Raw genomic sequence first — 72089 nt, 5'->3', positions numbered from 1 at the left:
ATACAGCCCCTTACCCTGGTCATTCACACTGGCCAGAAAGCCAAACTGGGTCTTTGCAGCCCGCAGCATGTACTACCTGTAATACTGGCCTCCAGTGCACTGTGGCCTTGTATTGTGGTCATGGCAGCCTGTGCTCTCGTGGAGTACCAAAGCATCTCTCCACTCTGAGTTTGTTGAGCCTCTGGGTGGCCAGGGTCTGCTGTGCTCAAATGGGCTCTAGCTGTTTTGATCTTCACAAGGGCAGCATGAGTGAGGGACTGATTCAAAATGATAGCTTCCAGAGTCCCATCATCAGCTCGCATTGTTCCTGTCTGTCCTGAGCCAGCTCTGGGTGGGAACAAGGATGTGTTCTCGAAGAGGCTGTCAGTGTCCCAGTGGCCTCATCACTGCTGTGGCCTGATTAATTCCAACTGAAAGCTGCCACATGCAGGAGGACAAAGCCCAGACAGACAGCCAACAAAAGACAATAAATGTCCCCTTTGGGCCTGTGAGTGTAAGGGGCACATTTTTAGGGGACTTTTCTACAACACTATTTCTTCATCATCTTTTAGAGAAAAAACAATATTTTTCTTTGCACTCCGTCATGAAGCATTTGCCTCCTCCTTATTGATGTGTGTATTGTGACTAATAAGTATTAATGATATTAATTCTGTTTGTGACAGCAGCTCAGAATAATTACTATTATTTGCAATAATATTTTCCAAATTTGGGTTAATTCATAAGTCTTTTATGGAAATGTCAGCATTAGGAGTCTGTAATTAAAGCAAAAGTAAAGCTTCCCACGGTTGGCTTCAGAGTTAACACCCCAGAATCTTAGCCTTCAAAGAGATTTAGTTCCCATAGCAAAAGACCAGAGGTCTTAGTGAAGGCATGATGTTGTCACATGGTTAAAAACTTTTTCATGTGTACTAATAATTGACTTAAGCATACTGTTTGGGGGCCTTCTAGATAAACACAAGAGAAAAGGGTGGTTGGTAAACACTGCTAGCCCCACAATCCCAGTTTCCAGAACCTGTATCCAGCCTCTCTCAAAAAAGCAAAATAAATAGGAGCAGACAACAGAACCACAGCTAGTATTCACAATCTTCTTCAGGATTCCACCATCTCCTCCTGGAGTCCATCATCTGCTTTGGGTGTCCACATTCCTTTTCTGTGGCTGCATTTAGCCTATGATAAAAACAATAGGACTATCTTCATCCCCTGAACAAAAGTTTAAAATAAAAATGTTTCCCGGGTAACCTCAAAGGTCTTTTCATCTTAAAAGAAGAGAGAGGAGAAGGAGGAAAAGGAAGAGGAGAAGGGGAAGGGGCAGAGGGAAAAGAGATAGATGGTGACAAGATTCACACATCTAGACAGGATTGGAATATCATGGAAAGAAATAGCACAAGGCGAAGCACCAGCAACCAAAGGGCCCTGGCATAATTCAGACCAGCTTCCCTTAGATGTAAATGAGGGTGGAAAAGGTCTCACCTGAGCCACAGCAAAAACACACTGCCAATGGTTTAGGGGTGAGGCTGTTCTGAGGAAGGTTAATTAATTTTTCAGGGGCACCAGAATATACTATTAACTGTCTCAGGAGAAGTAATTTCATGAGAGTAATTTCCAGAAGGAGTTTATTCATCTTTCACTGGTGAAAAATGTAGCTGTAGGAAACACCATAATTCGCTGCTTTTGAATAACGCTTCCCCACTCTTCTGGGAGTGTGATCATCTTTGACAGTGTTTCAAATGTCCCTCTACAACCACTATGAGAATTTTCATTTGTTACTATGAAATCGATGCGATTGCTTCCCTGAGCTGCCTTCGATGTGGCAAAATGTTTGCAGGAGTTAGACATCTCCATCTCTTTTCAGAAACTACCATTTTGAGAAGTTTTAGGGTAGTTACCTGAATATACCCTAAAATGAATACTATAAATTTAAGTTGCTTTCATAAAGTGATGCATAATATTTAGGATGTATGCTAATAGATTCACTTTTTCATGAATACATGTATAAGTCCATATATTCAAGCACTTAGTAAGATATTTATTGAGTCTCTGCCATAGAACATTGGCAAAGTTAAAAAATTAATCAGGCAAGACTTTGTACTTAAGGTAGTGAGTTATAAGTAACAGTTTGAGGTGGGAAAAAAAAAGCTGTAAGTTCTAGGAGGTTCAGACTTTACCTCATGGGAAGCCTGGCACCAGGACTAGGGCTTGTGGCCAAATTTAAGCTTCATGGAGGAGGTGGGGTTTGGCTGCCCCTCAAAGGCTCCTTTTAGAATGCAGAAAGGAATGAGAGCCCCAGGGAGAAGGGGAATCAACAAAGGCCCTGGGAAAGGTACAGTACCCTGAGGGAATGATTTGGCTGGGTGGAGGGACACAAGGAGAGGAGCTGGGATGTCAGATACAAAGAGAAATGGGTGTTGGATCATAGACCACATGGACACTAGGTTACAAGCTTGGGCTTTGTTCTCCAGAGTCTGCGGCCTTTGAAGGTTTTCTACATGGAGGACGACATGGTGAGATTTGAGCTTTAAGGTCGCAGTGCCTCTCACACTATAATGGAAACCCCTATCGCTTGGGACCTTATGAAAGTGCACATTCTGACACCAGCATATGAGGGGCGGAGCGGGAGACCCTGCAGCTCTAACAAGCTCCCAGGGGCAAGTCCTTAGATCAGAATAGCAAAGCTATAGAGAAGCCCTGGGCTTGATTGGAGCATGACCTTACGGGAACTAGACACACTGTTATCTTGGCTGAACAGATCACAACAGGTTTTTGTTTTGTTTTGTTTTGTTTTGTTTTTCAAATTCAAGCCTTGCTTTACCCATATATGTATTCATGTATTTCATTGTAAGAACAAGTGCTGGGGTCATTCTTCAGGATAAGACTTGTGGGGAAGAGTGACACAAGGTATCCATAACTGAATACAGACGTGAAAACAAGAGAAAAAAGAAACTGGTCAGAAGTCTGCCCCTGGGGTTCTTCTGTGGTTATCCAGAAGGGCTGAGGAAAATGAAATGGCTCCTTTTCAATGTGAAAAATCAAGTTTGTACCAGGAGAGAACTAGATGGAAGCAGTTTGGGGGCATGAGGCTAGACTTGCCTTGCTCCGGCGACGCCCGTTGTCTCCTCCCGTTGTGTTCACCCCCCACAGCCCCCACCATGAGTGCCCACTGCTTCCTCTGCATGAGCTGTCCCCCACACCTTGTACGCTTAGGCCTTGTGGAGCACCCGATTCCGTCTAGTTTCTTCTGGGGCTCTTCAGATCTGCTCTAACCAGGGTGCAGAGATTTTAAGAATATTGTCAGTAGACACATATTGTCTGTGCTTAGTTGTGACTTATGGCATGCCATGTGATTTGTCATACTTGGCTACCATGCATAAAAACCCAGTCAAAGCAGTTGGAATAATCAACACTCCAGATACCCACTATACTTTAGATGGTAGAGAGACTCAAAAGCCTCTCTAGCAACTGCTTTGAAATCTACAAATAGATTCTGTCAACCCTACAGCTATTGCAAAGTTTCTTAAAAAGTTTAAACATACTAGGTAACTGCCCCCGAATGAATATATATTTAAATATTCATATTCAAAACTCCTACCCCTTACTACTCATATTCACCAGTACTTTTTATGCATCGCAGTAAAATGGTTCATAGATGTCATAAATTTTCACATGTTGCAGAAATTCTAAGCTGCATTTTTTGTTTGTTTGTTTCGAGATAGGGTTTCTCTGGGTAGCCGTGGCTGTTCTGGACTCTTTTTGTAGACCAGGCTAGCCTCGAACTCACAGTGATCCACCTGCCTCCACCTCCCTGAGTGCTGGGACTACGGGCATATGCCATCTAAACTGCATTTTAAACTGAACCTTTCCAGATTATACCCACTTTTCATGTTATAGTACACCTAACATATTCAGTCACATAGGCTTGTATTTTAAAATATATAATATGTCTATGTTATATAAGGAATCCTCTCCAATTTGTATTTCATCCTTATACACAGTTCACACTGACCTGCCACCTATGTGGGGCCAAGGTCTGAGCTGCTGAAATCCAGGACTGGGTGCATTTGTTTCCTGTGTCACTTGTCTGTTTGTTGAGATGTGAGGCCCCATTCATCTGAACCTGGGGGAAACAGGCAGAGAGGCGGGTGCAGAGAGGTATGAGACAGCCAAGCCATGACTGATGCCATGGAAAGATGAGAGTAGGAGCTGCCAGAAGCATTTTCTGAGGCCCAGTCCTCATGGGTTGTTAGAAGAGAGGCCTCAGTCTGACTGCATTTTTCAGTGAGTATGGTTTGAAGACTGGGAGGGCCAGGGTTTCGGTATACTCTGTGTCTGGTGAGGGCTTTCTTCCACCTTAACTGTGTAGCTCATATGCTGGAGAAAGAGCAGGTTCTGGCCTCCTCTTCCTATGAGGGTCCCTGAACCTGTGGTGAGTACCCATGATGCATCTAAACCTCTTCCAAAGTCTCAACTACAAATGTCCCCCTTTGAATTGGGGATGGGGATGGAGGCTTGACCCCACAAATCTGGAGAGGACACAGTGTTCCATCTGCAGTGCTGAAGGACAAAGCTGGGAATTTACATTTCACAAGTGGTGAAAGAATACTCATGTGGCTCTGAGGTCTGAACTCCTGAAGTTTGTGATCAAAAGCAGTGTTGAGATGGCTAATGGAAGGAACACTGGGGTTCGGGGTGGGAGGCAGGAACACATTTCTGGAATGTACCAACAGATTCACCAGGCAGGTGGTGGGGTGGGGTGGGGGTGAATCCCACTGGCCACTGGAATCATGGGTCTCCATTTCCTATGGAAAGCCAGATGAGTAGGCATGAGAGGTCCTCGTGGGAAGAAGTTAGAGTGCCAATAACTGAATGGAATGAAGGAAAGAGAAACACCCAGGAAGGTGTGCTAAGAGAGCCAGGGGTAGGCCCTAGGTCAACAAAGAAAATGAGGAGGGCAAATGTGTATAGAAAGCTAAACAACGTTCTCCAATGGAACTGACCATTCTTATCTCTCGTAATGAAAGTACATGGCAGATGGGATTCATCTATGGGTCTTAGGTGAAAAGATTATTCTGGATTGTGTAGCTGGGTCCTAAATGGATCATCTTACAGGATGGAGGCTAGGGAGTGGTATGGCCCCCATAGGTAAGACACGGTGACATGGCTACAGAAATGGACACTGGAAGAATTCTGCCCCAAGCCAAGAAGCCATCAAAACCTGGGAAAAGCAAGGAATGGATTGTGCCCTGGAGTCACTCAGGGACTGGGCTCCTGTTCTGCCCAGAGGTACCTACTTAGGATTTCTGAGCTCCAGAGCTGGAATAAAATGTGGATGGGTGTGCTAAGTTGGTGGCCATGTTACCAACCACAAAACATTAATTTGTGTGCACCCAGAAGTAGACTGGAAACAAGAGAACTGTGCTGTGTTAGAAACCACAGCCAGAGCCAGCCAGGGAGGAGGCTGTGGCTGGTGGAAACACAAGCCACCGCGGAGACAGAAGGGGTCTGAGTGGAGACTGTAGGATCTAAAAATCACAGGAGAGGTGCTGGGGGCAGACCAAGGTACTAATCAAAACTGAGAAAGGGAAGCAGCGGAACAATTACAAAGAGAGGCTTAGGGCAAGGTCATCAGGTGCTTGGGCATACCCTTGAAGAGGCTAGTGTGCCCTCATCTTCCTCTTTGCTTTTCCTTTCCTTTTCTGTCCCAAGAGAGCTTATTCAGTTCATCTTGTGTTTCTGTCAAAACATACTGCCTGGAACAAAGCAACAGAGAGCTTATTATGAGCTTGCATTCCTAAAACTGTGAGCAAAACCTGAGTGCGAGAGATGTAGCTCAGTGGTAGAAAGATTGCTTAGTTTGTGCAAGGCCCCCAGTTCAGTGCCCACTAACACACACACACACACACACACACACACACACACACACACACCCTAACACATGTAATGCCTTTTTCTAAGTTGACTGTCTCCATGTCTGTTACAGTAATGGCAGGTCACTCCAGTTCTCCCCACATATGTTATATTTCTACTTTAAAAAAAAAGTTAAATTCTGTTTTTAAAATAGTCCTGTATGTTCAGACAGTGTCAGACACTGCTAACAAGTCAGTTGAGGCTCCTACCCTCATGGACCTAAGTTCAACAATCAGCTAAAGCATGCCATGTATGTAGAGAGGGTACCCAGTAAGTCCTACCTGGTCAGAAGTGCTTTAGAGCTGGAGGAATGGATCATGCAGAGATCTAAGGGGTATTAGACCTGGCTTTCTAGAGGAACTGAATGAAGAAAAGGTCCACGTATAAACAATAAAGGGATCATTAGCTGGGCTTCACTATAGGAACTGGTAGTCCAGCAGCAGACAGGAAAAGGATGGGGTTCAGAAAGAGGATGCCTCAGCAGTCCCAGCCTGTTGCTAAAATGCCTAGAGGTTTCTCCTGAGTTGCTGGTATTGATTCTATGCTTGAAAGCCAAAGAAGCTGGTGTATGATCTCAGCTGATGATCAGCCTTCCTGCCATGCTGCCTTCTTCTACCTTTTTTTGTTTGTTTGTTTGTTTGTTTGTTTGTTTTTCAGTTTGACTATGAACCCATCACAGGTATGTGCATTGGCTGGAAGGACACTCGTGCTTGTCCTTGTATCCACGCACATATGTATGTATCTCTGCATCTGTGTATACAGGTGCATATGTAGCCTTGGAAACTGAGGCAGCAGGTTATTAGGAGTGGACCTTGCAAAGAAAGTGAATGGTGACAGAACTAATCTGGAATCAGCAAGGTTCCCTCAAAAGGTGTGGTGTGGGAAAATGACAGGAAAACGTTCCTCCTCCTGCCAGTCTTCCACAGTCTAGCCCCATTAGCCAGCTGTCAGCCCAAGAACATTCCTGTATGTGTCCTGTGCCAGTCCTGACTGTACAGCTGTTCTATTGTGGTTCCAGTCAGGAGTACCAGGAAATGCTCATGGTTCATACCTGGGGCCTTCTTGTTTGCTCATGCTAAACTCACCCAGCTATGTGCCTTTCATCTCCTCATCACTGCTGCTCCTGAGGTCTCAGAACACCTTATGGGAAACTCACAGCCTCGTATTGAATTCACATAGCCTGGTACTAAGAGCTGTTTACTCTTCCCTGGTTACCCAATGCCACTGTTACTTATTAGGTCAGGGAGGGACATCAGAGTCCTCCTTTTCACTTATCTGAGAAACTGAAGCCAGATAAGTTGTGATCATAGAGCAAGTAAGTAGGGAAATGGTCACAAGGGACCAGCACCAGGGGCCATCCCTTGTCTTCTGCCTCCTGATTGTTTCACCTCTAGAATTTCTGACTAGTAAGGGTGAAGAGTCTGGTGCTGTGGTGGGATCTTGAAGCTGTTTGCACACAGCTTATATCTGAAGCTGGGCAAACATCAAGTATTCCCCTCAGACAGTGAGGAGCTGGTGGAGAATGAGGGTAGGGATGACATTAACTCTCCCCAAGCTATCCTCCTGCTTTGAAGGCAGCCAGAATCTCTGTTCATCACTACAGGGCCTAGGTACTCCTTCACCTTCCAAAGGGCATCCTTTGTCTACAAACTTAGTCTTCCATGGACATAGGAGGCCTCTTAGCCATAAGGCAGAGGGTGCCAGAAACCCATAACTTAGCCCTCATTGGAGAAGAAACTTGCTTGGCTTTTCATCACAGGTCCTTGGATCTCCATGGGCTCCAGTGCCCTGCCCAGGAGAGGGAAGAGTAATAAGCCATTGGCTTTTAAAGGCCTTGGGCAGGTGGCTGAGTGGGAGTTATCAGGGCAGGAAGGGGAGGCCAACTTGCTGCCAGAGGTTTGATGCTGCCTGTCCCTTGCCTGTTTTCAGGGGAGACTCAGAAGCAGGAGCGAGGTGAAAGCTGTGCCTCTGCTGAAACGTTGGCAGTGCCTGAGGACGCTGGGAAGCCTGCTGCCAGCTCCCCGGCCCAGCTGAGCAACATGAACCAGAGCTCGCACTTCCATCGTTCTCCACTACCCCAGCTACCTTCAGAAGACGTCAACACGGTGGGAAGGGAGATCACTCAACTGACTGATGGGCAGGAGGCTGCAGACCTGGAGGAGGTCACAAGGGAGGCTCCCACGGAGGAACAGAGGTGTGAGCCGGGCCTGTCCCCATCTAGCCCTGCCTCCCAGGAAGAGTGTTCCACAACCCCCCAGGACCGCTCACCTTCTTTACAGCCAGAGGCCAATGTGTCCAGTGTGGAAGATGACAGAGGGATCTCGGAGAGTGCAGACAGGAGAAGAGGCATTGTGCAAACATGAGAGGGGGGAGAGACTGACAGGGTGACACCTTGAAGACACCAGGGACAGCGAGGAAAGGCTGAAGCCTCGGAACAGTCATCCAAGCCCCTTTCTGCTCAAACACCTCCCTGTCTGCAAACGAGAAACTGCTCTGATCCTGCTATGAGCTGGGAGCACCCAATGGTGCCAGCTCTGTCTGATTTATTAAAGCTGGTCTGTGAGCTCCTTGGTGTCACCTCTGTCTGCCAAAGACGTGCTGCTGTGAACATGTCCGGGCACAAGAATCGTGGTTGCCATATGGCTGCCTTTCCACATCCCTCTTCCTGTCAGCATTTGTTTTATTAGAGAGAAGATGTTTTTCTATTAGCATTTAATGTTGTCCATCAAAATGATGGGACAAGCTGGGAAAGGAAGGGCCCCCCACCCCCCAGGTCTCAGTCTTGGGAATAGCTAGGTGGATGGAAGGAAAGATGTAATTGAATGAAATGTGTTTATGGGCCCATGGCTGCATTTTTGTCATGTAGAGGATCTCTGAGGATCCCCTAGCAATGGGTGATCTTGGCACCCAGTGTTTCACAGTGGCAAGTGGGAGGGACCAGAGCAGGCTGGGAAAGTTGAGCTGCAGGTTGGAGAAGCTGTTTGCTGACTGAGTGCAGATCTGAGCTTTCTAGTCTAGGTCTGGAGGTTTCACTGGTGTGGAGGAATGGGTAACAAGGCGTTGTTGGAAGTAGGGGCCTTTTCAGTGGAAATCTGATTTTCTGTCGTTGTCATTGTTAGTTAGATGATACTAGAAACACTAGCTGTCTTTATCCAGCCTAAGCTGCATATAGGATGATGTGGGTATTGCGGGTTCGGGGACAGCTCCATGCTTAGTGCCATCCCAGTTTCCCTTGAAACCTAAACCATTCACTCCATCAGCAGAATATTGCATCTGGCTGTCCAGGTACTGGACTTTCAAATACAGGACTTGGAACCTGAGGCCTAATTGGGAAGGGGGAAAAGTGAGTTTATGATAGCCTTGACCACTGAGGAACCAAGTGTCAGATCCAAGAGGAGGGGAGGGAGTGGTCAACTCTGCCTGCTACTTCCTCACAGAGTGAAGATGAGCTACAGAAATTTACAGGGCCGTTGAGCCACAGGCTTTCCTCTGAAGTGGGCTCAGTTCACCTCCCCAGGTATGTGGTAGTGGCTAAGATTCCCTTAGCTCACACCACCTCCAAGAGCTAGAACTGATCTCTGGAACTCCAGCCAGAAAGAGAAGCTCAGAGATGGCATATGATCCCATTCATCCTAAAACCTGTCTCTGCCCTGGGATCGTGGGGACAAGGATACACCTTCAAAGAGGGACCCAAAGCCCTGCTTATCGCTCTGTATTCCAGTCTGTTTCCTGCTTCTGAAGGCCAGGCCTATAGGGGAGGAGGCCCTGAGGCTGCAAGTTCATACAGGCCACCAGCCCTGAAGGTGCCTTTTTTGCTCGATGGGGCTATGGCTGCATGTGTTTGGTTGCATGTGGTCAGTATTGCTGTATAGGGCACCAGAACAGCCAAGGGAAACCCAGCCAGATATGACTCAGTAAAAAGAAAATGAACACTCTCACCTCCCAGAAGCTCTGGTTTGGACACACATGCAACAGGTATCATCTTTGGGGACATTCATCACTTTCTGGTGAGTTGGGTTTATAGTAAACTCTAGCACAGTCTAGTAGGACAAGGCAAGAAACTGCAGTGAAGCTCATGGTCTGTGCTTTAGGGAGCCAGGAAAATAGGAGTCTATAGCTTGAGCTTGATGTGTACAGCCAGCTCAGGAGGAAACTGTTATTAGATGGAATAAGAGCCGCTAAGCTGATGTTGTACGTATGTAACCATGACAACAAACATCCCCACCTCTGCTGTGACCACCCAACACGCTTCTTCTACTCCATAGACATTAAAGAGAGTTCCAGACACTACTTACAGTTTCCTTTGGTTTTTTTTAAAGAGTTAGCTGTGGTATTCTCTCCCTAATTCAATCATATAACCTTCATGCATCGTGGTATTCCCAGCAACAGCTCATGCTCAGAGACACTTAAACAACAGGGTAATGAATTCTGCTGTGTGGCCAGAGCATCTTGGAACTAATCCCTTCAAAAATTTTCCGGGGATCTGGGTATCCATCTCCCATCTAGTTTGCTTTGGGTCATTTTCGTTTGTGGCTACAACAGGTCCAGATCCATGATCACACGTTTGAAGGTGCAAGGTTTTTGTTTTTTGTTTTTCTCCACACACATGTGTAAAGATCTTTTAAGAGGCAAACGGGAAGGAAAAAAGGTTTTATGCCATACTTTGTCAGTCACACTATATCACACACCTAAACACCTAACTAGGAAGTGATATCTTTGTGATGGGTGTGGGTTCATTGAGATTTACCCTCTGGGTTGGCCCTAGACTTCAGACACTAAAGGAGACACTGACAAGACAATCATGTCTTAGGCAGCAGAGTAAGCAATTAGGTAGACTTGACCCCTACATATCTCTTTTGTTCTAGCTTAATGATGCAGAATATTATGTTGCCAATGGGTCTGAGGCTGCAGGGCACTGCTGTTAGTTAGGAAAAGACCATGTGCTCTCCCTGGGTGTGGTCCACCCTGGTTCCTAGCTTTGTTTCCTCCTACCCTGCTTCCTCCATGGTATGCCTGTTCTGTTGGGTTTTCACCTTAATTAGTTAGTTGTTTAGTCAGTTGGTTAGTTTGTTTATTGGTTGATTGGTTAGTTAGTAGTTAGTTAGTTGGCCAGCAGAATGCAATGAACAGTCTAGAGACTTGATAGTCCTGAAAGAAAGTTTGTTTGCAATCTGCATTTTCTGTGCTTGTGAACCCTTTGGTATGAACAGTCTGTAGGGTTTTTGTCTGTGGAAATTGATTGGTGCTTGAGAAACTGGCCTTTCTCACCCTTACTCCCACCCTTCCTAAGCTCCTCCTGCCCCTTTGGCTGATCCCTCCACCTCACCCTCTTCACCATTCCTCTGAGCCCCACTAGCCGGAAGGTCCCTGCTAAAGCCTCCTCCCCACAGCTGACATAAGTCAACCGAATTAGTTTAGGTTCTTGCATGGTGTTCTATACACTCCCATCATCCATCTCAATGCTGGGTCCTAGAAAGGGCCCTGTTGGTGACATTCCACATAGCAGGTTCTTCCTACATCCCTGCCCTGAAAGTACCTGCCCCTATTTCACTATCTGGCGTGAAAGGGTCATTTCACTTGCTCATTAATATGATTCTTTCCCATCTGTCACTCTACAGTGACAACTTGTTTTTGTCCTTCTTGCTTTTCTTCAACTCCATTCGGACACTCTTCCCCCTACCCCCACCTTAAATCAGGTGTTTTCCTGGCATCGTTGTGAAGCCCTGTGAATGCCTGGGTATGGCCCTCCTCTTTGGAGATCTCTGCTGGAGTGTTCTGGAAGGTATGTTTGGGAGCATCCTTCCTGATTCTGAGCACTCCCTCAGGAGGCAGCAGGTAGGCTGTCCAAAAGTCAATGGGTGGCCACAAAAATCACACTTTAATGCAGTCCTTTCCCCTGGGCGACTGAACAGAGAGCAATGTAAGATCAGAGAGAGGCAACAGGAGTGCGGGAGAGGCTCTAATTAGAGGGAAAAAGCAAGAAAAGTAAGAAGGCTTAGTCTCTCCAGAGTATGGCTGCACAAAAACGAAACACCTTGACACAGCATGGGGGCAATTTACACCTCTCACTAAATGACAATGTTTTCTTTTGGCTGTGGTGGGCAAGTCCACACAACACTGAAAAGTTTCACTTTGGCGAATCCATGTGAGCTTGGGAATGTGTGGGGAAGGAATGTCAGCTGAGATCCTGCAGGATTCAGGGTTTAAAGGGCTTGCCTGTTAAGCAGGAGTTGAGTTTGAGCCCAAGAATAGAAGGCGGGGGAGGGGGAGAGGCAAGACGGCACAAAAATGCAGGTGTGGTGGGCTCACAGTTGTACTCCCAGTGTGTGGAGAGAGAATGGACAGGGGAGGGTCCCTGGAACTCACTGGGCAACCAGGTTAGTTATTTGGTGAATTCCAGGCTAATGAGAGACCCTGTCTCAAAACAACAAAAGTAATGGACCCTTCCTGACTAGTAACAGCTCTGATTGTCCTCTGACATCCACACACACCGACACTATACACAAACAACATTAAATTACCTTAAATACATTGTACTGTTCCTAAAGACAACAACGACAAAACACTTGCTATTTTGTAGTTTTGTTTAATCGAAAGAAAGGACTTCTCTTTTGGGTACAGGGTTCTGGTTCCTTCATGGTGTATTATGTGTAACTAGATCTTGTGACACTGTTACCTGAAATAAAGAAGCCTGGAGGCTGGGGAGATGGCTCAGTGGATAAAGAGCTGGCTGGGCAGGCTGAGGGGTTTCAATCCCAGTATCCATGTAAAATCTGGGCGGGAGGGGCAGCCCTCCTATAATACAAGCCTTTGGGAGGTAGAGATCTAGACCAGCCAGGTTAGTAACAAACCCTGCCTCAACATGTAAAATGCAGGGGGATCAAAGAAGTCACCTGCCATTAGACTTGTGCCTCGCACTTGAGCACGCGCACTCGCACATACATGCACATTCATGCACACACTCATTTGAAAACAAACACGGGATTACACAAGTGCACACACACAGCGCATACACTGCATGTGAAAAAGAAGAAGGAGATGGAGAAAGGGAAGAAGGAAAGGAGGGCAGGCTCTACGGCTCAGGGGAGAAAGGTGCTTGCTGCACACACCGGGCAGCTGGAGTTCAATGCCTAGCGCCCGTGTGATGTGTGGCCTCCACGCATGCATCATGGCAGCTGCATGCTCCCATCCTCCCATCATTCACACACGCAAGATGAATTGTTTTTAAGTGATAGCTTTCCTGACTGGGGAATCAATAGTCTACATTATGTCTGTCACCTTTCCCCCAGCCTTCACCAAGGCCAAGGCCAAGCTGGACATTACTTCCAGCATGTTGTGGCGACTTAGCCCTCGAAATCTGTCACCTGAAATTCTCTGATCAGATGGCAGTAGTGGAAGCTGCAGAGAATGTAAAGATTTTTATGCATTTTGTCTAAACAGCAGATCTAAACTCAGTTGGTTTATTTCTCGCAGGCTTTTAAGTTGGCCCAAGCACTCACTGATTTGCTCTATTTTCTTAAGTTTTTTAGTATTTTTGTGTATGTGCACTAATAAGCCCCACTCAGAGGAAAAAATTAAAAGCATCCCTGCCATTCTGAGAAACAGCTTATCCTAACATCTAAAGATAGCATCCCTAATTATTGTCTACATTGTGTATAGGCTACGCGGGCTCGAGCATTATTCCTGCTTTACCAGCTGTGGGTAGGTGCAGCCATTACATCAAATGCTTCTAATTTTACAGAAAGAAATCAAAACAAGTGTGGGTTTAAGACCCAGCAATGAACGCAAACCCTGTGAGTCAAACCAGCAAACTGATTAGCAAGCAGGCCAGGAAGTCAAAACAGCTAAGAGATCCATAAGCCAGATCTGTACGATGAAAGAAGTAAAAATAGAAGCCAGGGATCAAGTGGAGTCCAGGGGGCGGTGTTTGTGGCACACAAGATTTTGTGCCAAGAGCCAGATGTCTGCCTCATAGCTCCCAAACTTCTCTTCTCCTTCGGCACCCCCTCAACTCTCCAAAGCTGAAAAGGCAGAGCTGTGTCCTACAGCCTCTGGTTGGTTTGCTGTAGAAATGCTTCTTGGAAACCTCAGGTGGCAAGCCAACCAGGTGAGGGTAGCACACGCCTTGAATCCCAGCACTCAAGAGGCAGAGGCAGGCAAATCTCTGAGTTCTGAGCCTCGTCTACAGAGCCAGGCCTACACAGAGAAACCCTGTCTCTCTGTGGCATTCTTTCCTTTGCTGAAACCCTTCTAGTTACATGACACTACTTCACAAGGTATCTGGATTCCATTGTTAGGGATAGCTTTTTGTCTGACTTTAGTTTCGGCTGTTCATAGACTAATTGGATGTATATTAAAAATCCATGTTCTGCTAAGCACCTCTCATGAGCAACACCCCATTTAGGCCTCAACACAACCCTGTGAGATGATGATATTTTATATCAGTTTTGTGATTCCCTCAGGTCAAACAGCTTGTTAGCATGTGGCAGAGCTGGTGTTCAATCAGGTCTTCTTATGTGAGCCCAAGCTGTCAACTAGCACGCTATAGCCGTTCCTTTGCTCTTAAAGTAACCAGCAATTTGCCGTCTTGTTATTTTCCCGGTGTTTCATAGCTCAGGACAGTTGCTAACTCCATGAATGGGCAGAATAAATATGGGCTGGGTCGGCTAGGGTGTTCAGTGGCCCAAGAAGAATAGAAGGCAAGCCATGAGCAACACCTGCTCGGCTTCCCCATGTGAGTTGGCCATCATATGGCATCAAGGGAGAGGCTTCAGCTGGAGATGGACTTTATTCCTCTTTTGATGCTGGCACCAGCATCTCATTCCCACAACTTCTAACTGAGGAGACAGGGTAAACTCAGCATGGGAGAAGGGATTCTGGGATGGTTCAGTTTGTACCACCGCTCAGGCGGGGGAGGTGAAGGTAGCCTGAAAGGACTGTGTTGGGAAGTCTGTGCTGGGAGGCAGGTGCTGTCTCAGATACTCAGAGTGGGTTTGTAAAGGTATAAGACGTATACCTTTACATCAAGCTGTTCTCTGATATCTGGGGAGCTGCCTTCCTGGGTACCTCAAAACTTACCCGGCTCTCACCAGGCTAGGGACTCCCAGCCTGGAACTCACTTCACAACTCACTTCACAGCAGATACTTTTTTTTCTCTCCTCCCTCCCTATTCTTTGGCTCTGGGCCCTGTTTGTGTCTTTTTGTAGAGAGGTCACACACACCGTCACATTTAAATGTCCTTGAATGGCTGTTAAGCTTCAGTCCTCCTAAAGGCATAGCAATTGAAGGACTGTGGAGGGCAGGGAAGGCCTGCTAAGGGATATCGGGGTCGGGGGTGGGCGGCAGGGAAACTGAGCGGAGAAGTCTCAAAAAAGCACACAGGAGCAATGCAGGACTGAATTGCTGTGTTTTTAATGTACGGCACAAAGGTTGCCAAGTACCCTCTCATGGGAGCCGCTCTGCACAGGGTGCAGGCACCATGTGGGAAACAGCTGAAAAGCGAGCGCGGGCACAGCAGGAGGTGATGCGGGACATGGAATCCTAGGGGTGTGTGTGTGTGTGTGTGTGTGTGTGTGTGTGTGTGTGTGTGTGTGTGTGTGTTGGGATGGTCTCTGGGCATCTAGGAGGAACAAAAGGGAAAAAAAGTCCCTCGTGTCGGATGCTGGGGGATAGGAAGGAAAAGATGGACAGGAGGAAATGGATTTCCGCACAACTGAGGAGGATGTACTCAGGTGCTGCCATCGAGGTCCTCAGCGTGGAAGGAGAGCGTCTGAGCACATGCAACCTGGGGAGAGGGGTTCTCTGGCAGCAAACAGACTCAAAGACTCTTTCAAAGGCTTGGGACACAGGGGGACTCTTGAGGTGGGTCTGGGGCACGAAGGAGTCCTGGGTCTGTGAAAGTGCTAGGGCATGAAAAGATTCCTGGGTTACTCAAGGTGTCCTGGGACACACAGCAACGGTGTCGAGGGCACATGGGAACATCTGGGGCGCCCAGAGGTGGCTGGGGAGTTCCGTGAAGCCATCAGGGAGCACACAGAGGTGCCTGGAGTGCCTGGAAGCATGTGGGGCGCGCAGAGGCGACTGTGGTGTCTGGAAGGCATCTGTCTAGGAGTGTGGAGGCCTCTGGAGAGAGGGTGGTGTCCGGGACCTGTGGAGGCATCTATGCGTGAAGCAGCTGGGCTCTGCGGCTGGGAGTGCCGCTTAGGTGGTCTTGCACTCGCTCTCCCGCCGCCGCTTTTTGCGCTCGGCGTGCTCCTTGGCCTGGCGCTCCCAGGCCGCAGAGCTGCTGGCACCCACTATGCAGCAGGCGAGCCGGCGCCCCGCGTTGCCGTTCTCCACGCTGGCCTGGTTGCCGCCGCGGCCCAGGTCATCCTCGCCAGCGTGGACCACTACGGCGCGGCCCAAGATGGAGTGCGGGCCCGCCAGCGACGCAGTCAAGCCGGAGCGGTACTTCCAGAGGCGCCCATCGCGCACCAGGAAGTTGCCGAAGTCCCCCGGGTGCTGCGGGTGCGCCACGGCCAGCGGGTTGTAGTGCGGCCCGGTGGACTCGCAGCCCTGGCTCAGGTCCCCGAACTCGTGCACGTGGATGGCGCGGCTGGAGACGTTCAGCTCGTCATCGAAGCCCTCCAGATCGAAGAAGGCCTCGAGCTTGGCGCCCGGCGCTAGCTGCCGGAAGAGAACCAGACCGGTGACCCGAGGCTGATCGGCTGCCAGCGTGGCTGACGGCTCCACCCTGCAGGCCGCGTGCAACTCGGTGGCATCCACCTCCCGCCGCCGTCCCAGCCCCAGCCAGATCTCCAGGACTTTGGCGTGAGTGTCGCTTATCTTCTCAAACAGGTCAGGCTTGATCTCTGCTAGGTCGAAGCTGGACTCCCCGGGATCCAGCATGGTCCAGGTGACAGAGCCGTGGGCCGCCAGAAGCAAGCCACAGAACAGGAAGGCCAGCATGGCTGAGGTCCTGCACCTGCGGAATGTCCCCATACCAGTGGGAGAAAGCAAGTTTCAGCTATTTGAAAATTCCAACATCAGGGGCCTCACTTCTCACATCCCAAACCCACAATACCCAAGGGATGTCCCGGGCTATCTCCCTTTGCTTGCTTGCTTGTTTGTTTGTTTGTTTGTTTGTTTGGGGGATGTGTCTCCAGGGTCTGCTGGGTACCACGCACAGGGTTGGGAGGTTGTGTTTATGGAAGTACCAAAACTATATTCAGTAACTCACAGAGATCTGAGTCACACAAGGTGACAGTACTCTCAAGTTCTGTCTCCATAGCAAAGGAGCTGGAAGGATTCTTAGGGGCTGTGTGTGTGTGTGTGTGTGTGTGTGTGTGTGTGTGTGTGTGTTTACGAGATGTGGAGAACCTCACAATAATGAGTTGAGGGATGGACTCTGGAGACAGAGACTGGGGAAAGGCAGTGGGCACAGTCCAGGGACAGAGACAGAGAAACAGTCAGCCTTAGAACTAGATAGGGAGCTATTGCAGGGAGCCAAGGAGGAAAGCATGAAAGCTATTACTAAGAGGAGTTGGCAAACAGAGAAGGGTGTGGGTGTGGGAGCAATGGCAGTAGGGAGGAAGAGAGTAGTTACCAAAGGCTGAGGTACCCCAAAGAGGAGAACAAGTGGGTGCGTGTGGGTACCAGACCCAAGAGGAAGTGGGCTAGAATGTGGGCAGCGGTAGGAACATCTGGACAGGCATTTGGAAGCTCAGGTCCGGCATTGGAAGAGAACAGGAGACTGGCTCAGTGTTGAGTACACATCAGACTCTCTTCTGTGGGGGGGGGGGTGTGTGTAAGGGTGAGGTTGACATCAGACGTCTTCCTCAATTGCCCTCTACCTTATATACTGAGACAGTCTCTTATGGAACCTGCAGCTTGCTGTCGTCCCTCTGGGCAGCCCGTCTCCTCCTCCAGGTCCCTGAGATTCCAGGTGGACCGCCATGCCCATCCAGCTTTTTACACGTCTTCTGGGGATCTAAACTCCCCGTCTTTGCTTTACCCACCAGCCCATCTTCCCAGCCTGGATCCAAGACTCTAAAACCAAGATCCACAAGAGGCCACCACCCGAGAGGCTGCGATTCAGAAGAGCTTAGCTGTTTAAATATCCTGGAATATTTAATCAAAGACAATGGAAAGGTCCAGAATTCAACCTCAGTCACAACACAGCTGACTCACTTCATATGTGGGTGACTGATTCCAGGATGCTTCAAGGATTCCAAAATTCATGGGTGCCCAAGTTCCTTATGTAAGATAGCAAGAACTGTGCCCAGAAACAGCTCAGATAGCCCTGTGTCCTTTAAAACATGCCTGGACGGCTTACTGAAGTTAGCAGGGTAAATGCTATGTAATAGCCATCACAAGAAGAAAGGCCTGTATATGTTCAGCAAAGACATAGGGTAGGATTTTTGTGTGAGTTTTGTAATTTCTGTCTGAGGTTGTCCAAGGTACATAACCCAAGGACATGAAGGGTAAGTGACTTCATGGGGACACAGTCCATAGCCTCGGCTCCTTACCTGTAAAATAAGGCCAGTTCTGCTACCAAGGGCCATGGCCAGGGTCAAGGCAGATATTTATAAACGAGATACTTTCACATTTTAAAACCTGCCCTAAGGGATTAACGATGCCTCCAAGGGGCTGGTTGAAGGTCATCTGCGCTTTCAGAGCCCTTCTACAACCCCGGAATAGGTGCCATTTAAAATGAATGGAGTGTGAGTTCTTTCTATAGCTGTTACAGAAGGACAATTTAGTACGGTGATTATAAGAATGGATTCGGAAACTCGCCCCATGAATTTCAAACTTGACTACCACTTATGCTCTGAGGTTGTCTGCCGCTGCTGTTTCTGTGCTCAGCAGCAGCTGAGCTGAGCTGAGCTGAGCTGCAAACTCGACGGGCCTGCTTGCTCTCTGAGCCTGTTTCTTATCTGCATGTTTCTCATCTCCTCTCACCGGGGGAGCTCGCTACCAGGCTTCAGAGAGAAAACTGAATTAATTGACAACACCTGTTGAATACTCGGGCCAGGCATTGTTAAAAAGCCTTTGGCATATATGAGTTTTATACATAGATAGGTGTGTGTGTAGGTCACTGATTTAGCTAGATTATAGGCCAGAGAGCCTTCCAGTCTCCACCATTGTGCCTGCCTTTTACGTGGATGCTGGAGATGGAACTCTGGACCTTATGCTTGCAAGGCAAGCACTTCACTGACTGAGCCATCTCTCCAGTCACAAGGTTTGATCCTGGTAAGCACCCTGTGAGATGGGTGCTTATCTGGCTTCAAGAGGGCAGAAAGTTAAAGCACAGAGGTGTCCCTCCCAAGGTTACATATTCACTGAGGAGCTAAGGGGAGGATTTGAAGGTGAGCTGGTTGGCTCTCAGGCCCAGCTTCAGAACCACACCTTACGCTTTTCAACTAGAACTCTCCTACACAGCAAGTTCTCAGCAAAAGGCAGCACACTGCTGCCAGAGAGCAGCTGCTGATGGAGCTGTGAGCACCGTCAGCTGGGAGATGCTGGGGAGACCAGAAAAGGAGGAGGTACTCAGAAAGGGCTTGAGAAGGACTAAGACTGGTAGGTCTCAGGGGACGCAGAGAGTGAAGGCTACAGACCCCTCCCTTTTGACCTGCCCTAGTGTGGCGCTGCTGTTGAAGCTTTGAGGAGAGGGTGGCGCAGCCTTGTGCATCTGTCCTTTGCTCTCACTGCACAGGGACCCTCTTCTGAGGCATCCTGCCATGCAGGAATGTTCTGTGCTCACGTTTCGCTTCAGGAATTCTTCCTGCTAAGCCCAGAGCAAAATCCAACTGAGGTGTGTTTGTGGGCTTTTCTAGGAATGAACATTTTAAAAAGATATTCTCTTAAAGGAGAGAGAAAGAGAGAGAGAGAGAGAGCATGTTTTGTTACCCCCAGGTAAACCTGGACTCCTTGTTTGTCTGTCTCCTCTCCTCAATTGTTGGCCCTCAGCTGCTCTTTAGAAGGAAGCTTTGCTGTAAGCCAGAGGTGACCTTATCCTGGAACTAATGACTTTGAGCAGCAGGTGATTCTTCAGGGTACCTGCTCATCCTCCATAACTTCAATACCCAAGCCATGCCATGTCCCAAGACAGCCTTCATCATATGACATTTACAGTGCTAAAGACTTCTTGGATGACCCACTGCAGGCCCGAAGCAGAAGGCTTCCTCCCCACCACCTTCCTCCCATGACCCTACTCCCCACTCTAGAGCAACCAGGCTTTTCACTGACTGGGTTTCTCTCCCGAAAACATGATTGGACCTTTTCCAGTAAGTGCCGGCTGCCCAACCCAGTTTCCAACTCTTAAAAAGCACACTCCTAAAAGAATTCAATTAACCTCAGTTTGGCACGCACCTGTCAGGCTCTCCCAAGAGCACTTTCCCTCTGGCGAAGTGGGGGGCAGCACCCAGCTAGAGGCCTGAGGGAGAGCCTATGTTCTGCCTCCCCGGGGCTGGCTGGCTGGCCGGCCGGGCCGGCTGTTTGTGAGCAGCAGGGAGGCCAGCCCCGGGGAGTGGTCAGCAAAAGGGAAGGAGGTCATTGGACTGGCTGGGAGAAGAAAAGCCAGCCTGGCTGTCCCCTGTGGTAAAATTGCTGCCTCCTCCTCCTCTTCCTTCTCATACTCTTCCTTCTCTTTTCCCTTTCTCCTTCTCCTTTTCCTCCTTTTTTTCCTTCTTCCTCCTCTTCCTCTTCCTTTTCCTCTTCTTCCTCTTTTCTTCTCCTCCCCCACTTCTTCTTCTCCTCATCCCCACCTCCCAGATCCTTTCCCACAGCTAGTTCCCCTTGCCAAGTATGCCTTTCCTGACTTCTCTGGCTTGTGCAGACGCAGTCAGTGACCTTCAGAACGCAGCAGGGGAGCAGAAATGAGAAAGAAAAATAGCTTGTTGGGAGAGGTACAATGGTCTCTTTATTGAAGGGCCTTTTCTTTTCCCCTAACTCCCTCAGCTATTGACTTCTTTTGCTGGATGTTGGTATGTGTTTAAGGCAGACATGGGCACTTGGCAGCTCAGTATGACACTCTCTCCAGCTCTGTACCACCACACAAGGTATAGGGCAGGCATGGGAGTGTGCCTTCACAGCCTTGTCATTTCCTGCCTGTGTGCTCCTGATGCCCCTCCCTCCACCTCCCTTTCAGCACCTGTGAAATAGGCATGGGATGTGAATAGCCCCATCCCTTCAAGAATCAAATGAGTAAACCCACTGTCTGGCTCTCATAATGACATTAGTGAGTCAAATAATGAACATAACCATGACGAAGACATTATAACTGTTGTCAATGTCAACAAAGGGGGGGATTGTTTGTTTCTCTTTGAAACAGGGTCTCATGTATCCTAGGCTAGTGTCAATTCACCATGTAACTGAGGATGACCTTGAATTCTTAATCCTCCTGTCTTCAGCTCTCAAATGCTAGGATTACAGGCATGTACCATCATGTTTATGTGTTGCTGGGGACGAAACATGGCCCTTCATGCATGTTAGGCAAGCACTCTGGCAACTGAGCCCCAGCCTAGGGACACCCTTTGAAAATAGTACATAGACTGGAGATGCCGTGAGCCCTTAATTCCGGGTCCTTATTTCTTTTGTTGTCATGAAATTTTCTCCATCACAGAAACTCTTTCCAGAAATAAAAGGTTCTCTTTCCCAGAAAGCCCCCCCCCGTGGTAAGTCAGCTTGCTGTTGCCTGTCTGCACCCCCCACAAATTCCTTCAACAGCCGCTTTTTGGTTACCTGCCCCCTACCAGGCACCAGGGTGCACATCAGAGACTCAAAGCTGCTAAGTCCCTGTTCTTTGTGGTTCACACTCTTAGGAAGAAGACAGAGGTGTCAACGGTACAGCTAGAGACAGAGGAGCAGGATGGCCCTGACACCCACCACCAGTCACCACACCAGGCAGGTGGGAAGTTTGTTCAGTAACCTGTCCTCTGGATGCTACCTGGAGCTCAATGACCGTAGGTGTAGGCTCCTAGAAGCTCTGTGCTTAAACACTGATGGTTGGGCTGGAGAGATAGCCTCAGTGGCTAAGAACACTGGCTGCTCTTCCAAAGGAATGAATTCAATTCCCAGCACCTACATGTCAGCTCAACTCCATTTCTCAGGGATCTGGAGTCCCCACACAGACATGAATGTAATAAAACACCAACATATAAATAAATAAATAAATAGATAGATAGATAAATAAATAAATAAATAAATGCTGATGGTCTGTCAAACAACTAGGTTTAGACTTCACTGCTTTGCTGAAAAGCTCACAGGAAAAGGCTTTGTCCAGGAGCAGCTATTCTAAAAGATGGGAAGCAGACTTGTCGGGACTTGAAGACTCTGGCCCACCTGTCCTGCATCCACTTTTGAGGCCACACAGCTCTGAGAAAACCAGTTTGTGTCTGCAGTTAGGAATAGTTTACAGAGGGCCAGGTACCACCCACAACTTACCCTACCAGATCCTGGCTTCTCTTCATGACTTTTTCATTCATTTTGTTAAGTCCTTATTTTCATTCAGTCCTTGAAGTAATTCTTATATAAGCTCCTAGCTACTGTTTCAAGTGGCACTATCTTCCATGAGCCTAATTTTATTTCTTTCAAGACTCAAGAAAGCATTCCTTCATTCTGGGATTCTAGGATTAGTGTAAAGCCCCAATTCTCTTGCATTTTTATGACACTAGGAGAAAATTGTCTTTTCTTACTCCAGCCTTGTAGCAGTCACCCCTGCCCCGTCCCTTGGGTATCATGATTTCATTTCTTTCTTAGAAGTCAACTTTTCTCCTAGATGCAAAGCTAAGCTTCAGCATCATTTGTCATGGTCCAGCATGATGCATATTGGGATAATGAGACTCCAAGATACTTGGTTGGGACTTTCTTTTGTTTTCCAGAGACAGGGCTTCCTCTGTGTAACAACCTTTGTACACCAAGCTGGCCTTGAGAACACAGAGATCTGCCTGCCTCTGCCTCTGGAATGCTGGGATTAAAGGTGTTTACCACAATTCCTGCTTTGGTTGGGACTCTTAAAGATATATATATCCTCTGTTTCCCAACTTGAAACTAGAGAGAAACCATGGCCACTGTACTCTACCAAGGGAGAGCCTTTCTGAGGACAGGGCCCATGATGAAAGAAATACAATGAAAGTCCAGCGAAGCAGGAACTTGGCGGAGTCCCTACCTCTAGCCATACCTGAAGCACTGCTTTCATCATATGAACTTTCTCACACTACGAGAAAGTGTCATGGGTGTCATGCTTATTGCTTGCAACTCTTTTGGAGGGTGGACATAACCCATCTATTCTGTAGAGATAAGGACATATGTTTCAGAAAAGGAGAAACTAGAAGGTCAAGATGCAAACCTAGAAAATGGCCAGGTCAGGATTTAAGTTTATTAACTAATCCTGGTGACACACACCTGTGATCCTCACTAGTCAGGAGACTGAGGCAGATAGGTTGCAGTCCTAGGCCAACCTGAGTTACCTGGCTCTCGAGCAATTTTCTTAAGGATTGGGAAGTAGAACAGAGGGAATGTGCTTGCTTAGCATGCACAAAGCTCTGAGTTCAAGTCCCAAAGGAACCTAATCCAAGATCTGGACTGTTTCCTAAGCCTGGTCTTTTAATCAGTACATTTTATTACCACAAACCTTGGTGCAGAGACGAAACAGAAGATACAAAGCATTGACAAGTGCTGTAAATCTTGTAGTTATCTCTAATACCAGGGAGCTTCTCAGAGGTGACATGGAACCATTTTTTGACCCCTCAGGCTGTTAATGTGTAATAGGTCGGGTATGAGTTGTTACGCACAGAATCTGGAGCTACCTACTCAGGACCTTTGCACTTTTATGCAGGATGACAGCTGTAAATGGCATCCTCTTCATTCTGCTCAGGAAAACTCTAGGAGCTAAATTTCATCAACAAGTGGCATTTCAGTAATCTTGGAAGCCAGGGAGCTCAGATTAAGTCCCTTCAAGGCCAGGCTGTATGCAGTGACAATTTACCCAAGCAAGGTGCTAAAGATACTTCAGAGAAAACTTCAAGGGATTCTTTCCTGCCTGGAGTTTGACCAGAACCCGGCTGTGGAGTAGAAGTAGAATGAGACTCTGCTTATCAGTCCTGGACCTGTCATTTGGTCTAACCACATTTGGATAATCTTGGAGAAAAGAGGCTCCTTGATGACAAACAAGGTGGACCAGGAAGGAACGAGCACCATTCTTCTGAATAGACGTAAAATAGTAACAACATTTATTAGCCACTCTTCATTTGCCAGGCACTGGCTAAGCAATACTTGGCATTCACCTTAATGGCGCTGCCTCTGTGTGAAGAATGGCTTGCACCCTGGTGCCTGCTATATTCTGGCAAGACTTGCTTTCCCTAATCCCAATTCAGCTGGCTGTGGTCAAGTGGTCCTTGATGCTGTGTGCACGTCACCTCCAACTGTGGCCATGTGAGGAGAAACCATCACGCATAGGAGAACAGAAGTGAAAGGCCTTTTCTGACCAGAAAAACAATGGATGTGTATTATTCCTCCAGCGAACACCAGGCCAAACTCCCTTTAGGTTAAGTTCCTCATGGTTTCTGAGCTTCTCTCTGTTCTGTGTCCTCTGCAGGCCTGTGAGAGAGCCCTATCTCTTTGTGCTCTGCCAATTCTAGACAATAGAGCAGCATGGGGTGAGAAAGTACGAGCATATCTAATTTTGTGTTTAGTTCCTCAAAGTAATTGCATGGAACACTCCAGAGAAGAGAAACAGTCTTCAGCGTATATGTTTTATATTTACTTAATAAACATTTGTTGGACCCCACAGCTGTATTTATCCACCTTCTTGCTGCTGTCTTCTCTCAAGCTGGAAAGGTGAGACTTGCTTTCCCAGCACCCCTTTCAACTGGCCATGGTCAGGTGACCCATTCTCAGCTTGGAAAACGAAGCAAGATCCAACTCTTTGCTGCTTTTTAAAGAGAAATATCAAATATAAAGACTTAAGATGGTTGGCGATAAAGGAATGAAAGAAAGTTTTACTGTGTATTAACAGAATAATATTGTCAAAATAAGTGCCAAGGCAATGCTATAGTCACAACCAAATATTGCACAATGGTACAAAGGCACAGTCACTGGAAAGGCAACATAACATTCAAAATTTTAAGAATGCAATGATAAAGCTTAGAATATATTCAATGAAAACCTATAAAACTAAAGACAGAACAAAAATCCAAAATAAGAATTGAACATTAGAAAAAAAAAATCACACTTTTAGTAGTTTATAAGCAAAAACAACACAAATATAGATGAACCGAATAAGCTATCAGTCCACACAATTCAGTTGGTATATTCCCAACAATTGCAAGATACATTGTTCTTAGGGTTATAGTGCGTTTATCACACCAGATCTTATGGTAGGCTAAAACATTAGGTTCACTAAAGCCTAAAATCGTCTGATTGCAAAGAGGCTAAGATAGAAATCAATGAGCTGTTTAGAAAATATCCAAATACATGGCAATCAAATGATATACTTCTAACAGAAGAAACCACAGGGAAATGAGAAAATATTCCTGAGTGAAATAAGAAAAGCAACACATCAAAATCTGCAAGACAGAACCAAAATGGTTCTTAGAGGAAGATACACAATCTTAATGCTTATACCTTACACCTTTCTTACTTTCTGAAAAAGTATGAAAACTTAGGTAGTACGGAACTGTTGTAGGTAAACAAATAAATACATAGACACAAACATCACATACATCTAGATGAAGAGAGGTAATCCAAAATATAAATCAATAAGCCAGAAACCAGAAAAACATTTTTAAATCCACATTAGAATATTTTTAAATCCACAATAGAATATTTGTAACAGTTGTTAAAAGTCAAGCAAGGCTAACCAAAAGAAGAGAGAGAAATCAAAATGACTGATACGAGATGAGAAAGAAAGCATATTATTTCATATTCCAAAACTACTAAAAAGGTAAGTAAAGGACTGAGAGATGGCTCTGTGGTTAGGAATGCTTAATTCTCGTTTATTTATATGAAGTTCTAGAATAAACAACCTGGCTAACTGCTGGTGAAGCCAGAGTAATGGCTTCCTTGGATGGACACACACATACACACACAGAGAGTAACAGACAGACAGACAGATAGACAGAGACAGAGTTGTAAAGAAACAAGAGAAATATGGATCCATTCCACATTTTGAATGCTTACACATCAAAGATCATGCATGTCACTGCTTATAAATTATACGAAAACAACAACAACTTTGAAAAGCAAGACATTTTGTAAACATGAGACAAACAGGAAGATTGGCAGATGTTGGGCTGACCTCATTGGTATGAATTCCACCTCAAGTTCAAATCCTTTCTGGGCAAGTTATTCAAATGAAATTTTATGCTATTGTCCCTTAAAATTCAGTCTTGCAGTATTTGAGATCATACTTCCAATGAGGAAGCATTCCTTCTGGGCTGAGCAAAGCCTTCTAATTCATTGGCAGAATGGCTGTCTGGCTGACTCCCTATTTGGTTCCCTATTTGGCATCGACTGGACTCACTCTTCAGAGGTCTTTCGTGGTGATCTCAGAAGTCTGGGATCATTTGCTGGGGAGGTGGCTCAGTCATTAACATGCTTTCAATGTAAGCATGGAGATCTGAGTTTTTGGTTTTATTTTGGGGGGGGGAATCTGAGTTTGATTCCCAGAGCCCACATAAAAAAAAAAAGCCAGTGGGGTATGGAGCGTGCTTGAAATTCCAACTCTGGGGAAGCAGAAACAGAGAGATGCCTAAGACTTGCTGGCTAGTCAGCCTAACCAAACCAATATCCTCTGGGTCCCAGGAGAGTCCCAGTCTCAGAAAACCAGATGGATAGCATCCTAGGGAACGATACCAAAGGTTAGCCACTAGCCCTTAAATCCGTGTGCACACATATGTACACACACCAAACACATGGTACACCCCTCCATACACGAACACACACATGTACGAATACACACATACATTAACACACAGTGTCGTGGTTTTCTTTCTAATGCTGTGAAGAAACATCATGACCAAGGCAAGTTCTAGCAGGAAGGGTTTATTTGAGGCTTACGGTTCTAGGCGATTAAGAGCCTATCGCCATAATGGCAGGGAGCGTGTCAGTAGGTAAGCGTCTTCCAGCAAGGCACCAAGGCAGCATCTCACCTTCTAATCCTTCCCAAACAGCTACCAACTGGGGACCAAGTGCCAGAGACTTATTGGTGACATCTCATTCAAACACAGAGTCCCTGAGTTCTTCCTGACCTCAGGTAACCAACTTGGCAGTTCCCAGCATCCATGTACTCCAAGCCACCATGTTCCCACACATTTAAAAGGAAAAAAATCCCACCACTGCATAGTAATCAACTTAACCAACATAATGAGAGAAATTCATACTGCAGTGAGCTAATGTATGTAGGGAAAGAAATTGCTTAGTGCATAGCAACCTTCGCATTGTGTGTAACTTCAGTTCTTTCTTTCTTTCTTTCTTTCTTTCTTTCTTTCTTTCTTTCTTTCTTTCCTTCTTTCTTTCTTATAATTTATTTTACAAATTGGTCTGGTGAAAGGGGAGCTCTCAGGCTGTGGTGTAGAAACTGGTGAATGCAAGTGCCCACTGCCCACACCTGGACACCAGAGAGTGCCACTGTATTCCCTTGAGACAAGGTCTCTCACTGGACACGGAGTTAGTCTACCAGCCAGCAATCCTCCTGTAATTCACAACAAACGAGAAGAAGCCCCGTGCTGGGGTAATAGTGTGCACAGCATACCCAGATTTTTACGCGCTGGAAAATCCAAACTGAGGTTCGCATGGGTAGACAGCAAGCTCTGTTACCCACAAGCCACCCCCCCACCTATACATGAAATTCCATATAAATGTCAGCTTCCTCTTTTCGGGGCCCAAACCTTTGTGGTTTTTTTGTTAGCTGGCTCTGGTAAGTGGTAAGGGACAGAAAGGTAACCCAGCAAAAATGGAGACTTCATTGGCTCACGTAATCAAAAACTCTAAGATGGTCTATTTAGATAGCTCTGCAGCTTCCACCATTTCTGACAACCGTAGGCCAAGTGTCCTAAGAGCTGTTTGTGTCACTGAGGAGGGAATTCAGCTGTATGTCCAAGGCTCACCTCTTTAACGGGAGGGGGAGGGGGGCAATACCACAGGAGCCACACAGAGATAGGGGAACGGCCCACCCCAAAGAAAGATGCAAAATCTGCTCTGCTCCGTCTTCTGTGTGACAGACATGTGGCTTCCAACACTAAAGAATGTGTGCTCCATATATCCGTCATGGAATCCCATGTTGGATTGTGAACTAGAACATGCATGTCCTTGACAGGTGGGGGGGATTCACTCCTGAGAGTGAACAGAAATCATCAGGGCCTCAAGGACCTGCCAGGCTCGCACAGTGTCTTGTTGAGATGTGCTGGGATTCACTTGTTTAAGGCTCTGAAGATCACATGATCCTGTCCTCCATTTTTACATCTGTCCTCAGCAAGGCTCCAGCTCAAACAATCCCTACGAAGATCAGCCCCACACGGAAAAAGGAGGCTGTTCATGAGGACAGTGCACAGCTTAGTCTGGTTAGTTCACAGATTGGAGTCTCTTCCCGCTTGTCAAGAGTTTGGGGTTCCCTCAGCACTTCCCTTAAGCACACTGAAGGTGACTTCAAGTGTTCAAAGGGCAGGGAGGGATGATTTGTTAACATATTTTGTTTTTTCACGGGGACTGTTGAGTCACTTGAAACACTTTAATTGCTTCCTGTTATGAGACCAGTGGAAAAGGATGAATGAATTCAACCATTCATTTGGAAACTTAAATCCTAACTGACTGGAGAAAAAAAAATAAACCTTGTTTTTCACAAAAGGCAACCAGAAAATGTCCCCAGCTTCCACTCCTGCTGCTGTCATCACCATCATCATCATCACTCTCACCACCATCACCATCATCATCACCATTTCCACCATCACCATCACCATCATCATCATCATCATCATGTTTAGGGCCATTTCACATTTTAGAATTTATTCATATAACATGGATGATGCAGACGTTACAGTTTCTTTCAGGCCTTGATATTTTACCACAGGGCTTGGGGTAGAGAGAGCCCCAAGAAAAGTTCCTGATAAATCTAGTTTAGTTGGCACAAGGCTGTCTCCTAAAATGGCTGAGTAGAGAGATGGAAGAAAGGAGGAGGTACCTAAAGCCCAGATAGTTCCGCATAGCTTTGCTTTTTTTAATACATAAAAACAAAACAAAACAAAAAAATTCTTGACTTCCTACTCTGTGATTTGATTTAAAAATTTGGTCCAGCCATGGCTTGGAGCCCAAAAGAATACAATTTTTATTACTCTGGGAAGAATTGGCCTTTATAAAGGCATTGTTCAATAAAGGCTTTTTCCTTTACCCACACTGGGCACCGGATCCCAGACTGCAGTTTACAATTGGATCAACCCAAGAATGTCTGCCAGAAATGCTTTTGGCTAAAAATAATGGAAAATATGACAAGAAGTTTCTGAGCCACTTGGTCAGTTGTCACATGAAAACAAAAGTCTGGAGCAGTAGGAGGGCCCACTGTACCATCAGGACTCACAGTGGCAGCATATAGACATTTTGCTTCTCTTGGGTGGACCCCGTAACTGCAGGGTGACTATCTTTTACCCTTCCTGATACAGTACCCCATTTCTGAAAGAATAAAGGATAGGAAACATCCTATTTCCCGGATGTTTTGATGTCTTGTGGCCAGAAATTAATCACAGGGCATCAATACAAATAAGGAGTCTGGCAGGGCAAGACTTCTCTTACTCTCGGAACAAAATGGAGTTTCCTCTGCTATGAATGAAGAAGGGAGATTGTTAGGTAAGTGGCCAGCACCAACTGCCACACTGGTGCTGATATTTACCTTTAGGCCTTTAATGTATTACGGAAGTTCTCTAATTTAAAAACATCGAGACTTGTTGGGATAGACAAGCTTGTCCTGCAGAATTAAAGTTCTCACAATTACCCAAGAACAGAAAGGCCCCACACTCCAACCAGTGCCCCCAGCAACAGCAAAATCAGGCTCTGTGTGTTGCTGACCTAGAGGGACGGAGGAAGGTCTAGCAAGGCACAACTACAGGAAATGTTTCTGTCTGGCCTTTCTTATCCCTTGTTATCCTTCCTGTGTCTTCAGCATGAACAGACTTCCTCTTGTTCTCGGACATACACAAAACACATGGACACAGTGTGGTCTCTCTGCCCATCATAGTAATCCATCTATCCATCCACCCATCCATTCACCACCCACATTTAGTCATTTGATTTAAATTTTCTGAATTCAGCAGAAGAATAGTCTCCCCAACAATACCTCTTCTACCTTTGTTATGCTGTTGCTAAGGCTATTGCACAAGTCTGTGTAAACCATCCTCCTGTGTGCTTGCAAAAGGATCTGTTTTTCTTCCCTCCTCCACCTCCATCCCCCAGCTGCAATTCTCAACTCAAGCAGAAGCATCCTGTGTCTTGTGTGGCTTGAGCATGAAAACAGTACTTTTTTTTTTTTTTTTCATTACCCAGGAACTTCTCCTCAGAGCTATCAGTAACTTTAAAGGATTGGAGATGGTCAGAGACACACAGTTAAGCTGTGGCAATCTTTCCCCTGACCACAGCCATCCCTGAAGCTCAGGGTTGTTCTGCTAAGCCCCATGGGGGTGGGTGGTGTCTCTATTTTCATGCAGAGAAAAAAAAACAAGAACAAGAAAAAAAATTAAAAAAACAACATTGCGTTTCTGTCTTAGCTCAGACACAGAAGTCTGGACCATCAGCCAACAGGACCAGTCATAGCCTTACTTTTCCAAGAAACGGAAGGCGTTTTCCTCCATCATGTGTGGACACCTAGATACAACTTTTCCAAAACTGTTAGCAGATGGCTTGGACGTGTGATGGCTTAAGTTCAGTTCCTTGTAGGACAAGGTTCCGACCATAGGGTATAAGCAATAGGTGCTCATTTCTCAAAGTTCTGGAAACCTGAGTCCAAGATCAAAATGTCACCACAGGTGCCATTTTCTGTGTCACTAAATGACAGACAGAGGGAGTTCTGACTTGTCTTCCTCTTTTTCAAAGGACTTGTATTCCATTGTGGTGGTGATGGCGGGGTAACGCTACAGCCTTCACTCCCAAATCCCTTCATTTGAGGGTTAAGGCTTCAACACAGGACCTGGGGGGGGGGGGTAAAACCAGTCTTCTGCACCTAAGAAACGGCCATGGGTGAGTGAAAGGGTCAAAGAGACGGAATAGCCTGGAAAGAGGTGCCTTGGTTAATACTGTTTATACCACAGTCACCCCAAGCTCAGTAGCTTCCAAATAGCTATTCTTTTTTCATTCTTTAAGATTCTAGCATGAACTTTCTTGATCTTACACAGCTGCAAGCTCAGAAAATAGAGGGCAATGCCCTCTCTCACCTGCCCCCTCATCCTCCAACACCTCTCCTGGGGTCTGGTCTGCCCAACAGGAACTATGACTCTCCTAGTGACTCAAAGTTCTCCAAAGGTCCCAGGCTAACACCCAAGCTTAGAAATCTACAGGCATCATTCCATCTTCTTACAATTCTTAATTCTTACAAATCAGAGGCCAAAGTCAGATCAGGAGGAAGGGAATGGAGAAACAGACGCTATGGGATCTAGTGTTGACAATGTCCCCCAGAAAAGAGGAGAGTGCACCGGACAAAACTCCCTCTTTCCAGCTTCGATTGTGGATTTGTGGAAACTGCGTGTGGAAAACTCCAGCAGAACCGGAGAAGAAACAGCCCTCAGGCGTGTGGGTTGTGAAGCTGGGATGGGTAAGACTTTAGAATCAAACTCAGAGCCACAAAGACCTCACGATAATGCACTCATTTCCTCTCCTTACTTCCACATCCGTTTTTAAGAATCCTTTCCTTGGACTGAAGACAAAGCCTTCTGGGAAAGTTTGAAGTAGACATATGGAAATGTTCTTGATCTGCTATGGCCAAGGAGGGCTTCATGACCACCTGTTAGCAGTGCCTTATTTAAACAAAATGTGTTGATTATTTTTAGCATAACTTAAGCCCCAGGAGACTAATGAGGTGTTAACAGTGCGTGTTAATTATGTGATTTCTGTTGTCTTCATTAAAGCTAAGATTCTCAATCCTATTTGCCACCTGAAATCCCGGGAGAGCCCCGTCACTTCTCTGACCCGGCATCCTCTAGTACCCTCTCCCTGAGGTTGGTGCAATCACAGAGACAGAGTTCCGTTCCCTGAGGAGAATCAGATGAGCGGCTCACACATTCGGGAGACCTTGGGCTCCCCCTTTCACAGCCCTTTCCATTTTTAATCTCCGTTATTAGTTGTTAGATCTGACAGAAAGTTCACTGCGCAGGAAGCTGGCGACATGAGCTCATGCTGGATCACTTAGGACTGACTGTCCTTCACAGAAAACTGCAAGAGAGGCGGAAAACCAGGAGGAAGCCGGAATCAACCTCCATCGCTTTTCCTAAGCATTTTAATTAACCGAGGAACCGTGCTGCAGACACACACGACTCTGATTATTTTAAACTTCTGCAATCTATGCTATAACCCTGTCTCGAGTGACAATATCTCCCATCCAGAATAGTCTTTCCTCAGAAGAGATAATCACCTGTCGTAGACTGATTTGAAGGTGCAATGAGCAGCCCGTTCCTGGCTTTGTCTGCATTGTCAAGGCTTGAGACTTGTCTTGGTGATGGTGTTGGAGGCCTTATTGCCCGTCCAAGAGGTAATGGGGTTCTTAATGATGGCCTACCAGCTGTATGAAGCTGTAATGAAAATAGCAGGTGAACGTGACTTGGCAAACAGAACATTATGAGTCTCCTTAGTAATTGGACTCGTCTGAAACTGGAATGGGCTGTCATAGGAGGTGGTGAGCTCTCTGTCAAAGAGTCAGGGACACAGAAGTGGGGGGGTTCTTTTTAGGTGAGGTTAGTCAATGGTTTACGTGTGCTTCTTCCAGCTGTCATCTGGATCCTCTGGTTGTTCTAAGTCCATATAAACCAGTAGTCTTGACCTCACTGATTTATATGATAGGAAGTGTGATGCAGCAGAACATTAGGCAGAACTGAGTTCAAATCCCTGCTCCGGCACTTTCAAACAATCCCCAAACCGTGAGCAGCTGGTATTAACTCTCGGAGCACCCATAAATGATCACCGGATTATATGGCTTCCAGGGCTATTATAAAAGCTGGAAATAATGTCTTTAGAATATGAGGCCTAGAATAAGCACTCAACAAATCACAGCCTTAGTGGCCCTTAGGGGTCTAATTCTTTTTCTTTTTTTATTCTCTCTCCACTTCAGTAATTCAGTTGGGGTTTGTAAAACTACAAGAAATGGAGGGATCTTAAGATAAAGCTACAGCGTTTTAGTTAGCACTTGGTCAGGCAAACAAGGCAGGTCAAACAAACCTTCCTATGTCACAGGTAGAGCCTCCCACTCAGGCAGAGCCATTCTCATCTCACAGAGGGAAAAGGTTTCAAGGAGAAGTCCTAGGCTTACCCAAGGACGTTTGGACGTCTCCTGGATCAACCCAGCTGGATCTGTCACCAAATCATGTTTGACATTATTTTTTTTTTTTTTTTTTTGTCATCCACTACTCACAGGGTGGAATCAATCTAGCCAAACAAAGATGCTCCCACCTTACTGGATAAGATAATGGAGGGCCAGCCAGTGAGAACCTGTGGAGTAGAGCCTCAGCTTACAGATTCTAAAGAAAGTGTGATTCTTGTGTGTGTGGGGGGGGGGTAGGTGGGTGCGCGAGAGCGTGCGTGCATGCGTGCGTGCGTACACATGCGTGTGTGAACAGCCGTGTACAGATGTGTTTACCCATGTGTGTACATGTGGAGGCCAGATTGCTGATGTTGTGATGTCTTCCTCGGCCATTTCCTCACATTATAGTTTGAGACAGAGATTCTCACTAACTCTGGATCCCATCTATTAAGCTAGCCAGGCTGACCAGCAAAATCCTAGGACCTGCCATCTGCAGCCCCCAGCCCTGGGGATGCAGATGACCACTTTCATGCCCAGCTTTTTGTGAGTGCCAGGGATCCATATTCAGGGTCTTATGCTTGGGCAGCAAACACTCTACAAGGTGACTCACCAAACCAGCCCAGTTAACTTATTCTTTATCCATTTACCATGGGCTTTAGAGAAGGGATATGTGGGCTTAATAAACCTTTATGTTACCTTTTGTATGCATGGCTAAAAATCTTAGTATATACAAATTTGTGAAAAAAGAAAAATTGCCCTTGCCTCATCTCTCAGGTCCCTACTGTTACCTATCCGGAGACACCTTTTCAGTTTCTGTTCCTGAGGTTCGAGGGCTTGTTTTGTTAATTGAGATTAAGTTTGTACAACATGCAATTTCTTGTTCTAACATGCTTGCACAACACTGCCACACCCCTCCCTCTAGTATCAAAACATTTTTATCACCCTGGAAATGAAACCACAGAAGCCAAAATTACCGGTTGGGTAATGACTCCCTGTTGCTCCCTCCTCCCCACTTCTGCTCCCCCTGCTGTCTCTCCGCATGGCTCTCTCGATCATGGGCTCATTGCATGGAAGTGGTGCGCTAAATGACCTTTTGTGTCTAGATTCTTTCACTCCATGCTTTGTCAGAGTTGAACGTTTCTTCCTTAACTTGCTGCTGGTTTTCGTGTGTGTGTGTGTGTGTGTGTGTGTTACTGCTGCTGATTTTTGTTTTGTTTTAGTTTGTTTAAAATACATTCTTCCTGGGCATGTTGGCCAGCATTGAGGAGGCAAAGGAAGGTGGATCTCTTCTAGAAAAGCATGGTTTACATAATGAGAACTAAGCCAGACCAGACACTGTATCAAAAAAAAAAATAGCAACACAAACAAACAAACAAACCACCAAGATAATGTCACTCTGTAGTCCAGGCAGGCTTTGAATTCACAGCTTTGAATTCACAATTTGTGTTCCCTCAACCTGGGACTATAAATAGGCACACACACCCCACCCAGTTCTTAATATGTTTTTGAGGGTCATTCAACTTGGAGCATTCATCAATACCTCACTCATTTTTATTAATATATTCTAATTAACATGGAGTAATTATGCATTTTATGCAGTATAGTGTGACATTTCAAGACATGGCTACAATGTGTAACAATCAGATGAGGGCAATTAGCATACGTATCACCCCAGACACATGTCATTGCTTTGTGCTGAGAACATTCAAAATCCTTCTTATTAGCTCTTTTGCAATATTTAATTGACTGTTGGTGACTGTAGCCATCCTCCGGTGCAATGGAGTATTGGGTGTTATTCCTCTATCCCACCGGGCCCACCTGTTGCCAAGCCTGCCTCCTCCACACCCTTGCAGACTCCGGTAAACACTGCTCTAGCCTCTGTGTCTTTGAGATAAACATTGGCTTCTACATGTAAGTGAGAGCATGCATATTTGTCTTTCTGTTTTGGACTCACTTCATCTGACTTTCTTCCTTTATAGGGATGACTGGCATTCTGCTAGGCATATGTACCACAATCTATTTACTCCTTTATCCGATGGTGGGTATCACCACCCTTTGCTGTTTATGGGTAAAGCGTCTATAAGCACCTGTGTACCATTTTCTGTGTGACCAGATGTTTGTGATTCTGATGATTGCATACGTGTGAATGGAATTTCTAGGCTGTATGCTAATTTATGTTTAAATACTGAAAAATCTTTGTTAGGTGTGTGTGTGTGTGTGTGTGTGTGTGTGTATGTGTGTGTGTGTGTGTTTGATTTCGCAATGCTCGGAGCCAAACCCAGGTCTCGTGAATACTAAGAGGACACGACACTGCTGAGCCACACCCCCAGCACGTCCCCTCTTGTTCGTCTGTAGGCACACCACACACGCCGCGCTGCACTTTGTTTTATTCACCTGACACTGGAGTTTAGAGCGCTTTGCAGTGGTGTGCTAAAACATTGTTAAATGTTTAACAACCTGCTTTTGTGAGGTGCAAATTTCTCTGGGATAACTCCCCGTGTGGCTGCCTTCCAGCCATGCAAGACCACTGATTGCGACATTAGGAAGAGACACTAGCAGAATATCCTCATGAATGGATCCAAGCTGGCTGTGTCGGACCGCTGATCCTTCCATGTCTAAGCAGGAGGAACTGCCTCATTCATTTTTATGACTGCATAGCACACCACTTTAGGATGTGCTGTAATTCTTTAACCTGTCCCCGATGGTAGACACTTAGCCGGCTTCCACTCTTTTCCTTCCACAAACTAGGCTGTAATGGATAACCTCATGTGTGTATCATTTTGCTCATGTGCAAATATAGCGGTAGACAAGGCTTCATGACGTCCTAAGGATCGCCATGGGAAGATATTCTTAAAAGGCAATTTACTCCTTCCTTGCACTGTTCTGGCTCTTAGAACAAATGCTGTGAGGAGCAGCTACTGTTTCTGTCCCATTTTCCCTGTGAGTAAAGTGGGTGTAAATTAACTAGCCACTTGCCAACATCAAAGGATTGTCATCGAACTTTGAAACAAAAGAGAAAAGCCTGCTTTTCTTCTGGAAGACGGGAATTAATGTCATTATAAAATACCATCGTTCATACAGGGTGAACTAAAGAGCTTTTTCTAGTACAATAGTGGAAAAAAATTCATACCTGGCACTCTGTGCCCCTACTGTAGAGACACATCAAGGTGAGACTCACAGCAGAGAGACTGGTTAGTTAGGGAACAGGATAATGTGTTTTAGCCCAGTTCTGATGCAGGTTTTAAATTTTAGATAGTGTTTCTCAATGGTGCTTGTACTTGAGCAAAATCTAGACAGTCTTTAAAATCTTGATTTCCTAGCCCACAGCCACAATTCATTCAACCTGGCTATCCACAAGCTAGTACCCAGGCATCTTTGTGTTTCAGAGTGCCTGCGGAGAGTCCACTGTTTGGGCAAGGCTGAGAAGAGATTAAAAGCAAGCCTCAGACTGGGTGACACATCCATGAGGTTTATTGGGAGCAAGAGAACCCATGGAATGTGTGCATATAAATAAAAAGGGGTTGATTTTTAAGGAATTAGGTGTTGTCAAATCCAAAATTTGCAGAGTAGGATCTGTGAAAAACAGTCCTGCAGTTCAAATAAAAAAGCCACTGCCAGGATTAAGGAGAGATGGCACCGTTGTTTAGCCACTTAGAGTACTTGCTATGTAAGCGTGAGGATCTGAGTTCAGATCTGTGGCACCCACATAAAAAGCCAGCCCTGGCCACTCTTAGGTGCAAGTCCAGACCTAGGGGATGGGAGGAAGCAGGAGGATTGCTGGGATTGTGAGTGTCAGATTCAGTGAGCAACTCTGTGACAAAGAATAAGATAGAGAGTAAAAGAGTAATAGAGGGCAGTTGATGCCCTTCCGGGCCTCCTATGCATACACCTGCACCTCTCTCTCTCCTCTCTCTTCTCTTTCTTCTCTCTCTCTTTCTCTCTCTCTCCCTCTCCTTCCTTCCTCCCCCCAAATCACCCAGAGTAACGTTTGGCCAAGCATCTCAGCCTCATGGGCCAACCAACTGAACACATAACATTAATCACCACAACTTAGCAACTCTTTGGGAAAATCCAGCGTCATCTTTCTGTAAAGATGGTTCAGTTGTGTGATCCCTGGGGCTTTGTGTTTCTCATTTGGTTACAAGCAGACTCACTCCAAAGTGTTTCAGCAGTTCCCTCAGGAGCAACCACTACTTTGTCATCCATAGCCCTGTTGCTGGATCCCACAGACTTCATTAAAATTAAGGACTATGAGAAGATGAAGTTGTTGGGTTTTGTCTAATTTCCATTGCTTCTGAAGAAGATGATTTTATTAGAAGATTATCAACTCTTTTTGGTCAGCCTTGGTGAATGCCTATGACCATACAGGAAGATTCACTAGAATAGATATGAGAAGGCTGATCTTAAATTGTGACTCTATATCTTTAAGAAAATCTCTATGTGCAAGAGCTTCAGTGGGGAAAGGTGCGGGCTGCTAAGACTGAAGTCGCAAGTACAATCCCGAAGAACCACAGGTAGAGGGAGAATGTTAGCTCCCACAGGTTGTCTTCTGACCACCATACATGAGCCGTGGTGCACCACACACACACATACTCAAATAAATGTAATTTAATTTTTAATGGAAAAAAAAGGAAAATCTAATTCTATTCATCCCCTCAAAGAAGCCCAGTATCCAAAATCAGACTTACAGAGATCGGCAGTGAGCATCTTCCCGGCCTTTCTTGAGAAGGGAGTATGGATCACTAAAAACCACAAGAGCAGCCTAACCTCTCCTCTTCTCTAAGAGAGAGTTCGGTGAGTAATTCTCTATGTTCCTAGCAGTGGGGTATACCTCACTAAATAGTGGAAGTTTACTTTAGAATCTGATCATTCTACGCTGCAGTTTATCTCACTTGACTGCATTTCCTGAAGAGTTTAATCTCAAGTCATAGGAGAAGAATTAGAGGCCATATCTCTATTAGCTACTTTACTTACCGCTGTGATAAAGTGCCTGTGTAGCAACCTTTTTCAACTATTTTATTTTAGTTCCTTATGCCTCTACCTCCCTTCTAACCACTCAACACTAGGTAGGAAAGAAAGAAGGTTAGTGGGGAGAAGGAGCGTAGATCTCTTTACTACTTCCTGATGATTAGAGTCATCGGGTTTTTTGGGGAAATAACAGTGTCAGACACCAGTGTATCCAGAAAATCAGCAAACAGCAACAAGCCACGAACAGCCAACACAGCAACAGGATGAACCAGCAGCTGCCTTCTTCTGTGGACTCCTTTTCCTCTCAGTGCTCTGGCATCTATACCCTCTGATCATGACCCTCAATGCACTTGGCAATCATAGTTAACAGTTGTGGACAAACAAAAAGCAGCCACATATAACCATACTTGGGATTAAAACAAAAACCACATTTTACATAATGTAACTGAGGTTTTAAAGAAACCAAAACTTCCACTACATGTCTGGTTAAAAACAACATAAGGATGGAAGGGTTTTGAGGATAAAGATCCATCCATCATGGTGGGGAAGTCATGGTGGCAGGAGACTGAGGCAGCTGGTCACATTGAGTCCGAATTCAGACAGCAGAGAAAGATGGGTGCTAGCGCTCAGGCTCACTGTTTCTTTTTTCTTCAGTCTAGGAAGCAACTCAGGGAGTAATCCTGCCACTCAAGGGTCTTTCCACCTCAACTCAATCTAGACTATCCTTCACAGACATATCCGGAAGTTTTTTCCATGATGGTTATAAATCTAATCAAGTTGAAGAGCAAATCCAACCAGCATACCATCCAAGTGTGCGCTTGAAGTCTTAGTCCAGTCAGCAGACCCAGGTCATGAGGACAACACAGAACATCTGAGGGTTCACATTGAACCTCTCACTGTGACCATACGTGACACTCTGGGTCTCGGAATTCTTGGGTCTTAGAGGGAGACTGATTCAACCTCCATTTTCAGGGATGGAGGGAGCTGTGGGGTGCATCTGTGGAAACTGAATGGAGAGGCCATGGTTATGAAATAGTTCCATTTTTGCCTGCTACAAAACAGGAATCAGGATATGTAGACTTCCCTCATTTATGGATGCATGGAGGAGGGCCAATGATGTGGGGCCTCCTCTACTGACTTCTCTGTTCATGCTGGAGGCTTGTGAGCCAAGTTGTCCTAGCATGGAGACATGGAGATACCTGAGTTAAAGCATAGTACTCTCCTATCCTCACCCGAGCTGAAGTTCCGGGGATTCAGAGCTACAGCTCACTTTTTAAACCATGCCATGTCAGGAGTAACAAGGGTAGGCTGCCTGGCAGACTGTGGGGGAGGGGTGCAGGGAGGCCCAGCAGGTGCCAGTGCCCAGATACTCAGATACTCTGCTTGGGAAGATATTGTATATTTCCATACTGGTTGGAAAATACTCATTGACATAATCCTACCTTCCTATCCATCTTGGGTACGCCACAGACTCTTCCAGGACCCAGAAGTTAATTCCTGGTACAGTAGGTCATTCAAAATGATCCTCTCCGTTGCCTTGACTAAGCCTCAGTGCAAGACTCAGAATTCAGAAAGACTGGTGGCAAAAACAGTTCTATTACACTGGATCGAAAGGAGTCCATGGTGTGCTGGGAAAATGATGGACACCCACCTTCTCTTATTTCCTTTAGAAAAAGACTGTGGAGATTTTTCCAAACCATCAGCAGAGAGATTCAGCTTCAGTGCCAGAGCCAGCTACACACTTTCGGATGGACTCTTAGCCACCACATAGTGATTTTTTGCTGGTGTGTTCCATCAAGTTAAACGGTCAAGTTAAATAGCTACGGTGGGATTATGTTCCTGTCCCTTTGTTAGGGCATCCAGTCTCCCAGCCATTTCTATCCTGTGCTTGCCATCTCTCAAAGACTCAGGTTATATCACTTGTACCTGTTCACCATGCTGTCTTCAAGCTCTGGCCCTCTGCTTTGGAGTAACTCCCACAACCTGTCTGACCTCCAAGAAGGGAGTGCTGGTTTCCTCACAAGCACTTAATCCTAAAGCATAGGCATGCCAATCTTCCCCAATCCCAGGAGGAATTAGGGATCAGGACATCAGACCCAGGATCGTGCAGGTATTGTGTATGTAGCTGATCCCTGAGCCTGCTTACCACAGGGGTGTGTGGTTAGTGCCACCGAGACCTGGAAAGGTAACAGTGTAACTCAGCCCACATAGTATGAAGGTTCCAAAGTCTTGTAGCTAGACAACTAGACAAATCCCTTAGGTGTTAATCATTACACAAAGCACACGTATCAGGGGTTCTGGAAGGTTCTGAGAAACCTCAATGATGAACACATTGAATAAGAGCAAAAGATACATGGAGCTTGTGAGTTAGGCATAAAGCTAAGCTTGAAGGGCCTTGGGGGCTCTCGGTTTGCATTAGACGGGGTTCTTTAGAGGAACAGACCAATAAAAACACATGTGTATATTACGGAAGGGTATTTGTTGTGTTGGTTTACATGACAGGATGACTGGTAGACCAGCAGTGGCTGCGTGTATGCTGGAGACACAGAGATCACTGCAGATACACGATCTATGAAGCTGTTTGCCTCCGCAGTTCTAATCCAGTGCTGAAACACTTGGAAGCTCCCTGAAGAGGTGCTGGTATTGAACCATGTTAAAAAGCCAAAGGAGCTGGAGTCTAAAGTCTGTGGGCAGTGCCAGCTGCTGTTGGTGTGCGCAGGAGGAAACAGGCTTGCACAGTGCTAACATCTAGACCTTTGGATGGTGCCACCTCTACTCAGGGTGAGTTTCTTCCCATGCTCCGTCTTCTGTGTTATCTCAGCTTCTTTTCTATTGCTACGATAAGGCGCCGTGACCAAGACAACTTATAGAAGTAAGAGTTTATCTAGGGCTTACAGCTTCAGAGGGTTAGAATCCATGACCATTATGTCAGGGGCATGGCAGCAGGCAAGCAGGCAAGCAGGCATTGCACCGGAATAGTAGCTGGGAACTTACATCTTGATCCAAAAGCGTGAGGGAGAGAGAGCAGGAAAGGAAGAGGGAGAGACTGGGATGGCACAAACGTCAAAGCCAGCACCCAGGGCCCTCCGTGTTGGTGAGAATCTCCATGATGGTGAGAAGCTGTCCCTGTGGCAGACCCTTTGAGATCAGAGAACATGCTGTGCCCACTGTCGTTCCCTTGACTCCCAGCCTGTGCCTCACTGCAGACATCTAGGAATTCCTCTACTGTCTACTTTAAACCCAACCATGGCAATGCTGGATCATTCCCGCTTATCTCTGCTGTGCAGAGACAGAGAGAAGCAAACCATTCTCGCCCGAGAAACAAATACTCATTTCTGTGAATTTCAATTAGGAGCCTTTTCATTGCTTCTTTCAATGGGCAAGAACACAAAAGTGTCTTTTCAAAAACTTTCTTCTTGGTACTCCTGGAACGCAGTGCTGTACGGGCTGAATACTGTCAACACGTTCACAGGTTTAGAGGTTTACCTTTTCAGGGAGGATCATCGGTCTGCCGACCATGGCCGAGGAAGAATTAAATGGCATATAACATATTGTGCTAGAAAGCAAAGAAATGCTCAGTAGCTGCTGAGGGACCATCAAAGGGATAGGTTTTGGAGAGCTGTGTAGGAGTCTGCCTGGGCTACCATGACAAGGCACACAGACTAGACAGATGAAGCCCAGGGACTTATTTAATCACAGCCGTGGAGGCTGCAAATCCAAGTAAGATGTCAGCAAGGTTGGTTTCTCCTGAGGCCCCTCTCCCCGGCCTGCAGATGGCTTCCTTCTAGTGTCTTTACACGGCCTTTTCTCAGTGTGTGCCTGAGACAGACTGACAGACAGATATTTATTTTGACTGTCTCTTTTTGTAATTGTTTATATAAGCAGTAGGAGTTACTGGCAGGGTAAGGATGGAAGGCATAGTAGAATTCCTCAGACATTCAAGGCCTTCCCTTTCCAGGGCACCGTCCTTAGGAGCAAGCCTGATGTCACAAACACAGGCATTCCAGAGCCACTCCAACCATCCTGTCCTCTGTTTGCTTGCTTGCTTTGAGGCAGAATCTAATCATTCATTCCAGGCTGGCTCACAAGTCATATCCGCCTGTTATCATGTCCCCCAAGTGGTGACGTTCCAGGCCCTCCTGTTTTCATAAACATCCTTGGTAAAACCCCACTCTGAGATGTGGAAACCTGGATCAGGCCCAATGTGGAGCACCAGTAACTCGGTGCTTCTTCTACGGCTTTCTGTGAATGGATGTGATGGTGGGAACAGAGACTATCATGCTTTCCCAGAGGCACCCCAGCACCCCACATCCCAGCCAGAGCTTAGATTAAGGAAGCATGAGATCAAATGTGTGAGCATCCACTGGAAAGGGCTGTCTCCAAAGTCACTTGGGACAACTCCCACAAGTAGCAGGGTGGATACACTGGCCAGCAGGCTGTGTTTGCACCATTGCATGCTGGGCTCCTACCAGGAAGGGACCTGGCTGGTATAAGAATCTGTTGTCTTCTTCATCATATAACAATACCGGGGCTATTAGATCAAGGTCCCAGGCATGTAATGACCTCTGAAAATGCATTATCTTCAAATAGGTCATGTTTGGATAAGGGTTCCAACATGTGAACACGGGGGCCACAGTGCATAGCCCATGATAGGCCTCTGTTCTCTGTTGCTAGCCAAGGCCTGCTTATATGAACAAAAACAGGTCAATGAAAAGCACTCTGGATGTCATAGTAGGAGAGCAAAGGAGGTGAGAGTTGGCATATATAATGACACACATAGCTGGCTTGGCTCCTTGTTGCCTCGGGGGCTGAATGTAAGCACATTCTGTTCAGACAGGTTGGTCCCCCGTCCAGCTTTATTGTTTGACCTATTTCTCCTGTTAATTGTTTCATAGAGCAAACAGGACTGGAGGGCAGCAGAGTGTGAGGATGCTTTGGAGGTCCTGATCCAGCAAGTAAGTAGAAGCCCACCTTTGGGCTTCTCCCTGACTCTGAAGGAGATGGTTCTTGAAGTGTTGTATCATAGCCCACTGTCCGAAGTGCAATCCGTCCCCACGAGGGCCAGTGCTGCCGCCATGGCCCCGCGGGTGAATTCTCAGTGCTTCGTGGCACCCCAAAGCTGAATCCCCAATAGCCAGCTACTAAAGAGAACACTGAAAATGGAGCCTGGGTGATAAATCAAAAATATAGAACCCCTACGGCATGCGTTTTCTTTCACTTTTCCATATATATATATAACAAAACAAGCAGAGAAAATGATCTACAGCAGAATAACTGCTTCCTTCTTTATTTTATTTTTTTGCATTTCCATCCATTGTCCCCACCCCCATCCACATGTATTATTTCAACACAGGATACATGAGACTGTTCTGCTTGCGCTGCTTAGGCTCAGTTGTATGAATTCTTGAGAGGTGGAATTTATGCCCCCTACCCACGAAGCTGGTATGACTTCGTGACCACTCTGTAGCCAATACCACACAGCAGGGAGATGTCATTTAATTTTCAAAAGTAGGCCAGAAAATGCCACCAAGTTTCAGTTCTTTGGGGATGTTAGCTCCAGGGGAGACCAGCACTATGGACGAAGGCCAGTTGTCCTGAGACTGCCTAGCCACAGAGCGTGCATGCCAGCATAGGAATGGACAGCCCAGCCGGGCTCAGAGCTGACAGCCAGTGTCAAATCCTGACTGTAGGCACGGGCCATCTCACACTGCCGGTCCCATCAGCTCAGCTGATATTTGCAGCCCCAGCTGACATCTTGCCTCTACTGCATGAATGACCTCAACAAGAGAGAGGTTCAGCTGAGGCCTTTTCAAATTTCTGAAAATTGCCAGCAAAATAAAATGGTTGTTTAAAGGCACTTACATTTGGAGACAATTTTTCACACAGCGATAATAACCAAAGTAAATTTTGGTGTCTGCAAATGAGGGGTTGCTATAATAAAAATTTAAAGCACATGGCAGTTCTTTGAGATCAGACCGAAGACAAAGGCTGGAAGAGCTGAAATCTGAGGAGCAGTTGGGGTGGTTGTCAGAGAGGGCATCTGGGAAAGCCAGAGAAACATTACAAGGACTGTAGGCTAAGGAAATCTCCTTTATACAGTGGTGGAAAGTTCAACCCACTCATCACCTGCAGTAGGAGAAGTAGAAAATGTGTCAAATAAACTCTGTGCTCTCCTATGGGAAACTTCCAGGCGGCATGTGGACCATGCCAACACTGAAAGGAGAAAGGAGAGGCCAGAGAGATGGCTCAGTGGTAAAGATGCTTGCCACCAAGTCTGATGACCTTTGACCCTTAGGACACCACATGGTCAAAGGGGAGAACTAACTCCTTTGGGTTGTCCTCTGACCTCCACATGCTCACAACACAATGTGTACACACACACACCACATGCACACACACAGGCACACACACACACGTGTGTACACGTGCTCACACACACAAGTGAATAAATACCAAAAAATAGCAAAGTAATAAATTTGAAGAAATAGAAGGGGGAATCTACAAGCAGAAAAGAGGAGGGAAAAAGAAAATTTTACTTTTCTTTCAGTTAAAACTTGTAAGAAATATAAGGAATTGCAGAATATTTTGTTTTAATTATATATAGGTACATATATATGCATACATACACACACACAGACACACACACACAGATACACACACACACACACACACACACACACACACACACACAGCATGTGGACATGCCTGTGGGTGCTCTGTAGACGCTAGAAGAGGATATTAATTCTACCAGAGCTGGAGTTCCCGGGAGGCTGTGAGCTGCTGGAATGAACAAGTGCTGGGTTTGGAGTGGGAAGTATTCTTTCTGGGTTGAGCAAATCTCTAGCCTCATGTTAGCAATATTTTTTAATTTTGTGCAAAATTTGCTTTTATTTTTTTATTTTATTTTATTTCATTTATTTATCTATTTGTTCACTTTACATCCTGATCGTAGCTCCCTCCCACATCTCCTCCCATTCCCATCCTCCCTCCCTATTCCCCCTGTCCCCCCTCCCATACTTCTCAGATAAGGAGAGACTCCCCCACCCCCGCCACCAGCTCATACCAGCACATCAAGTCACATCAGGACTGAGCGCAATTTCTTCCCCTTTGGCCTGGAGAGGCAGCCCTGCCAGGGGCAGGTGATGGAAAAGCAGACAACAGACTCCATGTCATAGACAGTCCCCACTTCCCTTTGTAGGGGACCCACATAAAGACCAAGCTATATCTGTGTATGTTGAGTCCATGCACGGTCCTCATTGGTGCATCAGTCCCCACAAACTCCCCCTTTGAAAAGGCCTTGAATTTCCTTGTCAGTCTTCCCATTGACCAATGAAGTTTGTCAGTCTTCTTAGGCTTAGTGACACACTTGTGACCAGAAGAACATAATGTGACATAACTTTCTAGATGAGATCACAAACAGCCATGATGTCCTTGGAGCAGCAGCCCTGGGAGAAACCAAACCTGGGTAAGTGACCACCCTGAAGCTGCCACGACAGAGAGGCTGAAGGCAGGAGCTCTGACCCACACCTTAGCTAAGACTACAGTCAGCAGCTGTCCAACTGTACGTGAGCATTCATGGACAGAGAGCCATGTCAGGCCACCAAGATGGCAGCCATGCTACAATCTAAGCATAGTCTGTGACAGACTCCAAGCAGGAGTTTGGACTCCTTCTGAGTTCCTGCTCAACAACAAAACAAAACAAGCAAAAACAACTGTGAACAAAGTGAAATGATAACCTCAAGCTGCCATGTGTTAAGGTAATTTTGATGTGCACCAGCCTCTGGAACACATAGCTGCACAGCCTTCTTAAGTACCCTTTAAGCCACTGCAGCTGCTTTCGGGGGAGAGGCTCCTTGCCCATACAGGTGATTAAAGCAATCGTCTCCCTCCCTTTCCTGCAGTAAGGAAAGGAAGGACAACATGAAAAAGAACAAATATTTGTATGACTTCTAATCCTTACGGCCAAATTCCTTTTGAGAAACCTAGTACCAGTTTGCCACCCTGAGCTAGCAGGCATAGCGGTTTGAGTACCACTTTGCCAGCTTTGGGTATTGTAACTTTAAGCCATACTTAAAAGCATCACAAATTCAAGAGGCGTTCTTGTGCGGCTGCTGTAAAATTCTATTACTCTGATCCTAGGAGGGAATCCATTCAGGCTGTAGCCAGGCCCTCTCCAACTCAGGCTAACCCTGCCCCTAGAACCTGGTTCCTGCCTTTGTTTCTTTCAACAGCATTTTTTTTCTGTTGTACTTCCTGCCTATTCTGGAAAGTCAACCAAATGGACATTGTTTTACTGTCTCCCACAGATAATCCTGACCTATGACATATGTGGGTTTTGTCCATCCTGACACCAGCTAATCAATGATGGTGAACATGGTCATCACAGATGATCTCCTCATTCACTCTCTTAACTACTGTGCAAGTTCATTTTTGAAAACGTCTTCTCTTCTCTCTTCCCCTCATCTTTCCTCTCTCCCTCCTTTCCTCCTTCCCTCTATTTGTGTGTATGTACACATGCATGCGTACATGTATGTATAGGCCTGAGGTTGGCTTCAGGTGTCTTCCTCAATTGTTCTCCACCTTATTTTTTTGAGGCAGAGTCTGTCACTAAACACGAGGCTCTCTAATTCCGATCGATGGACTGAGGGGCCTCAGTGACCTTCAGTCTCTGTTTCCCCAGCACTGGAATCACCGCCCACACCCCCATGTCAGGCCTTCTTTAACATCACGGACACTGGGAATAGGACTCAGGTCAACAAGCCTGCCTGGCAAGTACTTTACCCCTGAGCCTCCTCCCCAGCCTTGCAAGGTAGACTTTTACCCCCTATTTTGAAAGGAAGCTACTAAACCTCAGCAGTATAAAGCAACTAGGCCAGTGACATGCCTTATGACTGACGGGAACAGGATCTGGCTCATGTTTTGACCCCTGGACTTCGGTTTTCACCCAGTCCACTGAGATTTTAGTTCTTACTTATGTAGACTCCCAAGAAGAAACTAGTAAGTGCAGGAAATCCCTGTTGGCTCCTTTCAAATATTGCCTGCTTCTTCCAAACACTGACTTAGGTTTGTTTTTTTAACCACTTTAATTCAAAAATGCATTGTCTAAGTTATGACTACTTCCATATTTCCATGGGACAATAGCATTAAAGTAGTCTTGATGAATACTTAGAAATTTTTTGAAAGAAATAAAGCTGACTATGTATTCATTTAAGGACACCATTAGAGAAAATGTATTCATTTCAGAATTGTTCATATTTCTTAAAAAACACAAGAAGAAAAATATTTTTAGTTTAAAGTTAAGTCCATTGGGGGTGGGGGTGTCTTCTTACCTCTTCTTCCTCAGGAGAAAAATTAAAGCCCAAAGAAGTCATCTTGAAGAGACTAGAGAGCAAGCTGTAAACATGACTTCAGTTATCTAGAATGTGAGTTCCAGCTAAGGGAGGACTTTCTCCCATGCTGTGTCCTTAATACTCCAACGGTGCCAGGGACTCATATATGTGGAATGAATGCATGAACTAGCTGGTTTCCTACCCAACAACCTCCTCATTTCTACAGCTGAGATCACTTGTCTGGCAGCTTCAGTGGGACCAGTTGTAGGCTCTTCACAGTGGAAGCCCCTGTGCCACACCCTTATGACCAGATTCTGTATTTTCATAGACTCTCACATACCTGCCCAGGCTAGTGTGGACCCTGCACCAGCATCAGCTCCAGCTTTTGGAGACCCACTGGAATGTTGATTGCATCAAAGGTCCAGTGACATGTACTCGTAGCCTCCAGGGGCTCTAATGCTAATGTTTGAAAACACCCTCCAGAGTTCAGTCTCAACTAACGTGGCTCTGAACTCCCCTTGGATTTGGGCTTTTGGTTGCAGTAACTGAGCTGTTTTCTTACCCCCCATGGCCAAAACAGTGTTTGAGTCTCTCTAATATAGAAAAGTCACTTTCTCTTAAACCTTTATACTAAGAATTTGAGTAGCTCTGAAAATTCTTCCCCACTAATTATAGGACATATAAGCACAATGGTTAATCTCATTCTTCCAAGGTAACCCTACAGATCCCAGATGTAGCATGCTGGTGATAAATTCCAGACTGTATGGTCAGATGGCGCCATTGTTATCAAAGGCTGTGAGTAGCTGTCCCTTACTGAGCAGGAGCACCAAGGTCTGAGTGGCAGTGCGTGCTCTACTCCCCAAGTGCTTCACCTACACAACTGCATTTTGCAGGAGGGTGCCTTTTTCTAGCTGACCTCAAAACACTTTACCTGCCAGCTGACTCTTACCTTTGCCACTTACAATCGCTCAGATGGTTATGCACAGTATGGTGCTACTCTCCAAGATTAGGACAGTGCGCACCGTTCTAGCATTTTCTGAGCTTGCCTGCCTTGACTATGGCTGCTACATTAGTCTCTTCCACTGACCTGATTCTGACCGACAGTCACAGGTGGGTTGCTGTCTCTGGAAAGCCCCAGACTTCCCTCCAGGCTTCACTCTCGGTCATTAGCTTTTTCGTCTCTTCTCGGTGGTTTTGTGAGTGTGCCTTCAAGTTTTGAGAGCTTCATGTTGTATCAGCATAGCTTTCTCCTCCTGCCCTAGCTCTGAATTATGACACAAGACTTATATTTATTTAAAACGGCTTTAGGCCTTAAGCTAGGCTTTTGTTTCCAACTACCTAACCCGTTTAGGTTGATCTGTGTTTAATCTATGTTCTTCCACGCAGTTCTTCAACTCTCCTCTGCCTCGTGTCAGACTCCTCCGTGGCTGGGTGGTGACTCCTTTCATGTCCCTTTCTTTCTCAGACTTCCCTCTTTCCACCCAGAAGTCCCACCTCCCAATCCTGCCTCAGTTTACTGGCCATCAGATTTTTATTAAAGCCAAGCAGAAGCTGATGAAGAACAGCGTTTACAAAATACTAAGACAAGAAGTGCTTCCTAATGAGGATAATACCTAAGTCCACCTGTATGCAACTCTCGGGTACAGACACCAGTACTTGAATACCCAGTGTACAAAAAACACCCTCCATCATCATGGTTCTCCAAATTTGTTACATCAAACCCCTAAATATTCTTGAGCAAAGGAATGCTCAGAATTCAATTGGGTACTCTACAAATAGGCTTTGTGATGTTGGCTTTTCTAAATGGAAAACACATATTTGCAATTACAGGTTACAACCTGAAAAAAAAAGTGTTGAATTTAATTTTGAAAATAGTAAGTGAGCAAATACTTACATGTACATACATGCAATTATCCACCCATTACCACCCTGCCACTTGCTGACATAAGTATTTGTAATTATCTTCACAATAATGTGCCCTTTAACTGGGACTGTAAGGCAATAACCTATTTCGAGACAACCTTTGGGAAACATATGTAAGTATTTTCTGTAGTGAGATGTGGAACTAGAATGCGTCTTCTTACAGGTTTTCTCTGCTGAACTTGCACGGTTGTGGTGTGTGTGTGTGTGTGTGTGTGTGAATGCCACCCATGTATGAAGATGCTCACATAGGCCAAAGAGGTCATCACTGGATCCCTAGGGTTGGAGTTTCACGCAGCTGTGAACTACCTGATAAGGACACTGAGAACCAACTATGGTCCTCTGCGACAGCAAAGAGTGTTCTTTACCTCTAAGCCATCTCTCCAGCCCTGAGACATTATGCTGAATGATTTGAAAAGGTTCAAACACAGAAACCATGAGACTGCCTCCTTATAGTTTGAAGGAAGTATAGACATGTTGAAAGGTTGGTCCCCAGCATGAAATGTTAAAAGGTTGTTGAAGGTTTAAGAGACAGGATGAGATCATTGGAGGGCTCATGATTGTTCTCATGGGACCCTTGAATTTGTTCTCACATTGTTTATTGTTATAAACAATGAGCCCAGCATTTGAACCATCCTGTCACAGTGACATCATCCATCCTGAGACATGAGCAGAATCCAGCACCATATCCTTGAACATCTAGAACAAAATAAGACTGTTCTTGGACAACACCCAGCTTTAGGTATTTTGTTATAGCAACCAAAAAGGGAGTTATACATGGCTTTCATTAAATATAGTAACATCCTGTTGCTGGTCCACAGTAAGCAAAAGCCAAAAATTGTGACACAGTATCGACAAAGAAGCCATTGCTACCCAGCTCTCCTTTGAACATTCTTTTATACTACAGACTTCTGGAATGTCCTCCTTTCTAGAAAAGCCTCCTAACTTTCCAGAAAGGATGGTCAGCAGCCATGTCTTACCATGCCCACATTCACAGGTCCTGTCACAATCCTTTCCCATGACAGTGTAGGACATCCTTTTTAACTATTGCTGGCTGCTTATTTACCAGCAGACTTGAGAACCTAATTTTTAACAAGAGCTACAACAAAGCCATGCTATGTATGAGGAAATCTGGTGACAATGATTTGTTATTATTACTGCTATTCCCAGCCCAGATGGTTCTTCAGATGAAATGGATAAAAATTGGAGTCTCTTTGTGGCTGGTGACAGGTGCAGACTTGGCCCCTCTGGTGGGATTTCATCAGGCACGCAGCTCACCACCGGGGCAGGAGCTTCCCACAGGCCTGCGTGTGTTGTAGCAGTCCTGAAAACTGTCAAGTGAATAATTGGCCTCTTATCTGGAGTCTTTAGAAGATTCCCTTCTGCACATCCTTTGAAAAGCCACATCCATCAGGCCCTTTGTTTGCAAGCAACAGAAACAGGCTCTGGCTAACTTGAACAGGAAAGGCATTTATTGGGTAGACATGGGGGTCCTTCCAGAACTGAAAGGCCAGAGAGCCAGCCTTTGAACATGTTGAGAAGCAGGAGAGCCCTTAAAAGGGAGAAAGCAGGAAGTCATTTAGAATCTTGTCGGAGTAAAAGAAAAAAAAAGTAGTCTCTTCTTTTTGATTATTGCTTTTTTTATTATTTCCCACCAAGATTTTTAAGTCGTGGCAACAGTATTTGATGGCTTGGCTTTGTCTTAGGTATGTTCCCTGGCTGCAGCACAGTAGGGTTTGTTGTTGGCAGAGCCAGCCGAGTAGCATGCAATCATGTGTCAAGGATGAAATACTGAAGAAGGAAGACCTCCTGGAAGGCAGCAGAAGGATCTCAGCAAACACCTCTCCATACAAACATTTCTAAAATTGAGCAAGACTGACCAAACCAATGACTTCAGCACACTGAAAATTAACCAAAGGCGTACAAAACCGTTTTCTTCTCAAAACCTGCTGACACTTGACTGAGGGTGGAAGGACTCAGCGGTGTGTTAGCCTGGCTACGTAGAGAAGAGCACTCTGTCCGTTATCTGAGCATGGTAAGCCTAGCAGGGCAAGGCATGCTATGAAAAACAACAGCTTGATTTGGGGAGACGGCTTCATGGGTAAAGTGCTTGCCGCAAAAGGATAAGGACTTAATTCAGATCCTCGGCACCCACACATGAGCTGGACACGGAGGTGCATGCATCTGTAACTTAGTTCTGGGGAGGTGGAGACAGACAAGCCCCAGGGCTGTCTACCCAGCCAATCTAGGTGTAAAGGGGAGCTCCTGGTTCAGCAAGAGAGCCTGTCTCAAAACATAAGTGGAGAACAATAGAAGACATCCAGACGTCTGGCCTCCACATGCACCTACACTCACACATACATGAGTACCTCACACACACACACACATACACACACACACACACACACACCCCAGTAACTTTCCTACCTAAAGATGCTGACTTAACTTAGAGTAGACCGTGAGAGAAACCCATGCTTCCAGATATCTGGGGGAACCATGTTGACTGACAACAGGTATGACATTAGTAAGCAGAAGGGGAAAGACCCATATTCTGAAGACCCAGAGATTCCTAAGTTACAGTGACAAACAGGAGACTGGAAATGCAGACAGATTTTGAGAGGGAGTGCTAAATAGCTGAGCATCCAAAGCTGGTCTTGTTGATGGGTTGAGGTTGAAAGGCTATGGCCTATGCACAGCTGAAGGCCCGCTTAGAAGAGATTGAAGAGGAGTCTCTAGCTGCTGCCATATCACTGACTAGATGTGAAACCCTATGTCTTAGCAGAGAAGACACAAATGCCCAGCAAAAAGGAAGAGCAGGGGCAGAATCTTAAATTACTTAAAAGTTGAATGCAACAAATGGTAGAAGTCCTGCAGGCATGGTATGTATGAAGACAATCCCAGGTCAACTGGCAAGCCATGATGAATCAAGGGTTAATGACAGGAAGCAAGGTTAGAAATAAAAACAGAGGGCTGGAGAGATGGCTCAGCCTGTTGAGACCACTGTCGGCTCTTTCAGGACCCAGGTTCAACTCCCAGCATCCCCATGGCGGCTCACAAGTGTCTGTAACTCCAGGATTCACACCTTTACACAAACACACATGAAGAAAAAACACCAATGCACATAAAAAATAATAAATAAATGATTTTTTAAAAGAAATAAAACAGAAACAAAGAAAAAGAGGAGGAGGAGGAAGAAGAAAACCTGGCAGAGACATGAGTCGCCATGCTCTATGGCAGAGAAACTCCACAGACTCAGACCAAATAAATAACAACAAAACAAACAGAAACAAACAACAACAACAAAAGCAAAACAAAGACCAGAAAGAGTGTAATAGTTCCAAGAGAGAGTGTGAGAATCACAGGAGTGGCTACAATAGCTTGTCTAAAATTTCTAGTTTTCAGCTAAAAATTACTAGAATCTCATATAAACAGAAAGTGAAGGGGGGAAAAAGGTCCAGGGAATAGGCTGTCAGCAGAAAATGTCTCTGAAAGGTCCTTATGGATGCTGGACTTAGGGGGAAATGTCACACAACACTGAACAAATGTGTTCAGGAACCAAAAGAAAATTATATTTTGAAAATTAAGAGAAAATGCGATGACAGTGACTTATCAGAGGTCAACAAATAATGTTAATATTTGTATTAATTCTTTGAGAAATTTATGCAATATATTTTGTTCATATTTGTCCTCCACTTTTTCCCCCAGCTTCTTTCAGATCTACACAAACTCTCTTTCAACTTACTGTCCTATTTTTAAAAATAATCTACCAAATCCGTTTTGGCTGTTCATATATTCATGTGGGTGGGGCCAGCCACTGGAGCATGGCTGACCTACTAGAGGCCACACTCTTTTAAAAAGCTGATTCACTCTTTCCCCAGAAGCCATCCACTGTCCAAAGTTCCTCAGCTAGATGTGGGTCCTCATGAGCTCTTCTTCCCTCCAAGCCAGCATCTTGGCTGGCTTGATGTTGTACTGGTCTTGTGTTGTGAGGTAACTACACAGAAAGTGTTTATAGATGGACAGTGGGTACACAGGGAACTCCCCCAAATCATGCAGTTCTAAGCCTGTTCTTGGTTTTTTAAACATCAAATCACATCCTGGGTTGACACCCTTCAGTTAACAAGAACAGTTAGCAAGAGGTGGAACTACAGAGGCCAAAAAAAAAAAAAAAAAAAAGAAAGGAAGGAAGGAAGGAAGAAAAAAAGAAAGAAAAGAAAGAAAAGAAAGAGCGAGCAAGGTTAGTAGGTATATTTAGGGACTCTCACAAAACTGTGGACTATAGTTGATTAGGTCTTTGTTCTTTTTTGTTGGGGTCTACATTCTAGGTTCTAATTTCAGAATGGTGCCTTTGACATGGCATCTGACACAGCCTGTCACAACTGTGCGGGCAACCGTAGTGCTGTGTTCATGAGTGCAGAGGTTCTACCACATCCAGGTGACACTGTTTCAGTCCAGTCCTCCCTGACCTTTGGCCCTTATCATCTTTCCATGCCCTCTTCTTTGATAATTCCTTAGCCCTTCGGGGAGGAGTGTTAATATAAATATTTCATTTGTGGTTGAGCACTTCATAATCACTTATTCCATGTGCTTTGGCTATGCAAGACCCTACGTTAAGTGCCTTCTGGTACCCAAGGACACTTCCTGATGAGTCAGAGCTGCACTAATCTATGGGTATAGAGATATAAATTCATAGGGTAGCTTGATCTATGTCCATGTAGCAAAATAGTAAGAGTAGGTTCATCCCTGGGTCTGTGAGGTCTCCAGCCGTAGGCTCTTGGTCAAAGTTACAGTAGTAGGCATGCGTCTCCTCCTGTGGCCTGGCCCTGAATCGGATCAGAAAGCGTTTGGTTACCCTGGAACACTCATGCCAGCATTGCACCGATGGGCATATCATATTACACTGGTTGAAGCTCACGTGCTTCATATCTGGATAAGACTGTCGAAGAATTTCCCTCTAGCAGCCTGTATAATGCCTTCCAATACTATGAAATCTGGCCAGCAGGAAGAAAGCTGGAAGAAAGATAATTAACACTAAGGACAGTCTTTAAAGCTATATGGAAGTTGTAGAGGGTTTATCTGCACATTCACTGGTTACTAATTGTGCCATCGCAAATATGAAGTTGAATCTCTGTGATAAAGTTTCCATTTCACTCCATTTATTTTCAACTACAGATTTACCATTTGGTTCTCTTAAAAAGATAATATGGAAGGCTATTATGTTATAACACATACACACACACACACACACACACACACACACACACACACACACACTCAAACACACACCATTGAGGAAAGATACAGAAGAGCACTAATGAGGAAACCCAATATCAACCAAGCTTCACTTGGCTGCTTAACAGGAAATTCAGACCCAAGTGTTGACTCAATAGGGAACACATTATCTCATGTTACGAGAAACTTAGAGGTTGGGGAATTCCCAAGCTGGTTCATGCTGGAGTTCTCCAAAGTCACCTGTGATCCAGATGCTCTCTGACTTCATGGTCACCCTGTGTCCTTGTGGATATCACAATGCTAAAAAAAAAAAATTATACAGTATTAATCCATATTAATTATTATTCTATTGATTATCCTATTCTCTATTATTACCCTTTTGATTATCCCTGTTAATATTACTGTCCTATTGTTGTAGACAGGAGGCTAGCATAACTCCTCTGAGAGGCTTCACCCAGCAGCTGATGGAAGCAGATGCAGAGATCCACAGGCAAACATTAGACAGAGCTCTGGGGAGCGACTGAGGGAACCAGAGGGGCCAAGGACTCGACAAGAAGGCCTACAGAGTCAACTAACCTGGGTCCTGTGGGCTCCCAGAGACTGAATCACCAACCAAAGAGTGTGCATGGTTGTAGGCCTCCTGCATGTATGTAGCTATGCACAGCTTCATCTTCAGGTGAATTCCCAACAACTGGAGTGGGCCCTCTCTGACTCTGGTGCCTCCTTTTGGATCCACTTCACCTAACTGGGCTGCCTTGTCTGGCCTCAGCAGGAGAGGATATGCCTAGTCCTACGAGGACTTAATGTGCCAGGGCGGTTTGGGGGACTCTCTTCCTCCTCTGAGGAGAAAGGGAGGGGAGAATAAGAAACGATGGGGGGGGGGGTTTGCTGGAAGGCGGCTGCAATCAGGATCTAAAGTGAATAAATTTTAAAAATTAAAAAATAAAAAACCTATACAATCACACCAAACCTTCACACACTGAATAGGCTGTCCTAGCGGTGGGCCACAAGTAGGTGGCAAAACCAGTAGAAATGCATTGCCTCTTTGTCTCACAGTTCTGGAGGACAGAAGGCCAAGGTCAATGTGTTTTCAGAAAATTCCTTTCCAAATAGGGTTCTGGAAGAATGTTTTCCAGGCATTTCTCTTAACTTTCTGGCTTGAGTCAGTCTTGCTTTTTCTTGGTTTGTGGCTATGTAATCCCAGCCTCTCCTCCTGGCATCTGGGTCATGGGTCACTGTGTCCAAACACCCTTCTAGAAGGACCAGAGTTATTTTGTCTTAAGGACGTAGGCTGCTCTGGGAATGTCCCATTTTAACTAACTGTATCAGTGCTGAAGATTAGGCTTTTGGGCACGCAGTGTTAGGACTTAAGTATGTATTTTGGGATGTACAAAGCAAACCCATCAAGACAAATCCAGCGTTATGGTTAATTTGACATGTTAAAGTGGGAGGTCCGAAGTATGTAGTCAATAATTATTCTACTGTTTCTGTAGTAGTCCTTTTGGTGTAGGTTAACATGTGAATAGGAGCACTGAGATCTGGTGTGGAAGGTCCTCATCCAGTCAAAGGCCAGAGTAGAATGGAATGACCAACTGACCTTCCCATAATGAAGGATCGTTCTTTTTACCTATCTGCCTTTAAAATGGAATGCTTGCTTTTTTTTTTTCCATCCATATGACTATGACTGGATCACTGACCCTCAAAGAATCTAGAGGCTGCTGTTCTTGGATTTGGAGCTTTCCCTTCCGGCTTCCCTGACTCTTAGGCCTTCAGTCAGAGGCTGAACATAAAGCCACAACTCTCCTGGCTCTCCAGATTTGCAGATTTGGGAGTTTGACATGTTACCTTGCCACTACCCAATCTCATGTAACACACACACAGATACGTTCACACACACACACAAAGCAATCTCATGTAAAACATAAAACACACACACACACAGTGTTTTGTCTTTGCTCGCTAGGTCTTTTGTCTTTGCTCGCTAGGTCTTTTGGGTATTTTTTACCTATTTTCCCAGATGTAAGAAACCCTGTACAAAAGCTATTCTCTTTGGACACATTTGCAGAATGAGACACAGTGATTGCCTTAGGAGCAGTGGTCCTCAACTTCTTTAATGCTCTGACCCTTTTATACAATTCTTCATGTTGTGGTGACTCCCAACAACATAAAATTAATTTTTTTTTTTACTTTTATAACCGTAATTTTGCTACTGTCTTGAGTATGATATATAGGACATCTGATATGAGACACCCCCCCCCCAGAAGGGACCCAAAGGTTGAGAACCACTGCCTTAGACCAATCTGAATTTAACAAAGCAGCAAGAGGGAGATGTGGGTCCAGGGACAAATTAGGACTGCCAGCATGGAAGAAGGGGAAACACAACTTGCAGCACAGGGTGTCCAGGGCCAGACTGCGAGGCCAATGGGAATGATAGGGACTAGTGAGCTGGAGGAGGATCTGGTTTGGGGAGGTATTTCCCCAAGTGCCTGGTGTGGCACTTGAGCCTCTTGGGAGCTTTAGATGTGTGGATGTGGGGAGGAGGATTTGAAAGCAAATCCTCCTAACAGACACAAACATTCTCCCCGCACAGAAATAGAGGGATGCCTAAAATTTGCATGTCACATCAGTTCCATGATTCATTCCATCCCTCTGAACGAACCCAAAGGTGGTATTGCTCCCTGGGAAGTGAGAGGCAGACATGCTACAGTTCTCTGGGAGACCTGGCACACCTCTGGGAGAAGCTGCAAAGATGATCTATCACGGAAGATGGACCCACTGTCCTAGGCTGGAAGCTGAAGTGGTTAGGAAACACAGGTCTCTCTCCTTTTCGACTACATATTATGCTATACCAAAAACCAAGCCTATAATCGGGAAGACCTCCTCAATGCTGGGCGGGGTAAGAACATCCTAGCCTCTACTGTCACTTATGCCCACAACAACACAGTGGCATTTATATGGGCATTCTCTTGTTATCCCCCTCACTCACTCTCTCTCCCTCCCTTCCTTATTCCCTTCTGTCCTCTCCTCCCATCTCCTTCCCCCTTCTCTCTCCTTCCCTTCCTCCCCCATAACTTACTCAAGCCAATAAGAACTGTCCTGAACTCACACGTGGCTCCATATGACACCGAAACCTGTGACCTTGCCCTCAGTGTATGGGAAGGACACACCTGTTGGACTGTGTGGGAGAGACTTGGAGAGAGGGGCAAACAGCAGTGATCTTCAGAAAGGAGAGCAGCTCATGGGAGCTCACCTTGAGCCATGAATAGAATTTATTATACGCCTTCATTCCTTTCTCAGAACCAGATAGAGAGGCACAGGAGGGGGACAATGAATCTTCCAAGGTCGTGATACAAGTCACCAGTCAAGCCTGGCTTGTCACTCAAAGTTCTAAATTCCCAGCTACTGAGCTCAGCCGAGGAGGCACCATGGCCAGGCTCTGCCAGCCCAAGCCTGGAATCAAGCAGCTACCTGCAAGATTTCCCTTCTACCTTCCCACTGCACCCCCTGTCCCTTTGAAAACAACCCTCTCTTTGCCCCCTCCTGACAATCCATAAACTGACCCTGGAAATGCCAGGATGGGAACATCACATTGGCCATGAGGGACTCAGTCAGCTTCTTTGCCTTCTGGCTGTTCTAAACAAACAAAGGGCAGTGCACAAGTTATTAGTAAATACCAAGGCTTAGTTTATTGTATAAAACTTCAATCCAACAAATAAATGAGCCATCAAGTTTGAATTTATGTAGCATTCAAAACACATTAAAGCCATTTGACCATGACAAAGGCCTTTTCCTGCTTTGAATGATGAAGCCAGCTCCGCAAATACCCTTCGGATGAGACATTAAGCAGGTCCTTTCAGTTCGTCTCTGGGGACTGTCAAGGTGGAAAGGAAAGGTCCTGGCATTCTTTCTGAAGGATTCTTTAGGGAAAATCCCATCCTGGCTAACATCTCCTTTCTCCAGAAAAGCATTTGTAAACCTGTAGCAGTCAGAACAATGACAGCTATGTGACTAGGGGCATCCAGCTGGCCACCCCCACGCTGCTATTAACCTTGAGATACCCCGAAGTCACTAGGGGATACCCCGGTTCTCACTAAAGCATTAGGAGAAGTCATGCTGGAAGGTTCTGATTGCTTTTGTGGCCTGTCTTTGAGCATTTTCTCCATCTGTAATTCGGTTATGATAATACCGACGAGGTGGTGATGAGAAATGAAGGTGACAATGCAGAAAAGAGCCCTGTTCAATTCAAAGTCGGCACTTGTGCACAACATGTAAGAATAAAGGCTCCTCCCCACATTCTCTCATTTTAACTACAAAGGATACAAAGTTCCGCATTTGTTGCAGATGCCACTGCTTGTTCCTGGGGCTCTTGTGGGGGGTGGGAGGAGGATGGTAGCTCCATTACCGGAGGAGAGGCTCAGGATTTGGCTCTCAGGAACTGAGCTCCATCTATCTGATCACAATCTATCTGAGGCACAATCTCAACATGAAATCCTTTGACAGGAATGCCCAGAGACATCCAGAGCTTAAGAGAGAGATTTTGCTTGCTTCCCAGGGTGCCCCAAGTCCCCCACTCAAATGAAGAGCAAAGGAAACCTCTAAAAATGTTCCTCTAAGAAATATCATCAAAAGCAAAGCACAGGGCCAGCAAGATGGCTCAGCGGGTAAAGGTCTTCACCACAGGAGCGTGGAAACCTGAATTTGATCTCCACAACCCACCTGAAAGTGGATAGAGAGCTGACTCCGCAGAGTTGTCATTTGGCCTCCACATTCTCAGCACATACACCCTCTCACACATAATGGAAACACAAATAATAACAGTAATAACAATAATACATTTTAAAGCAGATGTGCAATGAATCTGGGAAGAATGTATTCGCTAAGGCAAGGGTGTTTGACTAGTCCATGTACTAGCATGGCGTCAGCTACTGAGCACCAAAGATAGGTAACAACAAGGTCTACCTTATAGAAATAAACAGTGACACAGGGCAAGCGCTCTGGTGACCAGTGTGATAGGTCACCCATCCCTTGGCAGAGTCCATACATCGAGTGGCATGTGTATTTACGCCGGTGCAGATGCTCATGGGAATGAGTGGAGGCTGACACTGAGTGTCTTCCTCAGCCACTTTCTGCGCTATTGGAACAGCTCTGAGCCCCTGAGCCCACAGCTCAGCGGTTCGGCTAGGCTAGCTAGCCAGCTTGCTCTGGGGATCCCTGCCTCGATGGTAAACTGGGAGAACAGCGGGCTGCCATCCCTACCCCAGCAAGAGTGTTACCGACTGAGCCCTCTCCCCAGCTCCTCTAGTCGCATGTCTTCCGTCCACCTGCAGGACGCTTGGTCGTAGCCCCCTCAGCGTCAACTCTGGTGACCTGTTTCCCTGGATGTGCCAAAAGGGCACCCTATACAGTTCTCTACCCAAAGAAACATTGGGTGACACAAGAGAGCTAAAGTGGCTGAGGGCTGGAGGGAGAAGGTGGGGATGTGAGAGGACAAATCTAGCCCCTGGCCTCCAGAGTTCTCAACCTCTAGGGGAGATGTGAGAAAAATCAAAGTTTTCTAAATTTGAGGGCTCCACTTTCAACTTGGTTTCATCATCACAACCACCAAATGCTCACATGCTCTGTTTTCAGTCAAGTAAAGGAGGGTCAGAGTAAGTGCCTTCAGAACTTATAAAGTCAGGATTTAACACTGGACTCCAACCATAGAACAAGGTGCCCCAAGATGTCGGCTATGCCTGGCACTTAGCGCAAGGTGCTCACCAGATGTGGATGTACTCCCAGAAAAACACAGGTAGGAAGGGTGGAAAGAGTAAACCCATACGTGAAAAGATGTTATCTGATTTCTACAACATGAACGGGTGCCATGTAGGAAGTGCCTTCTGGAGAACAGCCAAGGAAAGAACTTGCTGGGTTCCAGATGACTACAGAAGGCTCAGGAGGGACCAATTTAAAATATCCTTGAAGGAGCCATTGAGATGGTTCAGCAGTAAAGCACTGGGAAAAGAAGTTGTCCTGCGCGCTGTAAACTGCCCCTGCTCCCCAACACACATACTGGAAAAAAAAAAAAAAAGAATAATAAAAGAGCTTTAAAGATTATAAAACACCCATGGGAAGGCGTGGATTGAGCAGAGGGATCTGAGATCCCACTTCACGGGGATCCCCAGTGGTCTAAGGGCAAGACACCTAAGCAGTGAGTTCTCAACCAATGCTGAGGAGAAAACCAGCGAAGGACACTCCTTAAGTCATTGTTCACAGTCTAGAACTCTCTGCTCCTAACAGTAGCCCTAGGGAAATGTCACTCAAAGGAGATGGATCAAAAGCAAGAACAGCTATGGGAAGAGATGGGTGGCCCCTGTCCAAATTCATCCAAAATTCTTCATGAACTGCATTGAGTGAAAACACTGAGAGTGGGTCTGGAGACCTGGTCGGGACTGACCACCAGTGACCTCTAGTCAGCCTGTTTTTTTGAAGCCCCCCCCCCAAAAAAAAGAGCACTACTGCTATTTACATTTTAGTGTAAATCAAACTAGCTTCAACCAACGAGGCTGTGTAAACTTGTGTTTAATGTCAGTTTTATATTAATATTTACTTTAACAAGATTGATCGTTTACATAACAATGCATACGTAAAGTCTGGGCTACGTTTGGGTTTACACACATTTGCATAGTGTTTACAGATTGATTGATTAGCCCGACTGTGCATAAATCCGAGTAAACTGCTAGTTGTTTGTTTATTTCTTTTCCACTGGGCTTGGTAGCCTATATCTTAATAAATGGCTAAACTGAGCCTAAGTCCTTTATTATAACCTTCACAGAAGATTTAATAATTTTGAAAAGTAATTTTCCTTGGGAAAAAAAAATGAGATGAAATCGGGGGAAGGGGATATTTTTCCCCCTTAATCTTCAGTGTTGAATAGTTCAAAAGGAGGACACTAGCTTAAACTGGATCTAAGAGAGATAAAACCAGGCCAGAGGAAAGTCCAGAGTCAAGGCTCTGACCTGGGCCATGGCTGAGGGCTTCCCAGGAAAGATTGGCCTTGACAATGGCCTGGACAAGAGCTCCGTGTTAATGCAGGAAGTGAAGCCAGCGGGTGCTGCGTCCTTCCTGTGAGACCTGAACCCCTCCAGCTGGCTGAAGGATAATCTGGAGAGAGTTCAAGCTCACGGTGAAGACAGAATTTTGAATGGTGCCTCATGCTCTGTGCACCTATGAGAGTTTGGTCAATCTCTTGGAATGTGACGCATGACCCACGTGGATATATGCAGTCCTCTGGTCTCCGTTCTCCCTCCCAATTCCCTTTCACCCACCAAGGGCAGCCTGACCAGATGCAGAGCATCCTGGTGGGCTGCTTCTTCCAGTTCTGATAAATGTCTATTATTACGTATAATAATATATGTTGGCTCTGAGTGTGTATTTGGCCCTAAATAGGAAATTAGATAAAATGGTGAAAGCTGCCATTGACTAACAGAGCCCTGGATATTATGTTATCAATGTTGCTTAGCTACCTGGATCTGTTTTGTGGGTAGCAACTGGGCTTCCTGCATGTCCGACATCCATTCTGGAAGTTCAGGGGTTGGTTTACTAGACAAGTGACTGTAAGCTGAGAGTCATAGTTCTGTTTTTACCTCTACTTCAACCTTTGTTTATGCGTATATTCATTTTCTCAGGATAACAAGTGTCTTCCCAAATACATCATGTTTTCTGTGGGCATGTTTTAAATTTACCAAATAGTATTATGCTGACAACATCTTGCCATTCTTAGCTGTTTTTATCTTCTTCTTAACCCAGTTTCACGAGTTAAGAGTGTATAAAGTTTTCTGCCCTTTGGGGCTGCATATGTTCTGTAGCACTGGCAGCCATCCTTATGGATCACATCAAGCTGACTCGAGTTTCTAGACCTCCTAACAAAACAAAGGGAAGCATTCCAATGTTTGTTTAAGGAGAGGATGTCTTGGCCGAGCTCTGGTCACACCAGAGTGTTGAGTCATAAGAAGTGTGTGCCTATATAGCTCATCTGGCTGGCTCTTAGGGTGGTTACCAATATTACATTTCCCCATATCCTCACCAACACTTCATAGCACTTGACTCTCTAGTCACTTAGGCGCACTGTGTGGTATCTGTTTCAGTGATGGCATCACTTTTCTCTTAGCTATCACAGGTGAAGTTGGGCATCTGACCACATACTTATTACCCTTTCTAGAGTTTGCCCTTATGAGCTTTTTGCTTATTCCATGTGTCCATCCTCACTTGGTTTTTCTTCTTTCCTTGTTGATATACAGAAGCTCCATGATCTGTTGGTTTTGAAGGCTTACAGGTGTCTTCTCCTAGTCAGCCACTTTCTTCCAGTTTCAGTACACAAAACTTTTAATTATATAAATTAAAAACAAATTTTAACATATGTGTGGTGTGTGTGTATGTATAAGTGTACATCCATGCCAGTGCCCACAGAGGCCAGAAGAGAGCTTTGGATTTCCTGGAGCTGAAATCACAGACAGTTGTGGGTCAACCAACCAACAAGAGTGCTGAGAACCAAACTCAGATCCTTTGCAAGAATAGCAAGAACTCTTAACCACCGAACCATCTCTCTAGCCCTCATATTTGTGTGTGTGCGTGTTGTGTGTGTGTGTGTGTGTGTGTTTGGCTTGCATATGTCTGCACAGTGTGTTCATTCAGGGCCTAAAAGAGGCCAGAAAAGGGCATCGAATCCCCTAGGATTGAAGTTAGAGACAGCTGTGAGCTGCCATGTGAGTGTTGAAAACGGAACTCGGGTCTTCTTCATGAGTGACAAGTGATTTGAATCCCTAACCCATCTCTCCACCCCCCAAACTTCTAAAATTTAATAAAGTTAATTTCATCAATTTTTTGTGTGTTTGGATGCTACTATATTAAAAGGTTCTCCCTTAGCCTTAAGAAGTCAAAAATCACCCTTTCAATTTCTATCAGCTTTATTAGAAGGTTGTTTTGTTTATTTACCTGGATGGCATTGACCTAGGAGCCAAGCATTCAGTCAGATTGGGGTAAAGAAACATTTCACTTCAGTTCCAAGTTCCAGCAGATGTTATTTCTTTTTAGTATAAATGTGGGCACCAAATCATAGTATTTGTATTAACAGTATTAACATAGTCATAACAGTCTATTGAATTTGTCACCAAAACAAGTTAAGTATATTTGTACTTTAAATCTACAGTTGATGGAGATACCTTACATTTTGCTTTGGCTCATCACGATTTTTAAATTGCTGTAGTTTTTTCAGATTTCACACGAGGTCTTATCACTTCGTGTTTTAGTTTAAAAAGCACATATTTTACTTGGCATTAAAACTTCCACATAATTGGTTTCCTTGGTAATCATATTTCCTTTTATGCATTTAAAAACGTTATTCTGAGAAGGAGTGTGTAGGTGTCTTCAGATTGTCAAAGGATGTATGGTAAAAACGCTGCTGCAGGGGCGTGCCCGCGCACTAGGGTTTATATCTGTGTTCACCTTTGTGTATGGCTTCATCGGATTCCTGTCTCATATCGTAGCCCAGCGCCGAGTGCGGAATAACGTATCTCTTCCTCACTGGGCTTGACACTCATTATTGCAACATACCTACATGCTATATCTTCATTTGAGCTATGTTTACTCCATCGATCTTCAGTCCAAGGTGAAAGTTTAAAATATAAGAGCAGGAGTCGGAAGGAGCACATCATGTCACACCCAGGAAGTTTGTATTTGAGGTTTTAGGTTAATTTTCTCTTCCTTATTATCACATGTTAATTCGCCCTAGAGCAGCGGTTCTCAGCCTTCCTACTGCTGCGACTCTTTAACACAGGTCCTCATGTTGTAGTGAACCCCACTATTATTTCGTTGCCACTTCATAACCCTAATTTTGCCATTGTTGTGAATCACAATGTAAATATCGGAGCTGGAGGCCTCTGATATGCGGCCCCCGCAGGGTAAAAATTAAATTAAATAATACACATAAGGTATAAAACATAGAGTTACAAATAGCTAGAGACAGGGGGCATGGTGGTATAGACCTGTAATCTCAACAGTCAGGGTGTTGGGTTTGTAGGACAGTGACTGGGGGGCCAGCCTAAGCTACAGAGTGAGACCTTGTCTGGGAATCTGAAATGAAATAGAATAAGAGCCTAAGAGACAATGGAGACTGTTCTGGGTGTACCGAAACACTTGAGCGTGTGAATTTAAAGCATTTATTTTTCTCTGAAAAAAAAATTTTTTTTGTGTGTGTGTTCTCTATAATTTCTCCAGTGGGACAGTGTTATTTTGTAAGAAATGGATCTGAGGTCTCAAAAAAAATGGCCAAACAATCCACAGTATTTATGCAAGGCAAAATGTTTTACTTCTGCCTGAGGCTGCTAAATCAAGCAAGTAAGCACACCAGTGGGGGCTCCTGCTGGGTTTTCACTCCTAAAGCCTCACTCTGAGTGGTCAGAGCCCACAGGACATTCTCTGAGGACTGGCTAACACAGAGCTACAGTGCCCTGGGAGAAATGAAACTTGAGAATTTATTTTGATTTCAAGAAGTGCTGACCCTGGAGGAATTTGAATTTTTGCCAAGTGGCTTCTTTACATTTTTTTTTTTAAAGAATGGAATTTTGTGTTATTTAACCCTTTGATAGAAAAAAGAAAATAGAACAGATGTTTACATTTCCCACAGTTTTAACTAAAAAACAAAATTTAACGATGTTGAAAGAATAGCATTTTTGAGAGTCTGCAATTGTGCCCTTAACCTGAGGAAGCTTTGGGCAGATAAGACAGCAAAAGCTCTCTTAGTTACTTCCTCATAATTCAGAACTCAGGATAACTGAGGATAAAGCAAAACCATTTGTGGCCTTAATCTCTGAATAAAAAACAGCAAGTAATCATTAATGATAAATATTCTATAGACTCCTTTATGACCTCTGGGGCTCTTGTCAGGACGGTGCATAGGACGTAAGAATTCGCCAGGGGCTCTCTGATACGTTTTAATAGCTGAATGGACAGGGCCATCATCAAAATCCCCATTATTTTATAGGTCAGAAAACAGAGGCCCATCGTTTCTTTGAACGTTGTCCAAGTTCCATGTACCCAGGAAGTAATGGAGACTGGAGGCAAAGCTGAAGCCCTTCCCCTCTCTTATTTGAAAATTCCTGGTAGGATTGCAGCATCTCCATTTGCTGATGTTCTAGCATTCACGGGGCCTTGGGTTCAAGCCCCAGGATGGAAGGAAGAGAGCAGAAGACAGAGACAAATGGTTACAGTCCTTCACTAAAGCAGTAGAGATTCTAAGACAAAGTGGGGTATTGCTGTGACACAGCTTACCATGGTGTTTGGTGGAGGATGGTGGAAGGACTTTGGGACTTCAGGCTAGAAAGCCACTGAGGGTTGAGAGCTCAGCGAGCTATTCTGTAGGAACTTGGAAGATAAGAATGTTGAGAACAGCACAGATGGTAGAGGCCTGGCTGTGGTTAACAAGAGACCAGTACCACTGAAGTGAAGCCTTTGCTTTGCTGGATCTGAGAAGTTATCAGTGATTATGAAGAGACCAGCGTCACTGATGTGAAATCTCCTGGGAAGCGTCTCCTCAGAGTCAGCACACACACGCTGAGTTCTAAAGGCAGCCAAAGCTGTGCCTCAGGTTAGCAGCTGAACATGGTAGTGTAAGAGTCACCCAGGTGGTACTGGTTTTGAAGACATGAAGGGGTCATGGAAAGCATGCAACAGAAACCTTAGCTAAAACAGCTCTTCACACATTGCCCACCCCTGCGAGCTGATGAGTGATTTTCTTCCTAATTCTTCATACTCTATCCATGCCATCCATGTCTAATTCGTGTTGCTCCTGGAGAGCGTCTGTTCTCTGTGGCCAGAACTACTGGTCACATTTATCAGAAACAGTTCCTATTTCCGGTTCTAACAAAATCCTCACTGAAGAGTTGTTGAATAAAATACCCTCATCATCTTCCCAGAAACTCATGAATCAGGTGTTGGTCTACAATCCAGGCAACTCACCCTCTGAGAAGCTAAACGATTTTCCCAAGTCCCACAACTAAGACTTGGGGAGTGTGGACAGGGTTTGTTGTTTGCCTGTATTATTTAATGACCTCCTACTGGATTTGTTGGTGAGGGAAAGATGTTCTTCCTAGGGCATCTTAGGACAGTGAAATACCTGATTCCAGATACTGGACAGATGACAGGGGTGTGGTGGAAGTTTTGGTTTCTTTTCAAAACTCAGTTATGTTATATACACAGGTTTTTGTTTTAATCCCAAGTATGGGATATGGAGTTGATTTGTAGTTTTTCCACAGCCAATAATTGCCTAGTGCAGCTGGGAGATGGGCATGGTCTTCACCAGCTGCAGTTAGTTAAACTCTGAGGACTGAAAGAGGGTATAAATACCAGAGCCCAGGGAGAGGAAGGACGCTTCGAGGAGATGGTTGGAGGAGGAAAAAGACTGATTGTTCCTCCTGTTGCATTTGCCATTTGCTATTGCTGGACTGCTAGATATCTGATAACTGAGGTTGGCATTTTTCCAAAGAACCTAATGACCCTAACCAACCTAACTGACCTAAGGTCGAAGGATTGGAAGGAAGATAGAGGCATTAAGGAACATCAAATAAAATATAGTAAAAAGTACACCTACACAGGGGTGGTTTATTAGCCACAAGTACTCAAGGAGAGGAAAGAGTCACTGCCTGTGATAGCTGACATCACTGCCAGCTTGACTGAATTTAGAATTAGCTAGGAGACACAGCTCTGGGTGTGTCTCTGTGGGAATTCCAGAGACCCCCTCCTTAAATGTGGATAAAACCATCCTACGAGCAAGGCTCTCAGGCTGAATAAAAGTGCAGGAAGGTTAAAGAGACTCCAGCACCAGCATTTATCTACTTCCTCACCGCAGACACGGTGTGGCTAGCCTTCTCATGTTCTCACCAACAGGCCTTCTCTTTCATGGGGAATTTTTGACAGCAGCAGAAGCTATTAACACTGACCTGTGCCAGTTTCATAAAGACCACAATCTAAAACAGTGAGCTACTTAGGATTTATGGCAGGGGGCATGGTAGGGCCCTCATTCTCATGAGATGATATGGTTGGCTCCTCTGGATAATTCTTCAGGCTAACAAGAGAGGGAAAACTCACAACTTGGGGACAGGCCAGACCTCTACTTGTTCTTTTCATGAGAAAGTTGCTAGGGCAACCTTATCTGTGAGAACAGGGTGGAAAGAGGAACTTGTGGTTAGGCCATTTCAGGTCCTTTCTATTTCACCAGAGACCACAAAACACACCATGTTGGGGCTTAATTCCTCATTCTACTCTTGAAACACTATTGAATGGAGGATATAGAAACCAGTAGCCCAAGACTCAGTAAGCAAGTTGACTGAGGTGACCTGAAGTGGAAAAGGTTATCCAGCATCCTCTGAACGAAGAACCTGGCTCTTTCCAAACCGCTTGGCAATCCTCAGGAGAGGCCTTCTTTTCCAAGGTATTGCAAGGTTGACAGGGCCAAGTTGTCTAGGAAGAGCCTCAAGGGCAGTGTTTTAGGGCATTCAAGCTTATGAGGAAAATGAATGTTGGCAGCCTGGAATCCTGGAGTCACGTCAGCGCCTCCCTACAAAGCCAGAGTGTTTTGCTAGTGTGATTTTAAATGCCCATAAAAATCAAGCTGTGATGGAGAGAATATAATGTCCTCTTGGAAGGGGGCCCTGTTTAGGGCAAAGAGCACTGAGACAGTGTTCCAAGTAGAGATAACTGATCCAGGAGTCCTCCAAGATCATGCAGCCTTGAACGACAACTCGGATGAAGAATTTGTTGAAAACAGTGTGCTCACATCTTTAATTCCAGTACTCAGGAAACCAAGGCAGATAAATGGATGGTGCTACAGAGTGACATTCTTTCTCCGAAACAACAAAACCCAGCATGTTTGGCCTCTGACATCTAAGTTGCATTATTTGTGTCTTTGTTTGGATGTGTTGAACATTAAGTCATTCAGTTTGGGGGGCAGGGGTACACATATGTTATCATTGGTATTTTTGAATCCCCATGTTCTTGAGGTTGAATGCTTTCTGTTCTATTTCCGGTCCCCACAGGAGAGAGGACATAATCTCAGCACTCCCTGGCTGGGAAGATCAATGTCCCCACCTCCATCTCTCAGAAAGTGTCTCCTGTAACAGCCTTCCCCTCCCTAATGCATTTGTACATGACTGCCCCTTGCAGAAGGCTGTTTTTACTGCTGGCCCCTCCTTCCTTCACATCCACCTTATGGATCATACACAGGCTGCTTCATCACGGTTCCTTCCACCTAATTGGTTTTATCCTCGTGCCTTCTCCTCTCTCCTTTCCCTCCACACTACCCTCCCGAGCTGGCTCACCCACATTCACACAGAACTTTGCCTCTTGTCTCATGTCCTCCTCCATGCCTGGGGACGGCCTGAGCCTGAGCAGAGGACGGGGAAGCCTGAAGCATCAACGAGGAGGGCTACAACTGGCCATATCATTTCCTACTGGTTTTAAATCTTTCCCTTCAATCTCATCCCTGTCACCTTGGTTCAGACCAGCATGGACATCCCATGAACACCCTTTGTAACTGGCTCCACCCCATCTCTTCTGCCCAGTCTAATCAGAAAACAGGGAGCATCCTGGCCTTGAGCTGTCTGATGGTTAATTTTGATTGTCACCTCGATTGAATTGAGAAGAGCCTAGGAGACTAGAAAAGCATACAGGATAGGTTAACTAAAGAAAGGAGAATAGGGGTACAATATCTTATAGGCTGGGGCTCTGTGTGGAGCAGAAGGAGGGTGGGGTGAAAGAGCTGGCCATGCGGGCCAGCTTTCTCTGGTCACCATGGTGTGAGCTGCTGCTTTTGGATGTGCTCTCCTTCGTGATGCACTGACAACTCTGAAACTGTGAGATAAAGTAAGTCTTCCCTCCCTTTAAGTTTTTATGCCAGGTACCTGGTCCTGATAAAGCCCACACAGCTTCTTTTCTGGTTTTCGCATGGAAAAGGATCCGTCTCTGTTTCCCAGAAGCTGAACCTCTGCTCACAGGACTATAGCGTAACAGATCAAGTGGTTCTTCCACCCAAGGGCACTGACAACCTTTCCTCCCAGCTGCCCCTCCCCGAGGCAGTTCCAGACACAGGATCCTGCACCTCTGTACCTTCTAGCCCTGTGCAGGTCTTTTCTGAAGATGGAGCTGTGACCAGGCCTGCAGTGTTGTCAAGGAGTGGCCTCTCACTTAGAAATGGGACATGGACAAAGCTGGCTAGAGCCTGGGAAGTATATACAGCCAGGGAACAGAGAGATAAATGCTGGCCCTTGTCTCAATTTCTTCTTTTTATCCAGTCTCAGACCCTAGCCCGTGAAATTGTACAGTCCATAGTCAGTGTAGATCTTCTCAGTTAACCCACTCTGGAAACATCAGTGCAGACACTCAAAGGCCTGTCTCCTATGTGACTTTAAATGAAGCCCACTTGACAATAAAGATTGATCAACACTGGAGGAAAGGAACCAGAGCAGATGACTGGCAATAGGCCCTGTAGATAGAGGGCAAGCCTGAGGTCACTACTTCCCTCACCCTGAAGGACCTCACATTGCCCTCAAGAAGCCACTGCTCTCCCAAGGCTGTAGTGTGGAGCCTAAGAAGCTCCCTTCCTGTACTTGGCAGACATGTGTCTCCTTGGTCCTCTCTCATATTTGAATTCTAGACCCACTAAACAATACATTCCTTTAGCAGGTAACACAGCATGCTTTCTTGGTGTCTCTTTGCCCTTTTGTTCTCTGTTACCCAGTCGGCAACATTCTACTTAAAGGAGGCAAACCATGGTTTGCCTCTGGTTCTCCTGACACCTGGGATTGGACCTAGCAGAGAGTAGATACTTGGGAGAAATGGGCAGAGGCGGGTGAGCTGTGTCTCTGCTGGTGGGATTGGCAGCACCTCTGAGAGCAATCTTGCCGCCACTGTGCTGCTCTGAAAAAGCTTCTGAGAGCCCTCTGACCTGGCTGGGTTTGGCAGAAGGAAGCAGCACATCATAAGTAGCCAGGAGCACCAGCCGGGAAATAGCAAGAACAAGCCCAGCTTGCAGGCTGCCACAAAGTCTGAAGCTATGGATAAGGATGCAAAGGCAGGGTTTAGACTGATTCTCAAACACCCAGGAAAAAGGCCTCAGAGCACCCTTTCCATGGGCTTCCACCATGTCCTTTTCTATTGAGAGAAAATGTGATCCCAGTATGAGCCCAGGCTAATACATCAACAGACAGGAGCAATCTGGCTGTGCCTCTGATAACCCACACCACAGGTTATCAAACTTTCTCTGCCTGGGGACAGAAACTAAACATTTTAGCCTTCAAAAGCATCTACCACTCAACTTATCTTTGGCAGCACAAGAGAGCCCACAAGCAACATGGAACCAAATGGCCATGGTCGTGGGCCAATATATCTTTACAGTTAGGCAAGGCGTGATTGTATACATCTCTACTCTCTACATGAAAAAGAAAGAGTCAGGTGGATTGCTGTGAATTCAAGGCCATCCTGGTCTACAGAGCAAGTTCGAATCCAGCCAAGGCTACACAGTGAGACTCTGTCTCAAAAAGTAAGTAATTTTAAAAAATTATTGACAAAAGCAAACAGTAAGCCAAATTGGTCCACAGGTTATAGTTTAACATTTCTTAACCTCTGTCTTCTCCTTCAAAAGAAAATTTGTAGCATGTACCTCAATAGCAAACAGAAAAGTGTTCCATGACCAGCCTTGACAAACAAAATGAAGAACCAGAGGTGTTGCGCTGTCCCATTGGCCCAGCACACTCATTAAGCACCCACGCTGTACCTGGCTCATTGTATGCATGCATTGTGTTTGGGGAGGAAGAGTTTGTTTTAACTCTCAGTTGGCGGGTGCAGTGCATCAGGGCTGAGGAGGTGCAGACAGCAGCAGCCTGAGGCAGCTGGCCACATGGCATCACAGTTGAGAAGCGGAGAGATTCAGGCTGCTGCTTACCTCACTTTGCCTTCTTATCCAGCCCACGTCCCCAGCCATGGCACAGTGCCACCACATTTAAAGTGGGTCTTCCTACCTCAGTTATAGTAATCTTAAAAACCCCTCCCAGAGGCTTGTTCCTAGGTGAACCTAGATCTCAATAAGGTGACAATCACATTGCCCATCACACCTTCTCACTCAATCCTCACAAAGACTGTAATTTATGGCCTGGAGAGATGACTCAGCAGCTATGGCTCTGGCTAAGAACCTAAGTTCAGCTCCCAGCACCCATGGAGATCAGCTCACAACTGCCTGAAACTCTAGC

The 72089-nt window shown here is 45.6% G+C and overlaps 2 protein-coding genes and 1 non-coding gene across 4 annotated transcripts in view; 1 reads left to right on the top strand and 2 right to left on the bottom strand.

Moving 5' to 3' along the window:
* Ccdc149 (coiled-coil domain containing 149) overlaps positions 1–8468 on the top strand; it is a 92444-nt gene extending 83976 nt beyond the window's left edge. For both annotated transcript variants that reach the window (XM_055624004.1, XM_055624005.1), the window contains one exon: positions 7831–8468. In XM_055624004.1, coding sequence (XP_055479979.1) covers positions 7831–8264 — 434 coding nt within the window. In that variant the 3' untranslated portion in view covers positions 8265–8468. The remainder of the gene's footprint in view (positions 1–7830) is intronic.
* Positions 8469–15296: 6828 nt separating this feature from the next.
* Positions 15297–20360, bottom strand: Sod3 (superoxide dismutase 3). The gene is made up of 2 exons (XM_055624014.1): positions 20251–20360; positions 15297–16864 (listed from the first exon to the last, which is right to left on the bottom strand). The coding sequence occupies exon 2, from the start codon at positions 16846–16848 to the stop codon at positions 16102–16104; it is 747 nt and encodes a 248-aa protein (XP_055479989.1). The 5' UTR covers positions 16849–16864; positions 20251–20360; the 3' UTR covers positions 15297–16101.
* A 22346-nt stretch (positions 20361–42706) lies between these two features.
* On the bottom strand, positions 42707–42838 carry LOC129689199 (small nucleolar RNA SNORA70). Its single transcript, XR_008722066.1, has one exon. It is a non-coding gene; the product is annotated as a small nucleolar RNA SNORA70 (small nucleolar RNA).
* Positions 42839–72089: the final 29251 nt, after the last annotated feature.

Source organism: Psammomys obesus, unplaced genomic scaffold (genome assembly GCF_907164565.1).
Source record: "Psammomys obesus unplaced genomic scaffold, mPsaObe1.curated_primary_1811, whole genome shotgun sequence".
NCBI classification, from domain to species: domain Eukaryota; kingdom Metazoa; phylum Chordata; class Mammalia; order Rodentia; family Muridae; genus Psammomys; species Psammomys obesus.
This window is presented reverse-complemented; position numbering and strand designations above follow the sequence as displayed.

Coding starts and splice junctions, on each gene's coding strand:
- Sod3 (XM_055624014.1), bottom strand. CDS start 16,848: ATGCTGGCCTTCCTGTTCTGTGGCTTGCTTCTGGCGGCCCACGGCTCT.